At 39.9% G+C, this 72,089-nt stretch overlaps 1 non-coding gene across 1 annotated transcript; it reads right to left on the reverse strand.

The window, feature by feature from the left end:
• Positions 1-22,483: 22,483 nt before the first annotated feature.
• LOC122049851 lies at positions 22,484-22,589 on the reverse strand. The gene has a single exon (XR_006131105.1). It is a non-coding gene; the product is annotated as a small nucleolar RNA R71 (small nucleolar RNA).
• Positions 22,590-72,089: the final 49,500 nt, after the last annotated feature.

Here is a 72,089-nt window from a genome sequence, read left to right on the forward strand (position 1 = left end):
TCTGAATTTTTTGAGTAGTAGTAGCCTCCATTTTTACTATCTCCACATAACATTTATGGGCCACCAGTTGATCACCTTTAACTTCCCCCACTTGATCATCTACAGGAAATTTTATCTTCTGCCAGAAAGTTGAAACGATCGATCAGAATTCATTCAAGTCCGGTTGACCCAAAATGGCATTGTATGCAGAGGGTGCATTCACAACCATGAAAATCAATTAGCGTATCCTCATCAAGGGCTCTTCTCTAATGGATATAGCCAATTTGATTTGGCCAAGTGGTTGAACTTCATTCCCCCTAAATCCATACAAAGGAATTGAAATGAGCTGGAGCTCACTCGGGTCAATCTATAACTGATCAAAAGCCTGTTTGAAAATGATGTTAATAAAGCTACCTGTGTCAATGAAAGTATGAGAAATATTATAATTGGCAATCACCACCTTAATTATCAATGTATCATCATGGGGTACTTCTACCCCGTCTAGATCTCTGGGTCCAAAGCTTATCTCTGGCCCAACCATCTGTTCAGGACTACATCCGACCTCGTGGATGACCAAACATTGAGCATGTGACTTCCTTGATCGATTGGAATCACCATCCGTGGGCCCCCGGCTATCATATGAATATTACCTAGGGGCATTATTATAATTTTCTTATTTTCGAGCTGATGATTGCTCTGGTTGTGCTTGAGTGAGCCCTTGGACATGCTCAACCGAGATTTGTAAAGTTTCTAGTTGTAGCTCGGTCGCCCAGTATTCAATCTTGAGTGGGCATTTTTGTCTTTGAAACAGTCAGTGGTTTGAGGCTGGGGAATGCCAGCGGTATCTGGGATTACCCTCTCATTGATTCCGTAGAGTGTAATACTCTTCCATGTTGTAAGTAGTTAATTGATGATACATGCACCATTTTTTTGGGATTTCTCAAGGAACTCCCACATGTTTTATGGCTTGAGGCCTTAGCTCAGGATGACGATGTTGAGGACCAACTCAAGGCCCTTTAGGAAGAGGAGCAGGTGCTATAGGGCCCTCAGGGGCGAGAACAGGTGTGATAACCTCCTTCCTTCGAGCAGCCTGGGCTTCTTCCATATTAACAAATTTAGTTGCTCTTTCAATTAGTAAATCAAAGTTGGCTGGAGGCTTTCTAACCAAATCATTGGAAAAGTCATTATCATTAAGCCCATGGGAAAAAGTATTTACCAGAATCTCTATGGTGGCCGTAGGAACATCCATGGCCACTTGATTAACCTTTTGATGTAGGCTTGAATGGACTCCTTGGGCCCCTATTTGAGTGAGAAGAGTCTCCAAGGAGTTTTATTATATCATCGATTACTAGAGAAGTGGTGGAGAAATACCTTGTGGAAATCCTTGAATCGACGAATAGAATTGTCTGACAATTGTTTGAACCATCGTTGAGCTCCACCGAAGGTGGTGAGGAACATCCAGCATTTTACTCCGTCTGTTAATTTCTAAAGAAGGGTAGCATGCTCAAACTTGAGGAGATGATCTTCTGGATCAATCATTCCTAAGTATTCTCCAATATTCAAGTTCTGATATCGCTTGGGTAATGTATCATCCAATACCCTTTGAGAGAACAAACTGGCAATCTGCACAAAGGGCTATCACTAGCTATAGTTTTTTCTCTATATCGATCTCGTATCAGCACTTCTCCAGAGGACTCTTGCGAGATTATTCCTTGGCCCATCTGTTCCAAGGGTGTACGAAAAAGCTCTCTAGGATGTTGATTTGGTGAGAGAGGTGTAGGGAGAAAGCGTGTATGCCCCTCCTCTTGCACCCCCTCTCCCTCTGAAGAGCGTTGGTTGATACTTCCAAATTTGGTGGTGGTAGCATGCCACCAATATTATCTTATTATTGTTGTTGAAGTAATTTTTACACTCTGGCATTTATGAGTATCTCCAGATCTTCTTGCGTTACAGTTATGGTATTGAGTTTTATAGCCTCTTCCATCGCAAAGCTTTAGATTAAGGTAAATGTTCTCACAGACGACACCAAATTTAATCCTGTCTGAAGGTGATGAGATGATGTGCTGACTTTGGCGATTGAGGGATGGCAAGCTTCACAAGATTTGAAGGAACTCCTAGGTGACCCTACACACACATAGATGATCCAACAAAGCATTAGTGACCTAGGACTGGGGTGGGAATCCCTAGCTAGGCCCTCCGATTGTTCCTCGCTTGAATGTGGAAGAAGAATAGTATTGGAAAAGATGCAATAAGTCTAGTTTCAGATGCAAGTACTTGTGTTTGCATACCTTGCTAGCGGAAAGGATTCCTATTTTTATACCACCTCACATAACCTTCGCGATCGTGAGGTGGTCTCCGGTTTGTTAGAGTTTTTTAGAAGATGAGAAAAATACAACCTAGACTTCATGTAATAATCCTCTGAGGAATCTTTTTTCTACCCTATATTACCCTCTTTCTTGTTTATGACTTGAATCCTTGATATGATGACATATGCACAAGAGTATATCGTTGTAACTGCTCAAAGAACGAAGAAGCTTCGAGAGAATATTTCCTGATAGATTTGCCAGGCTGTCATAAAGTTGTTGACTGCTTGTCTATTTAGATATATATTGGCCGATTATTAAGCCTAGATATATAACTATCGATCATTAATCTCGTCGTATCTTGAGAATGCCCACTTGTTCTTCTGTTGAATATATCTTGACTGGTGATGCATTAAGAGTACCTTCTATTAAATATATCTCAGTCGATCATGCATTAAGAGTACCTTCTGTTGAATATATATTGACCGGTCATGCATTGAGAATACCTTCTGCTAAATATATCTCGGTCAATCATGCATTAAGAATACCTTCTATTGAATGTATCTCGGCCAGTCATAAAGCTGGTCGTGTATTGAGAGTTTCTTCTATTAAATGTATCTCAACCGATCTTTGCCTACTTGAGCATATATAAAGAACATCGTGTTTAATTGGACCTTATCTTGCCGATCATATTTTAGAGTCCTAACTGGGTTAAGCCTCTTTAAGCATGGCTGACATTTTTCGACCGAGCAGATATACTAGACCTAGTATCTTGTGTTTAGTCAGTCTTTGTCTGACCTTTCGTATGATATAGACTTGATAAGGCTAAATGTCTCTAGGTCCGATCGGACTTATGTCTGCCCGGGCATATACACAGAACCTTGTATTCAATTGGCCTTCATGCGACCATTCATATATTAAAGGCTCGAAAAGGATAAATGCCTTTAGGCCCGACTGGACTTATATCCATCCGAACATATGCATGGAAGCCTTCATTCGGTCGACCTTTGCCTTACTGATCATATTTCATGGACTAAAGAAGGATAAATGCCTTTGAACCAGACCGGACTTATATCCGTCCGGACATATGCATGGAAGCCTTCATTATGTCGGCCTATACTGTCACGTCCCGGAGGAGTCCCTGTCCGAAGAAATTTCGGTAGCATCTCCCCTGTACAGCGAACAATCTGAAACTTCCTACATCTCATATACCTCAACCACATGCGGCTGGAATAATAACAGAAATAAAATATAACACACAGACATTCCACGCAGTTTAATAGATAACAAACTGAAACAGAAATAGAAGGACACAAAAACAACCCTACTCAACTACACTCGTAAAGCTCAAATCCGATAATAAGATCAACTTACCTCTTCTGCCATCCAGGCAGGCATATAGTAAAACATATCCAAACACCAAAACCATCGACACATACATTCATACCAGATCCATAGTATCAAAACCAGAATAAGTCGGACATAGTCTAAACAATAAAACTAAAAGATCATCCAGCATTTTTCGTGGTCTGCAGGGGACTAGCAACTGGAACTCTCTCCTGCAGCATCAACCTGAAAAATATCAACAATGGAGGCGGGGTGAGTCCAACGCTCAGCAGGTACAACTAATATACATAGTAAGGAATTAACATCTAGCACTAATCATTCGTACAGTCTCCTGATATAAGAAGGATAAAATGCTACTGAAGTAAACAGGAGAAAACCGTACTAACCAGGACCTGGGTATATGGACAAACAGTCCGAGAGGTATAGAAATCCTGTATGCATGTAAATCATAGGCATCCAAACAATATGTAGCATATAAATGCAGCAAAAACAAACACAAGCAATAAATGCATCATGCATATGATGCCAATGTCATGGTCACCCCTGACGCCAGTCAGCCAACTCACAACAAAAGTGGGACCGAGTGGGTAGGGCTGTGACAACCGTGCACTCTACATCACTACTCCTGATGAGTGACCGAGTGGACGGGATGCTGTCGTAGTACACACATACTCCTACCCCAAATCATAAATGGGGGAGCGCAATGCTCTTATCTCCCGGTACACGATGACGGGGAGGGGTCTCAACGTGCTACTACGCTGCAATCACACTACCCATGAGCGGACCAACGGAGCACGGAACGAGCAAACTGTCATGCTACCACGCTGCGTCACGCTACCCTAAGCGTCACAACGGAACACCGAACAGTGATGAAACTGGCGATGTGCTCGACAATAATAGAGCAATCCTATCACACAGCATGCAATCATGCGAATGGTGCATGGCACTAAGCATGGTAATATACTGAATCAATCTATATACATATATGATGTGCACCATAGCAAATAAATCATATCAAGGGTACACAGATCAGGTAAGGTATCAGATCTAGGTCCTGAACATGGTGAAACATGGTATATCACTACCCCTATAAGCATGTATAAGCAAGTAAGGAATAGCATGAGATGCAAAACAAGCAATCAACCAAGCATGTAACAGGTATTGGGTAGTGATTAACCGTAACAGATAAGAAACATAATCTTTGCTATTTGTTAAATTCATTACTATGCATATCAAATGACATAAGTCAAAAGTACCCGCCTCCAATCGAAATGGTCCAATCCGACAATCGAGATACTCGTCTTGAATCAAAGTCCTGTAATAAACCGTATAGTTTAGCTAAATTTAATTATAAGCAAAATAGCTAAACCAAATTATTTTTCTCCAAGAACCCTAATTAAATAGTTAATCACAGTTAACTATCCCTAATCCAAAGCTTAGGGTTCCATTCCTAACTTAGCCACAAGTCGACCTAACTACACATGAACCACCAACTATATAATGAATCAAACCTATCCAAACAAACTCAATTAAGTATCTTACCCAATTTAAATCTGCACAACTCTAAAGCTTCTGTCAACAGCACAACTGGAGATCGACTTATCGCCGCTAGCAACAAAATAAATTGCTGGATCAAGGAAACCACAACAAATCCCATTTGAATTATTTCCCACTGTCCAATTAAGATGAGGACATCATAAAATCAGCAACACCTAATTTTCCTTACCCAACTCATAGCCGTGCTTGTTGATCCACACCAGAACTGTGGCTACCAACACAAATGGGTTGCTGCTGGAACAAATCGAACAAACCAAAATAGCAATTAATCCAAATTCTTGAACCTACAGAATTTCCAACCAAACTAAATCTCACCGTGGATTTGATCAAGGCAGAGAGCACTAGGGCAGCGGCGTCGGCAGGCACAGAGGTGGTGGCAACTGACGTTAGGGCAGAAACAATCTCGGTCGATAGCAGCGGATCAAGTTCTAGGGCAGAGGAGCATGGGTCGCAGCCCGCGCAGAGGAGAGAACCGGGATAGGGCTCAGTCGGCGGTGGCTCTGTGCAGAGCTCGGCGTGGTGAAGGCCGGCATCGCGAGAGATGAGGGAAAAAGGAGGGTTTGGTTCTGATGTGAGGTGATCGGAGATAGGGTGCAGAGAAGGGGGAAAACTGGTAGTGGCTTGAGCGTCGCCAGCGCGTTCCTGATCTCAGCGGCGGGGAGGGCTCGCTATCCAAGCTAGGGCAGGGCAATTAACCGGCTGCCGGCGTTCGGGAGCAGAGAGTAAAACGGGAGGCTTAGAAGTGGTGCGGCGCGATGTGGCTAGGGCAGAAGAGGAGTTCGACTCGGGGAAGGAAGAAGAAGAGTAGTGAAGAGAAGGGGAAAGAAATCGCAGCGTCGACGGTTTTGGGGAGAATAAAGTAAAAAAAAAAAGAGAAATAAAAATTTTCCTCTTTAAAATAGGGTAGCCCAAACAGGTTTTTCCGGAACCCCGTTTTATCCCCGTAAACTCGTCCATACGAGCTCCAAAAAATTCCCGAAAAATTTCTAAAAATTCCAGAAATTTCCCTTATTAATATTCGCCTATTTTCGGTATTTTACATTCTCCCCCACTAATAAAAATTTGGTCCCCAAATTATCGTTATCTACCATCAGCAAATACTAACAACAGGTAAAGAGTATAAATGCTGAACGGTAAACTAAATCACATACCTCAAGTGAAAAGAAGAGGATATCGAGCTCGGATCGTATCCTCGAATTCCCAAGTAGCCTCCTTATCTGAATGATGCTGCCATCTGACTTTAACCAGCCGGATAGTCTTGTTCCGCAACTGACGCTCTTTTCGGTCAAGAATCCGTACCGGAATCTCCTCATATGTAATGTCAGGCTGAACTAGAACTGGAATATCTGCTATCACATGCGTCGGGTCGGGCACGTATCTCCTCAGCATAGATACGTGGAATACATCGTGGACGCCTGCCAAGGACGGTGGTAGTGCTAACCGGTAAGCTACCGCTCCGATCCTCTCCAAGATCTCGAAAGAGCCAATATACTGCGGAGCCAGCTTACCTCTGAGGACAAATCTCTTCACCCCTTTCATGGATGAAACTCGCAGAAATACATGGTCGCCAACAGAGAACTCTAGTGGTCTGCGTCTTCGATCAACATAACTCTTCTGGCGGTCCTGCGCCTCTGACATCCTTCGTCTGATAGTATGGACCAACTCTGCATCCTGCTGAACTCTATGAGGTCCCAACATCTGGGCCTCTCCAACCTCATCCCAAAGGATGGGTGTCCGACAAGGCCTACCATACAACGCCTCAAACGGTGCCATCTTGATAGCCGAATGAAAGCTATTGTTGTTGGCAAACTCTACCAACGGCAGATGGTCCTCCCAACTGCCTCCAAAATCCATAACACATGACCTCAGTAGATCCTCTAAAGTCTGAATGGTCTACTCTGACTGTCCATCTGTCTGCGGATGGAAAGCTGTACTAAATCAAAGCTACGTGCCCAAGGCCTGCTGCAGACTCTGCCAGAAACGAGACGTAAACCGTGGATCTCTATCTGAAATGATACTCAACGGAACACCATGTAATCTGATGATCTCCCGGCAATATAGATCTGCCAATCGATCCAGAGAATCTGTCCTCTGGATTGCTAAGAAATGTGCAGATTTGGTTAATCGATCAACGATTACCCAAATCGCGTCATGGCCTCGTCGTGTCCTCGGCAAACCCACCACAAAGTCCATGGTAATGTGATCCCACTTCCACTCAGGAATAGGAATCCGCTGAAGTAACCCGGCAGGTCTTTGATGCTTAGCCTTCACCTGCTGACAGACAAGACATCTAGCTACAAAATCTGTGATGTCTTTATTCATACCGTTTCACCAATAGGAACGCCTCAAGTCTCGATACATACGGGTCCCGCCTGGATGGATCGCAAATAGAGAGCGATGAGCCTCCTGAAGTAACTCGTGTAAGATCGGATGAGACTGAGGTACACACAATCTTCCTCGGAAGTATATAATACCCTCCTCGTCTCGTGCAAACTCGGTCTGCTGCCCGGAAGCTATCTGACTGCTATTGAACTGCAAATGCTGATCACCAGCCTGGGCCTCTGGAATCCTCGTCCTAATCGACGACTGAGCAACCATGGTAACAAGAATTCCCTGCTCTGTCTGTCCCTGCTCCTCAAGGTCTAACTCAGAGAAACCCTGAACCAAGTCTGTAACTGAAACTCGGTGGCAAGCCAAAGTCCCCCTGGACTTCCTGCTGAGTGCATCTGCAACCACATTAGCTTTCTCCGGGTGGTAGCTAATGGTACAATCGTAGTCCTTCAGGAACTCCATCCATCTCCTATGTCGGAGATTAAGCTCCTTCTGAGTGAAAATGTATTTGAGACTCTTATGATCAGTGAGAATCTCAAATGTAATGCCGTACTGATGATGACACCAAATCTTCAGAGCATATATGATGGCGGCTAACTCCAGGTCATGAACTAGGTAGTTCTTCTCATGCTCCTTCAACTGTTGAGAATCATAAGAGACTACTCTACCGTGCTGCATCAGAATAGCGCCCAAACCATGAAGAGACGCGTCGGTGTAGAGTACAAATCCATCCTCTCCAGAAGGTAAAACCAAAACTGGAGCCGACACTAATCTCCGCTTCAGCTCCTGAAAGCTTGTCTTGCAATCCTCGGACCACGTGAACTTCACTCCTTTCCTGGTAAGACGTGTCAGCGGCATAGCAATACGCGAGAAACCATCGACAAAATGTCGGTAATATCCTGCTAGTCCCAGAAAACTGCGGATCTCCTGAACTGATTTCGGCTGCTCCCAACTGGTGACATCCTCGATCTTCTGAGGATCAACTGAAATACCTCTGCTAGAAACCACGTGTCCCAGAAAACCGACTGAAGATAACCAGAATGCACACTTGCTGAACTTCGCGTACAACTGATGTCGTCTAAGAGTCTCCAAGACTATACGAAGATGCTGTGCATGCTCCTCCTCGGAATGCGAGTAGACAAATATGTCATCAATGAAAACGATAACAAACTGGTCCAAATACTCTAGAAAAATGCGGTCCATAAACACTGCTGGAGCATTGGTAAGCCCAAATGACATTACCAAAAACTCATAATGACCGTATCTCGTACGGAAAGCTGTCTTCTGGATATCTGAGTCTCTGACCCTCAACTAATGATATCCGGATCACAGATCAATCTTAGAATACACTGATGTACCTCTGAGCTGATCAAACAAATCCTCAATCCGTGGTAAAGGATATTTATTTCTGACGGTCACTGCATTCAGCTGTTTGTAGTCAATACATAACCTCATAGTGTCGTCCTTTTTCTTGACAAATAATACCGGAGAACCCCATGGAGAAACACTAGGGCGAATAAATCCCCTATCCAAAAGCTCCTGGAGTTGAACCTTCAGCTCGTTCAACTCTTTTGGTGCCATACGATAAGGAGCTTTCGATGCCGGTGCGGTCCCCGGAATTAGCTCAATAGAGAACTCCACTTGCCTTCTGGGAGGCAGACCTGGCAGCTCCTCTGGAAATACATCTGGGTACTCCCGGACTACAGGAACGTCGAAGAGCTACGAACTACTGCTATCCTCAGTACTAATCATAGATAACAGAAAACCCTGACAGCCATGTGACAACATCTTCTGAGCCTGAATCACCGAAATGATCGATATGCCGTCATCTCTGATGCTAGTGAAATCCCACGAGGGTTGGTTCGGAGGCTGGAATGTGACCACCCATGTCTGGCAATCAACTGTGGCATGATATGCTGACAAACAGTCCATGCCAAGAATGATATCAAACTCGACCATCTCCAATACTAAAAGATCTACCGTAAGTATCATGTTGCCAATGTCTAACGGGCAACCTCTGACCTCCTGGGTGACGTCTAAAGTATCACCGGACGGTAGGGAGATGGTCAATCACTGCAGTCTAAAAGTAGGTAATCTACCAATCTCCCGCATAAAGGTATGGGATATAAAAGAGTGCGAGCTACCAGTATCAATCAATATATCAGCGAAAAATGCATAAATGGAAATCATACAGCGAAAAACGGATTCGTCGGCCCGCTATGCATCCTCCCTGGTAATCACATGAACACGTCTAGTCTCTGGCGGAGGAGGAGGTGGTAACGCTGCCAGCGGCTGCTGCGGCTGGGCAGAAGCCTGCCACTGAGGCGCTGCTGGATAATGTGCCAGAGAAGACTGAGAAGGCGGCGACTGATACTGTGCCGATGGCTGGGATTGAGTCTGATACTGGCCTAGAGGCTGAGGCTGCATCTGATACTGCCCCTGCGTTGGATAATAAGGTCCCGGAACAGAACTCTGGGGTGCTATGGAAGCACTGGAGTACTCCTGTCCAAGCATGTCAAATGCTGCTGCAGGTGAAGCTATCCCCTGCTGATGATGTGAGGGCTGGAATCTCCGCCCTCCTCGTCGAGACCCTGACTGACTGTGCTGTCCTCCCTGAGCAATAACTCCGGGAGCAGTATGCTGAGCCTTCAGCTAGCAATCTTGACTCTGGTGCCCAGGTAGTTTGCAATAAAAGCAAACTAATTGTCCCATAGTATAGGCTGTGGTGATGTGATCTCTGGACCCACATCTGAAATAGCGAATGTAGCTGGCGGGTTGTTTCCGGTTCTGCTGTGGAGACCGAAAACGTCCTGAAGAAGACTGCCCTGATTTCTGAGGCCTACTAGATACCCCAGAAGTACTCTGATCTGACCGACTACGCCTGCTCTGCTGTGGTGTAGCCTGTGATTGCTAAATCTGTTCAGATGTCTGACTCAGTTGCTTCCTTTTCCTATCCGAAAAAACTCTCTGCTGAGCTGACTCAATAATGAGGGCTCTGTCCAACATCTCCGCATAAGATGTCATACCAAGACCCGCAAGTCTTAGTTGCAAATGTCCATCCAGCCCCAGAATGAACTACTGCATACGTGAACTATCCTCAGCAACTAGCTCTGGACAAAATCTGGCCAATCTGTCAAACTCTATATTATACTCTGTCATCGACCGATTGTCCTGTCGCAAACTCAGAAAATCCTGCCGGCGAGCCATCTGATAAGATCGTGGAAAGAAACGGCTCTCAAAAGCCTCTCTGAATCTGGCCCAAGTGATGTTCTGCTCGCCGATGATGGAACGCTGAGTAATCCACCAGGTGTCGGCCGCGTCCCGTAAGTGAAAAGTAGCTAGCTCTGCTTTCTCCCTCTCGGAGCAAGCCATATAGAAGAAGGTTCGCTCCATAGTCTCAATCCAAGACAGAGCCACACTCGGATCACGGTCACCTCGGAAGAGTGTAAATCGACTCTTCATCGACTCTGCCAACACTGGAATCCTGGCTCGTGCCGCAACAATGTCAGTGAGGTGTGTCGGAACGGTTGTCGGGACTGGCAGAACCACTGGAGCTGGTGCTACCGGTGGTACCGCTGCATAAACCGGAGGAAGTACTCCCGGTGCTGCTGGGAAAACTGTAGCATATGTCGTCGGTGGCACTGTAGGGTGAACATAGGTGGCCGCAACTGGAGGTACAGTAGGTAATGGTACCGAATGTGGAGCAGCCGGTATCCCTGATGCAGGTGCTGCTGGGTACACTGTATGTACTGGGGGCACAGGTGTTGCTGGTGCCGGATAAACGGTGGGTCCAGGTGGCGGTGGTGCCGGGTACACCGTAGGCTGCGCTGGAGCAGGTGTCGGGTATGCCAATGGTACCCCTGTTGGTACCGTAAATACGGTAGGAGTGGATACCGTCGGTGCAGCCGAAGTAGGTACCTCTAAAGGAGCCATCGGGGTCTGAGAGCCCGACGCGCCCGCAGTACCCTGAATCTGTCTCTGACTGACAGGCTCATCAACCGTAGGAATCTCTGGCATATCCAGAGATCCCACGGTCCTCGTACGTGGTCGTAACAGCACCACGTCTCGCAGTAATACGTGTAGATCTCCTCATATCTGTTAAATTATATCATAGATATTACTACAAGAATCAACAATTACCAAAATAATTTCATACCTAATAGCTGTCTGGAGATGTTCCGTCGCTGTCCAGTCCCCAAATTGACCTCCAAATTCCATACAAGAAAATCACCGGAAATCCATAATAAAATCCGAAACGGAAGTCCAAACATATACGTAATGGAAAAATCCGTGCAACCAAAATAACTACATAGTTTGACTCGCAAACTAGGGCTAGCACAACATATCCAGAATACTAAAAGCATGTATCACACCCTGCTCTGATACCAATAAATTGGTATCAGATAAATCTCGAAAATCCAACACACGGAAATCAAACAAATATCGCCAAACTTTGGCGCTCTGATACCATATCAATTGGTATTAGGTTATACCAACTATCCAAAATACGAAAACAAAGATCGTAAAACTTAAGCTCTGATGCCAAATAAATTGTCACGCCCCGGAGGAGTCCCTGTCCGAAGAAATTTCGGCAGCATCTCCCCTGTACAGCGGACAATCTGAAACTTCCTACATCTCATATAACTCAGCCACATGCGGCTGAAATAATAACAGAAATAAAATATAACACACAGACATTCCACGCAGTTTAATAGATAACAAACTGAAACAGAAATAGGAGGACTCAAAAACAACCCTACTCAACTACACTCGTAAAACTCAAATCCGATAATAAGATCAACTTACCTCTTCTGTCGTCCAGGCAAGCATGTAGTAAAATATATATCCAAACACCAAAACCATCGACACATACATTCATACCAGATCCATAGTATCAAAAATCCATAGTATCAAAACCAGAATAAGTCAGACATAGTTTAAACAAAAAAAACTAAAAGATCATCCAGCATTTTTCGTGGTCTGCAGGGGACTAGCAACTGGAACTCTCTCCTGACAGCATCAACCTGAAAAATATCAACAATGGAGGTGGGGTGAGTCCAACGCTCAGCAGGTACAACTGATATACATAGTAAGGATTTAACATCTAGCACTAATCATGCATACAGTCTCCTGATATAAGAAGGATAAAATGCAACTGAAGTAAACAGGAGAAAACCGTACTAACCAGGACCTAGGTATAAGGACAAACAGTCCGAGAGGTATAGCAATCCTGTATGCATGTCAATCATAGGCATCCAAACAATATGTAGCATATAAATGCAGCAAACACAAACACAAGCAATAAATGCATCCTGCATATGATGCCAATGTCATGGTCACCCCTGACGCCAGTCAGTCAACTCACAACAAAAGTGGGACCGAGTGGGTAGGGCTGTGACAACCGTGCACTCTACATCACTACTCCTGATGAGTGACCGAGTGGACGGGATGCTGTCGGAGTACACACATACTCCTACCCCAAATCATAAATGGGGAAGCGCAATGCTCTCATCTCCCAGTACACGATGACGGGGAGGGGTCTCGACGTGCTACTACGCTGCAATCACACTACCCATGAGCGGACCAACGGAGCACCAAACGAGCAAACTGACGTGCTACCACGCTGTGTCACGCTACCCTAAGCGTCACAACGGAGCACCGAACAGTGATGAAACTGGCGATGTGCTCGACAATAATGGAGCAATCCTATCACACAGCATGCAATAATGCGAATGGTGCATGACACTAAGCATGGTAATATACTGAATCAATCTATATACATATATGATGTGCACCATAGCAAATAAATCATATCAAGAGTACACAGATCAGGTAAGGTATCAGATCTAGGTCCTGAATATGGTGAAACATGATATATCACTACCCCTATAAGCATGTATAAGCAAGTAAGGAATAGCATGAGATGCAAAACAAGCAATCAACCAAACATGTAACAAGTATTGGGTAGTGATTAACCGTAACAGATAAGAAACATAATCTTTGCTATTTGTTAAATTCATTACTATGCATATCAAATGACATAAGTCAAGAGTACCCGCCTCCAATCGAAATGGTCCAATCCGACAATCGAGAAACTCGTCTCGAATCAAAGTCCTGTAATAAATTGTATATTTTAACTAAATTTAATTATAAGCAAAATAGCTAAACCAAATTATTTTTCTCCAGGAACCCTAATTAAATAGTTAATCACAGTTAACTATCCCTAATCCAAAGCTTAGGGTTCCATTCCTAACTTAACCACAAGTCGACCTAACTACACATGAACCACCAACTATATAATGAATCAAACCTATCCAAACAAACTCAATTAAGTATCTTACCCAATTTAAATCTGCACAACTCTAAAGCTTCTGTCAACAGCACAACTGGAGATCGACTTGTCGCCGCTAGCAACAAAATAAATTGCTGGATCAAGGAAACCACAACAAATCCCATTAGAATTCTTTCCCACTGTCCAATTAAGATGAGGACATCATAAAATCAGCAATACCTAATTTTCCTTACCCAACTCATAGCCGTGCTTGTTGATCCACACTAGAACTATGGCTACCAACACAAATGGGTTGCTGCTGGAACAAATCGAACAAACCAAAACAGCAATTAATCCAAATTCTTGAACCTACAGAATTTTCAACCAAACTAAATCTCACCGTGGATTTGATCAAGGCCGAGAGCACTAGGGCAGTGGCGTCGTCGGACCAGAGGTGAAGAGAGGGAATCTCGGTGGCCGACGCTGCTTCGGTCCAGAGAGGGCAGGGGCAAGGGACCCGCAGAGGTGGAAGAACCGGTGGTGCTAGGTCAGCGGTGGCTCTGTGCAGAGCTCGGCGTGGAGAAGGCCGGCGTCGTGAGAGATGAGGGAAAAAGGAGGGTTTGGCTCTGATGTGAGGTGATCGGAGATAGGGTGCAGAGAAGGGGGAAAACCGGCAGTGGCTTGAGCGTCGTCGGCGCGTTCCTGATCTCAGCGGTGAGAGGGCTCGCAATCCAAGCTAGGGCAGGGCAATTAACCGGCTGCCGGCATTCGGGAGCAGAGAGTAAAAGGGGAGGCTTAGAAGTGGTGCGGCGCGATGTGGCTAGGGCAGAAGAGGAGTTCGACTTGGGGAAGGAAGAAGAAGAGTAGCGAAGAGAAGGGGAAAGAAACTGCAGCGTCGACGGTTTTGGGGAGAATAAAATAAAAAGAAAAAAAAAAGAGAAATAAAATTTTTCCTCATTAAAATAGGGTAGCCCAAACAGGTTTTTCCGGAACCCCGTTTTATCCCCGTAAACTCGTCCATACGAGCTCCGAAAAATTCCCGAAAATTTTCCAAAAATTTCAAAAAATTCCCTTATTAATATTCGTCTATTTTCGGTATTTTACATTTCTGTATTTTACATAAACCTTATTGATCATATGTCATAGACTAAATAAGGCTAAATGTCTTTGAGCCCGGTCACACTTATAACCATCTGAGCATATGCATGGAAACCTTCATTAGGTCGCCCTTTGCCTTACTGATCATATGTCATAGACTAAATAAGGTTAAATGTCTTTGAGCCTGGCTAGACTTATATCCGTTTGGGCATATGCATGGAAGCCTTCATTCAGTTGGCCTGATCATATGTCATAGATTGAATAAGGCTAAATGCCTTTAGGTCCGACTAGATTTATATCCATCCGAGCATATGCATGGCAACCTTCACTCGGTCGGCCTTTATCTTACTGATCATATGTCATAGACTAAATAAGATTAAATAACTTTAGGCCCGGTTAGATTTATATCCGTCTAGGCATATGCATGGAAGCCTTCATTCGGTCAGCCGGTACTTTTCACCTGGGCATATACAGAGAAACTTATATTAGATCGGCCATCGCCTGGCCAATCGCATGCAATATCTTAGATAAGGCTAAGTATCTTGGCGCCCGGCTGGTCCTTCCCATTCAGGTATATACATAATCTTATGCTCGACCGGGCCACCTCTTCTTGGCTTTAACTGCCACGTCACCCAAAAGACTTGATCATCATAACTAGTATCAGATATGATCTTTTGACTTTCTAACAAGCCAACATGCTATATTAATGGTGAGACGGGCTCGCGAGCTAGGAGGCCTATTAGGCTGTTAACCTTAAGATGGGCCCTTTGTAGAGAGCCCACTCTTTTATAAGGTATAAATGGGTTGTGGGAATATCTCTATAGGATATGAAGTAAAGTTCCATGAATGACCCTGCAGGCTATTGTGGAGTCTTTTTCAACCAGTCTAATTATCAAGGAGCCGATCGAGAGAGAATGGGGAGTAGAGCCCCATGGGGGTCTGGCAGTGCCAGGAGCGGGGCTCATAGAGTGCCTTTCTTATCGGCAGAATCAATTGGGGGGTGGGCAGTGCCCGATGCGGGTCCTATAGAGTTGGAGTGGGGCTCATAGAGAGCATGTCTGATCGGAGGAATCAATCGAGAGAAGACGGGGAGCCAAGCCTCATGAAAATCTGACAGAGTCGGGAGTAGGACCCGTAGAGGGCTTATCCGATCGGCAGAACCGATCGGGAGAAGGAGGTCCTGCTAGACCAGCTACTCGATTTTTTGAATCATCTTGGACTTTGACCGATACCTGTACTTGCATGTTAACAACTGGGCCACACTAGAGTGCTTCTTCCTATTCACTATATCACCCTCTTTTTATTTTGTCAGTCTCATCTCTTTTCTCTCCTTTTGCATAGGGGCAAACAAAAATTTAGTTAAATCGAATTAACTAACTAAATTTAAAAATCTAATTTGGTTATTTATGAATTTTATTTAAAAAATCAATTGTTTGGGATAATTCAGTTCAATTTTGATTTTAAAACTCTTAATTTAGTTAACCGACTAAATGAAAATTTAACACCTTTGTGGGAGGGGGAAAAGCCTCGTATGGGTCCGGTTGAGCTAGGAGTGGGGCCCATAGAGAGCATATCCTATCAAAGGAACCAATTGGGAGAAGACGGGGAGCACAGCCTCGTGCGAGTCTGATAGAGTTAGGAGTAGGGTCCGTAGAGGGCATGCCCGATCGACGGAACCGATCGGGAGAAGGAGGTCCTGCTAGACCAACTACTCGATATTTTAACACATCTTGGACTTTAACTAATACATGTATTAGCATGTTAACCACTGGGCCACATTGGAGTGCTTCTTCCTATTCACCATATCACCCTTTTTTATTTTGTCAATCTCATCTCTTTTCTCTCTTTTTGCATAGTGGCAAATAAAAATTTAGTTAAATCAAATTAAATAACCTAATTTAAAATCTAATTCAGTTATTTATGATTTTTATTTTAAAAAAATCAATTGTTTGGGTCTTAATTCAATTATCCGAATAAATGAAAATTTAACACCTTTGTGGTGTTGATTTTTAAATATCAATGGAATTGAATTTTGAAAATCAACATAAAAAAATCAACTATGGTACTGATTTTCAGAAAAATTCTAACCTATAATGTCAAACTTGAGAGTTTGTTCACAAAGTAGTTCAAAATCTCTTGAGAGTACCATTCTTTATCAAAGAATGTATAGAATTTGTCCTAATTTGGCTTCACAAAATAAGGGATAATGGTCTAGAGAATCATGGGACATCATGACAGAAGCCTCCCTAAGAAAGCGATCATCCTAGTATGGCTACCACGAAAGTAGTGGTGACGTTTGAATACATACATCAGTATTGTCCAAGAGAAAATATTAGTTACCTCAGGATAGACCACCTTTAAGCATATCGAACACAGAGGTAAAAGAGGAAATTACAATTAGAGTATCAACGATCATCATGATAAAACTGAAATCCTAGAATTGCTTGTAAATCCAATTTTCTCACAACTTCTCACTATGCTTTCTGAATTTGTTTACTTTAATCATAAATTCTCTCGATTTTGATTCATTTAGATAGCCTACATTGTGTTTGGATTGGTACTCGACTTCATGGTCCTAGAGGATGATATTTTATTACTTGACAAAAACCATGTACTTGTGAAAATCACACATCAATGTTAGGCAAGGTTGAAGTCCATGAGAAGTGGATTATAGGTAGTGGAAGTCCAAGCAAATCGAGGCTGACTTGAAACTAGGCAAGTAAAATTCTTGTTAGGCCAATGTTAATTAGATATTGAGCAATGGGTGGAATCCTAGAGATAAGAAGTCTCCAGGCAAGCAAACTTCTAATAGGTTGAGAATACTAGGAAAGATTGAAGTTAAAATAGGTCAGAGTTGACTTGTTTTAGGTAAATACAAGAGTGGATTCATGTATAAGTGTACTTGGGCATTAGCCCGAGGTCCACTCGGAGGCCATTGTAATTCTTTTTTTTTTATATGCAATTGTTCATCACATCAGCCTTAAATTCTCAAATCAAATTCTCTATCAGTCCGAGGGATTTTTTTTTTATTATTTTTTGTTAGAAGTTTTTTAGTCCGGACAAATTATAATTCTTGGATCCACCGCTTGGTATATGAGAAAGTTCTAATGATAAGAAGTATTTTAGCATTGTATAAATCCAACCTTGTGTGTCTACAACCAAAGTATCTAACTTGAAGGAAGATATTGATCTACTAATGAACTTAGAACCATTAAGATATGATTTAGTCAAGTTTATGTTGTAGTAGTAAAATCAAGTTACAATCAATTGATTGAGCAGTCAACTTATAAGTTTAAAGTAGTCGATTGATAAATTCAAAATCATAAAATTATAGTTTAGATGGATGGTTTTGGACAGTTAACTGATATCAATAGTAGTTGATTAATGGTTGAGTCAACACAAGTTGAAATGAAAGTGAATAGAAAGTTTACAATTGACTAATTTAGTCAATTGGTTACTAGTACAATCAACTACTGTTAGAATAATAATTTATTAATTACTGATAAATCTTCAATAATAGTTGAATTTAGGTAAGCTGTAGTAGAGTAGACATATAGAAGGAAGATATTAGTTGATAGATGAGCAAGCAATCGAGTGGAGGGTGTTAAATGATTGAAAAATTCCAGTCAATAACAAAGACTCTATAAAGAGGGTTTCGTAGAGGCTTCATGAACATGTTTTGAAGATCTATTCATGGAGGTTCTAGGATGTGTGTTGCTACATTTCAGGATCTTCATTAGAGCAAATCAAAGAAAACAAATGCATTCAAGCAAGCAAGAGATTGTATTTCTTTCTTTCTTATATTTCCTATAAGAATAAGTTATTGTGAAAGGTTTACATGAAAGATAGTGGTATTACTAGGATTCATCAACAGATGCATTTAGGTCATGGAGCAGAATTAGGGATTCCGAACCATGTGAAGGCTAGTTTGTCTTGTGATTGTAATTTTCTTAGTTTTTTTTTAATTTCTACTGCACAAGACTACCACATTATAGAGACTAAAATTGAAGAAAAGCAATAAGTGCTATCACCTTGATGCATGCGGAAATACAAATATCATCCTTTGGCACTATGTTGTTAAATACTAGCTATGCACAAAGTAGGCTATTTGTATGAAATCGAAGGTGAGGAAATAGATGTAATGAAAAACTAAATTGATTTAAGAAAACTAAGTAGAAGGATGCTTGGGAAATAAAATCTTAAACCAATTCTAGGGTTTAATTTAAATCACGATGTGATGTCAGCTATTCAACTATGATTCCCACTCCTACAATGTCAGATTATTCTTAAAGGTGATTTATCTTTAGGTAATCAATATTTTCTCTCAAAACACAACAATGTATTTATCTTGACACAACTATTATTATGGTAATTGAATCAAACTAAACTCTTTAAGATCTATGATAATCAATGTTATCTTCGAGAGATTCGAACTATTTTCATGATCAAAAACTCAAGCTCAGTTCTATAGATGCAAGATTAAGGTTCACCTTTTAGTTCATCCCTTGATGTCTAGTCATGCAAACATACTCTAATATATTCACAATTAAGAATACTACAACTGAATCAAGATTATCATGATATTAATAAAAAAATCACAACATTACCATGATCCAAAACAAACTACCTCCAAAACTTAAGGATCTAGGTAGCTTTTCAACTCCTTGAACAATTGGTAAGACCAACATAAACAAAGCCTTTTGTGTTCTAGATGCAAGTGAAAGTATCATACCCTATTCAATCTTCAAGAAACTAGGGCTAGGCGATTTAAAGCTAACAACAACTTTGTAGCTTGTAGACCACTCTTTTAGGTACCCATTGGGTATTCTAGAGGATGTTCCAATCAAAGTAGGAAGTTTGAAGTACCTATTGATTTTGTCTCACTTGATATGGATTAGATCCATAGAAGCCATATCATAATAGGAAAGCCTTTCTTAGCTCCACCGGGGGCTATAATCGACATTAATAATCATAAACTCTCCTTGGTGATTGGTGATGCTCGTAGATTATATACACTTTTATGCATGTCTTGACGCACATATACTTATATTTCATGAGCATAATCTATGTTTATTGCACCCTATTTCATTATAATGACATACTTCCATTATATTCTGTTTGGAGATTTGCCCTTTACATATTTTGATTGATAGGACACAAATTGGAGCAAAAATAGAGCAAAAACTCACATAAGAACAACTTTGGAAGAAATTAAGCCAAGGTCGTGTGACCCACACGACCGTGCTCCCCCACCAGAGGAAAATCAAGCTACATCCATGTGAGCCACACAACCATGTCAATATCCTATGGCCATGCAGCACACGACCGTGCCAACTTTTCAATGGCGAAGAAGGCCACGGTCGTGTGAATCCACACGACCATGTGACTTTGGCAAAGAAGAAGAAGGCTATACCCATGTGACCCACACGATTGTGTGACTCAACCCAAGAGGAAGTCCGGTGCGGTTGTGTGGATCTCACACAGCCATGCCATGCTAAAACAGAGTTGTGTTGAATTCTGGGCAGATTGAAGACCAATCGTAAAACGGTCATAACTTTGTGTTTGGTTGGATTTTTGAGTTGTTCTTTATACAAATACCAAGCTAACTTCAAGGCCTACAACTTTGTTTAAGATCCAACAGAGAGATAGCATTGTCTACCTGTGCTAAATGACACGGTTGTGCCTCCCAACCGTGGGTTCATCTGGACCTCCGCTTAAACGGCAGACCAAATTTGAACTACCATAACTTCCAGTTCGGTTAGACCCAGGGCTCAATCCAAATATAATATTGTAGATAATTTCAAGATTTACAACTTTTGTTCAGGGTAAAACACAAGCAAAACCTGCTTTAATGGGTGAAAAACCCAGTTTACCGGACCCCTATAATCCTGGTTTTCCTGGGCAGTTTGGAGGAGGTATAAAAGGACCAAGAACCTCATTCTTTTACTCATCTTGGGGTTGGGACTTCGTCCCTCTCCTTGGGGAAGGGTTCTCCCCTTAGGGGAAATCCTAGAGCTTCATTCACCAACATCCCTTCATGATCTGTCCGTCTCCGTAGCAAGGAGGCATCCCCAATACATCGGAAACATCGACAAGTATCTCTTCTTCCCCTTCTTCTCACATCTAGGGATCTAAGTATGATTTACTTTATGTTTTGGGGTTGTTCTTCCTCTGCAATGGAGTAGATCTCCTTTCTAGGATTAGGGAGTATATGTGATGTGATGGAGATGTAAAACTATGTGGATTTGCCATATTTCTATTCAATGATTTGTTAATGCCTTGTTCATGTTTGATGAAACGTGTGTGTGAATCTTATATATATCTTTTGCATGTTTTATCAAATAATTGTGTAGAATTGTTAATCCCATAGGGGGGATGCCCTAGATCGTATGGCCAAGGGGCGCTAGTAACAGGCTGCCCTGCTTACGGACGTATAGGGTATCACCTTGAATGGAGAAGCAAATAATCACAAGGAAGTAGTGGAATGGACATAATCACTATTTCTATTTCTATGTTATTGTGTGTTAGCATCTTTCTGTGTTGTATGGCCGAGGGACGTTGGTGACAGACTGTCCCACTAACGGACTTCATAGGAATCACTTCCATTTACTAGCATAGGACATGGAGTAGGAGATAATGCCAGCTTATCCACTGTAGGGGAGAGTCGGTAATGCAAGTAACTTCCTACAAGAGTATAAACATAGAAAATAGAAACTAAGAAATCTATGTAACATCGCCTAGCATCACAAGGAAACTGAAATCCTAGAATCTCACCTTAAACTATCTCTCACATCCTCTTAGCTCAACCCCTCTCAAGATCCACCATCTCTTCTCTTTCTCTTACTTTCTTTTCCATCCAATCTTACATTTTACTAGATAATTCACCGTGTGAAGTTAACTAGTGCTTAATCAATAGTCCATGTGGATCGATAATCTTTTTATTACTGACGACGAAACCATGCACTTACAGTTGCATAACAAATTTTTGGCGCCGTTGCTGGGAACTGTTTTCGATTAACATTAGTTGATTAACATATGAGTTATTCCAGACATTTTTATTTTTCCTTTTGCCTTTTCTTTCTTATTTTCATTATGCACTTTCTTTCTTGCAATTTAAATTCTGTGTTTTCTTTCTTGTTTTTCATATAGCATTTTATTTCTTGTCTTTAATTCTACATTTTTGGTTTTTCTTATAATTTTTTTTAGATATCCATGAGCACTAACATGTCAAGTAGGAATTTAAGAGACTTTTTTGCACCCATTTCTGCTAGATATATGTCTCCCATTGTGCAGCCTCATATTGAAGCAGAAAATTTTCAACTAGACCCAGAGTTAATTGCTATGATACAAGGTCACAAATTTGGAGGAGATGTATCAGAAAGCCCTTATATGCACCTTGAAACATTTCTAGAGCTTTGTGATATGGTGAACTGTGATGGAGCATCAGTAGATGCAGTTCAATTGATGACATTTCCTTTCAATATTAAGGATAAAGCAAGGACTTGGATATATTCTCTCCGTCCTCAAAGCATTACAAGTTAGGAACAATTGGAGCAGCAATTTCTGAATCACTTTTTCCCTCTAAGTAGAACAGTGTATATGAGGAATTGTATCACAAATTTTGCTAAGGCAGATGGAGAATCATTATTTGAAGCATGAGATAGATTCAAGAGTCTACAAAGACAGTGCCCTCATCATGGCTTGGAAAAATGGTTGACTCTGCATATATTCTATAGGGGAATTTCTTTCTTAGATAAGTGTTTATTGGATTCATCAGCTGGAAGTTCTTTTATGAACAAGAGTGTGGATGAAGCATATACATTAATTGATTAAGTGACATTCAATCTCCAAGAATGGTCAGATAAAAGTTGGATGGAATCTCCTAAAAAAATTCAAGAAGTGAAAGCCATAAATACAAGAGTGCTTGTCAAACAAATTGTAATTCAACCATCCAAGAGTTTTGAAATTCACAAGTCATAGAATGTGAGGTCTAAACAGTTGGAGGCAAAGATTGATAGCATTGTTTCAAAATGGTTCAAACATGATCCCCCTCCTACACAGATAAGATCTAGTGAAAATGATAATGATATTAAGTTGAGAAGTGGCAAGAACCATGAAGAACTTCTGAAAAAGGACTTGTACAGAATTTAGGAGGAGAACAATAGAAGACCTAAAGAACTCAATTCCATTACTCTGGGAAGTTCCCAAAGGCCACAAGTACCTTTCCCTCAATGATTGATCACACCAACACTAGATTAGCAAGTTGGACCTCCTCAGCAAGCTCAAAGGGAATATGGGGAAAAGGAAGTTCAATCTTTCCTAAGACCTTCACTAAGGGTTCCTTTTCCGCAAAGGCTAGTGAAGGTCAATGAAAATAAAGATTTTAAAAAATTCTGTCGTTCTAATATGGTTGATTGCAGATTTCTGGATGTATATAAAGATGAAGACTCTTCAGATGAGGATTGTGATGATAATGTAGTGGATAACAAGTTTTCAGATCTACCTCCAAGTTTTATAGGATGTTATGATGAAACTGAATTTTCAGATGATGAATGTAATGAGGTATATCAACATAAGAATGCAAATGAAGTCAGTGATCCTCCTATGGTTGATTCTCCCACTGAGGATATTGATGTTCGTTTATTTTTTGATGTTTGTGTTGATGATGATGTTATGAAAGGAAGTGTAGGGAGTTGTGTTGTGGAAGCAGCATCTCAAGAATCGCCTCCTTTGTCCACACAACTGTCTAAGATTATGAGAGTTGCAAGGATTGAACATGTTGTGGACCAATGTGTAGGGACTTATGCAGAACTAGCAGAGTTTCAAGAATCACCACCTTTAGTAGCACCAACACCTAAGCTAGAGCCACAACCATCATTGGATTCAGAGGAGGTCACATCCACTGATTTGGAACTTTCAGGTAACTCTCAGCATTGCAAGGTGAGTATTCTTAGTGATCTTTCAGAAAGTTTCATGGAGGTACCTGTAATTAATTTTGTTAGATGTGATTCTATTATTGATACATACTCAGTTCATTCTAATATGGTTATGGTTCTATCTTATATAACATACTTGTGGGAGATTTTTTTTTCTTTTGAGTGTGCAAATTTTCATGGGGCCTATAATTGGAAGCTCAATCTGAACCGTCTTCGACCACTTGAAAAAATTTCAAAGAAGATGAAGATGGTGAGAGCAATACATTACTTTTTAACTCCTATATTAAAAGCTCCCTCCATAATAAGAGCCCATGGTACAAGAGTGTTGAAATATCTTACCCCTCCAAGAGCAAGATTTCGATAAATCTAATGAGGAAGTCGAGCTAATGACCTTAAACAAGCGCTTCTTGGGAGACAACCCAAGTTCATTTTCCTTGTTTTCATTTATGTCTTTAGTTCTTTCTAGTTTCATTTCTTTCTTTATATAATAAACCTGTATCCTATACTTAATTTTTGTTATCTATTTTATTTTATAGCACTCAAAGATTAGGAGGAGGGCAACTACATGATGGAGAAGTTCATGACATGGGTATTTGGCACGCATCATTTGGTAACTTCTCTTACTTTAAATCTCCTCCACATTGTTTTTAGTTTTCATTGGGACAATGAAAAGTTTAAGTCTGGGGGATGCATTAGGTTTGGCTTAGCTTTTGTTATATTCTTCTTTTTGCATATAAATTTTTTTTTCTAGTTGCATCATTCATCACATTATAACTGCTAGTTCCTTAATGCGAAATACTAGCACGCTTGTTCTAGATTTATGTGGTTTATGGGTTACTTATGGTGCTAGTATGTTTAGTAAACTATCTTTTTCTATCTATGATAGCATGAAGTTGTTGGTTGCTACTCAGAATATCGTACTGGTTCCACTATACAAAAATTTTGTACAAGTGCCGAACCTTTCCTATCAACCTATTGTGTTCTTTAGAAATTAAACTTGAAACCGCAAATAGAACTTAACATTATTGATTCCAACTTCAACTTATCTATTCTTAGAGGTTTAGACTTAGATCGTAAACGATGCATAACATTTGATCCAAATCCACCCATGTTACAAAGTTGATTAAATATTTATTTCAAAGATAGGCTTCCAGATTAATCATGGTGAGGCACTAGGCCTTCTTGGATATGGGATCATCCATCACTTCCTAGACAAAGCCTTTCAACGAAATTCAATATTTAATCTCCTTATAGTAACCCTAGGTTTAACCACTAAGAACAATCGAATCACAAGATCGAAAAACAAAAGAAACACAAAATTGAAACATAAATTCGATTGCATAAAACCGATAGCCTCTTGTGTTTGGTATTTCAAGATCCATACAAAGAAAACTAGTATGATGCGGAATAAGACAACTAGTTATACCTTTCTTTGTAGCTAAAGACCTCTTAATCTTCTATTGTATTCCTCACCTCCTCTTGGATGTCGTGTGGGCGACGATCTACAAAGATGAATTCCACCGGGACCACTTCTTCTTCTCCAAGACTCTTGAGCCATCAAGGGATGCCAAAATAGAAAATTTCCTTCTTCTTCTTCTCCTTCAAGCAACCGACCACCAAGTGCTTCTCCTCTTCTTCTTCTTCCTTTCCAAGCAACCAGCCACAAGGATATAGCTACCCTTGATGCCGCCGGCCCTAAGGAAGCTAAAGAGGTGACAAGATGAAGGTGGTGCCGTCGGCCACAAGAAAGAAGAAAGGAAAGGAGCATGGCCTGCCACCAAGGAAATAGTGAGAGAATAAGAATAGGTTGTCTAAACATGAGGCACCCTCTCCCCCTCTTTTATAATCCTTGGTCTTGGTAAAAAGGAAAGTTTAATTAAAACTTCCTTTTAATTTTCATATGGCCGACCACATCATGGTATACTAAAAAGAAAAATTTTTACAACAAAAACTAAAGCTTCCATTTAAACCATGATGTTTACAAAAGGGAAAGTTTAAAACATAATTAAAACTACCTTATTTGTTGCCTCCCTCTAAAATAGGAAATTTTAATAACAATTAAAATCTCTCTTTTTAAAGTTCCTATTGTACATGACAATAAAGTACAGTTTTAAAAATTAATCTCTCTTTTAAAACATGTAAACAACTACAAAAAAGAAAAGATTAATTAAAACTTCTCTTTTTAAATCATGGTTACATAAAATGAAAGTTTTATCAAAAATTAAAATCTTTCTTTAAAACATTATAGACAACTACAAATAAGGAAAGATTTTAACAAAATTAAAATCTCTCTTTAATCTTTTGTAGATAGCTATAAAAGGAAAGATTTTAAAATCTAAAACTCTCTTTTTAAAACTATGAGGATGACTATAAAAGGAAATTTTAAAAATAAAATTTCTCTTTTAAATCCCTTTCATGAATGGCTATAAAAGGAAAAATTTTAACAAAAATAAAATCTCCTTTAATCCTATGTGATCGGCCCCATGCTTGGACACCAAGCATGATTTGGCTAGCCACTACTTGGGCTCCAACCCTATACTTGGTCGGCCCCCTTACTCCAAGCAAGGTTGTGTCTGACCCATTACTTGGATAAGAAGTGGACTTAGTGGATACAAGGCTTTATAGAGGCTACAACAGGTACCGAGAGGAGAAATTGGTTTTGGTCTCCCGATGAGCTTGAGCATCCTGTGTTCTCCCCGAACACCCAACTCAAGTCCATCAATAATAACTCATACCACTAAAGGGTTATTATTGAACTACCGCACAATCCCAAATGAAATTATGGGCTCCTTCTTATTATGAGTGCATTAATCTCCCTATGTTTAAGATATAGAATGTCCACTAATTAAATGAGTTACTGACAACTCAGTTACTTAATATCTAGCTCCAAGAGTAGTACCACTCAATTTCATTGTCATGCCAGACTAGGTCCACCTGTAGGGTTTACATGACAATCCTTATGAGCTCCTCAAGGGGGCATCATCAACCTAGATTATTAGGACACAGTTTCATTCTATAATCAACAACACACCATATAAATAATATCATTTCCCAACTTATCGGGCCTATTGATTTAACGAGCTAAATTGCACCCTTTGATAAATTAAAGAAATAAATATTAAATATACGTGTTTGTTATTATATCATGATTAAGAGCACGCACTTCCATAATAACAGAGGTTTTGTTCTCTTTTATAGTCAGTATAAAAAGAAACTACCTCAAATGATCCTGCTCAATACACTCATAGTGTACTAGTGTAATTTTATAGTCTAGATAAACTAATACCAAATTACACTACTACCACTCCAATCATTTGTCCATTCCATCTTGGTTGTGAGCTACTATTTATAATTATTAGAATCTGATAACATAATCTTTTGTGTGTCTCCTCACACCATGTTATCTACAATATAAATTAAATGGATAACTACACTTAGCATAAATGTAGACATTTGACTAATGTGATTCTTATTTCTAAATAAATATTTATACAAAAAGCTAGCCTTTTAGTATACATTCCAACAATCTCTCACTTATACTAAAAGACTATTACACCATATACCCTGCCATACATCTGATTCCCAACCCCTCAACATGCCCATCAGAAGCTCTTGCCTTAAGGGCCTTAGTGAAAGGATCTTTCAGGTTATCATCTGATGCAATCTAGGCGACAACAACTTCTCCTCGTTTATACGATATCTCGTATTAGGTGGTACTTGCGCCAATGTGTTTACTTGCCTTATGGACTCATGGTTTCTTCGAGTTTGCTACTGCACCACTATTATCACAATAAATTATAATAATTTTATTTGGGCAAACTAGGAATCATATCTAAGTCCATCATGAAGTTTCTGAGTCATATAGCTTCTATGACTATCTCAGAGGCTGTCATATACTTAGCTTCCATAGTGGATTTCGGAAAAACAACTATGCTTAACACTCCTCCATAGTTATGGCTTTACCTCCTAAAGTAAACATAAAAACCATGAGGTTTACTTACTATTCTCCCTATCAGATTAGAAATCTGAATCTGTGTAACCCACAGGGAGCAAATCATCCGCCTTGTAAGCTAGCATAACATCTCTAGTCTGTCTCATGTACTTTAATATATGCTTTACGGTAGTCCAGTGTCCCGGCCCTGGATTACTTTGATATCTACTAACCATGCCTATGACAAAATAGATATATGTGTTAGTTAGAGCCCTAGAGCCAATCATTTGATGATTGTATGGACTCATGTATATCATATTCATGTATATATATTAAGGCATTTGGTTTTTGGTTATTATGCTTATTTGTATTAGTGCCAGATAAAATAAGTATAGTAACGTCCGAGAGTAGAAAGGTTCTTACCTATATCAATCGATTGGTTGAATTGATAGTGAGATGATATAGGGAACACTACTCTAAATCATTCCTAGTCGAGTATTAACATTCAGGGACAATGTTAATACAATAAGACTAGCATGTAAGTCAGCTCGATGACTTGATCTCACAAGTCATGGATATAGAGATATCAAGCTGACACATGGGTATGCATTAGAGAATGTATACTGAATGACCCACCATGAGAAAGTATCATGGATCGTTATATGAGTGTCATATACTTTCTCATGTGGCTATTAGTATGACTATTAGTCCTTTGACCTGAAGTCACCATGGATCCCTACATAAGGAGTTATGTACTTTGGTTTCGTCAAACGTCACCCGTAACTGGGTGGACTATAAAGGCGATTACTGGGTATATAACGAATTATGTAGAGGGATGTGAGTGATGTAGATGGGATCTATCCCTCCCATATGATGGGAGCGACATCGGTATTCTTGATAGAGTGAGACCACTAAGTGCATGGCCATGCCCAAATGAGTCAACATGAGATGTTGAGCTCATTTGATCGAGTGAGTCTACTTGGAGTTCAAGATTTAGATTGATTAGAGGATGACACGGTCTATGCCTCATATTGATCAATCTAGATGTCTAGGATAGAAGGACAATGTCACATATTTTGTGAGGAGTCACAATTGGTAGTCACAAGGTGATGTCGGATCTCGACATTCTTATAACTTGGGTAGTAATGATGTGTTGCTAGATACCGCTCATTACTTATGCTCCTAAATGGGTTTAGGGCATTGCCAACGTTACAAGAACCTATAGGGTCACACACTAAGGACAATTAGATGGAGATTTGGTTCATATGATGAACCAAGAGGATTAGATTCATTTGATGAATCATATTGGATTAAGAGTAATCCAAATTGGGCTAATTGAGTTGGACTCAAGTTGATTCATGTATTCAATGAGTCTAATTTAGATTATGACTTATTAAATCAACTTAATTTAATGAATTAGATTCATTATATTAAGTTGGCTTGAATCATATGGTTGGATTAGATCAACCATGAGAGAGATTTGATCAAGTTTGACTTGATTTGAGAGGAAGAGAAAAAGTCATGTTTGACTTGACTTTTTGCCACATCACTAGTGAGTTGGCAAGATGTGGACCAATAGGATTGCTCCACATCATCAATGTGTGCCACCTCATGGAGGTTACAAGCCTCCATAGCATTTAATGTGGCCGGCCCACATTAAATGAGGAGGTTACACTTGTTGCCATGTCATTTAGTGAGGTGGCAAGATGTTGACCAATAGTGTTGATCCACATCATCCTAGAGTGCCACCTCATGGGGGTTACAACTCTTAATGGTCTCCACATTAATTGGAATTAATGTGGGGGTTTTACACCTCCTAGAGTGGCCGGCCACTTGATGGCTAAGGGGTTTTTTGATTTTCCTCATATTGATTCATTCACTCTTCTTCTCCCTGGTGCTCTCTCTTCTCCTTCTCCCATTCCTTGGCCGAACACTCCATTGGTGCTAGCACACCTTGTGTTTTGGTCATCTCCTTCTCCTTGTGTCCGTGTGGATACATATAGAGGTTGTCTACTTTGACAACTAGAGATCCGGCGACATCTTGGACAAGCGGGAACGCGAAGGGCTTCGCTACAAGGGTAATGATCTTAACTTTAGTGTAAATCTAAAGTTTTTACAAACTCGTACAAGAAAAGGTTTTTCAAAAATTTTGTTTATGAATCTTTGCACGAGATCCATGGCTTTGGGTGACTCGGGGTTTCCGCGACGCGAAAAAGCGATTTTCGCGGCCCGAAGAACCCACAGTGGTATCAGAGCCACGTGTAAAGACTTGTACGAGTTCGTTTGCATTTCTATGAAAAATATTCCTTCTGTGATTTTCTGTAAAAATTGAGTTTTTAGAGTTTTTATGAGTAATTTTTCTGTAGAAGCGAGCACAAGTGTCTCGGCACTTGTAGGCTTCGGCTACCGGAAAGTTTTCTTTTAAACGGCTTCGTTTTGCTCCAAATCCATTTGGGACAGCGGGGTCGGGTGCCATTAGATTGCAAAGGAGTAACTCACGATGGTTAGATCGTGGGTAGGGGCATTGCCCCTAACCCCGCAAGGGAATTTGCTTCGCGATTGCACCCAAAATCGCTAAAAACGAACACGCCGGGAAGATTTTTCCGAAACGGCAATGTCTCGACCCAAATCATTTTGGGACAGTGGGTTTAGGCGCTGTTGGATCGCAAAGGAACCCTCGCGATGGTTAGATCGCGGGTAGGGGCGCTTCCCCTGGCCCCCGCAAGGGAATCCGTTCCGCGATTGCGCCCGAAACCGCTAAACGGGACCGCCGGGAAATTTTACTCATAAAAATTGTAAAAAATATATTTTTAAAATTACAGAAAAATTATGAAAAATATATAATTTTGAATTATATATTAATTTTTGATAGTCATGGCCCAAAATACCCAATAAGATTGGATTTGTGTTGTAATTCATAATACGGCCTGCGTGGTGTGATATATATTTATTTTTTTTTCCACGGCCTGTGCGTCGTGCCTTTCTCTTATTCTGGTTGTAAATTAGATTTAGACTCGAATGTAACTCGAGTTTCAAATTGTAATGTACAAATTGGAGCGGTGGAGGGTCCACACGAGACGGAGTTCCGAGGCGGGCACGAGCAACACAAGGTGGTCAAAGGGAGGAGCTAGGAGAAGCTGTTGACCCTAGGTTGACCATTCGATCTTCCCATTGGCTTGAGAAGATCGTAGTAGGGCCATGACTAAATCACAAATAGATTAATTAATTAATTGTTATGTATCTGATGCATGTTTAATAATTAATTAATTAATTAGTGCCTTAACGATTAGATTAGATCTAAGTCGTGCACATGATGCACCCTTGCGATTAGATTAGATCTAAGTCGTGCACAAGATGCATCCTTCTCGATTAGATTAGATCTAGATCGAACCAACTCTAAATGCCTAACCGTGCCGTGATACCTATCACTACCTCGATCACATGTATTGTTGAATCTGCCAAAGCAGAGCAATACATATTATCTTGGTAGGGTACGGAGGGACAATCTTGGTCCCGCCTATCAACGCATGGGTGAATACAAACTCAATTAGATTGAGTATTCCTAGTTACTCGGTTGGATCGAGTCAACTATAGGCATTCTTCCAATAGTTGGAAAGGTAGGACAAAATCACGTTTATATTAACTCTCGGGCGTATTAGCCAAAGCTAACTCGAGTTTTAATATAAATGCGGATATTGATTCTATAAACAAGAGTTGCATAGAGATGTAATTGGTAATCGTTACCTACAGATCATACTAAGCCTTGGGCGTATTAGCCAAAGCTAACTCAAGGGTTAGTATGATGTGGATCTTGTCCCACAAGAATTATAGAATTCAGTGGGAGCATCATTTAATTAAAGGCATAATTAAATGATTTTAAAAGAATATGATATTTATTTCTGCAAAAAAAAAATTTCTGTTGTAGATAACCATGACGTCAAATACGAACACTTTCTCCCTGCGATCTGTCCTTGAGAAGGACAAGCTCAACGGAGCGAATTTCCTGGACTGGTACAGGAACTTGAGAATAGGAGCGTAAGCTGTACATTCTGGAGCAGCCCATTCCGGAGGCTCCTCCTGCCAATGCCCCGCGAGCCGACAAAGATGCTTATAAGAAGCATCAAGACGACGCATTAGATGTGTCCTGTCTAATGCTCGCGACCATGAACTCAGAGCTTCAAAAGCAACATGAGTTGATGGGTGCTTACGATATGGTTGAACATCTGCGTCAACTATATCAGGGACAAGCGAGGCATGAGAGATTTGAGATCTCAAAGGCACTGTTTCAGTGCAAGATGTCAGACGGGGCTCCCGTAGGTCCTTATGTACTCAAGATGATTGGGTACATAGAGAACCTACAAAGACTGGGGTTCCCACTTGGCCAAGAGCTGGCCACTGACTTGATCTTGCAGTCCTTGCCAAATAGCTATAGTCAATTCGTTCTGAACTATAACATGAACGAGATTGACAAGCCACTGCCCGAGCTACTTAGTATGTTACGAACTGCTGAGATTAACCTTAAGAAGGCTAAGCCCATTCTGATGGTCCAGAAGCACAAGGGCAAGGGCAAGCCCAAAGGTAAACGAAAGTCCCAAACCAAGGGCAAAGGCAAGGCACTGAAGCCTGAAGGAGGGGTCACCAAGGATGCTACCTGCTTCCACTGCGGTCAGACCGGGCACTGGAAGAGGAACTGCAAGGTATACTTGGAGGATCTTAAGAAGAAGCGAAGTGAGACTTCCACTTCAGGTATATATGTTATAGAAGTCAATCTATCTATTTCTACATCTTGGGTATTAGATACTCGATGTGCTTCTCACATTTGTATTGATGTGCAGGCCCTGAGAAATAGCAGGGCATTGACAAAGGGCGAGGTGGACCTACGAGTAGGCAATGGAGCACGGGTTGCTGCTGTTGCTGTAGGGATTTACTTTCTATCTCTGCCCTCTGGACTTGTACTAGATTTAGATGATTGTTGTTATGTGTCTGCTCTTACTAAGAACATAGTTTCAGTTTCTTGTTTAGACAAGAAAGGATACTCTTTTATAATAAAAAGACAAATGTTGTTCTGTTTATTTAAAAGATATGTTCTATTGTAGTGCACCACTAATAAATGGACTCTATATTCTAGACCTTGAGAGTCCTATCTATAACATTAGAACCAAGAGGTTCTAGTCAAATGACATGAACCAAACCTACCTCTAGTACTGTCGCTTAGGTCATATAAATGACAAGCGCTTATCCCAGCTCCATAAGGATGGTTTGCTGGACTCATTTGATTTAGAATCATATGAGATATGCGAGTCATGCCTACGAGGCAAGATGACCAAGACTCCCTTTAGTGGGCACAGCGAGAGAGCGACTGATCTGTTAGGACTCATACATAGTGATGTATGTGGCCCTTTCAATGTCGCTGCTAGAGGCGGTTATAGGTACTTCATCACGTTTACTGATGACTTCAGTAGATACGGTTATGTGTACTTGATGACACATAAGTCCGAATCCTTTGAAAAGTTCAAAGAATTCAAGAATGAAGTACAGAACCAGCTTGGCAAGAGTATTAAAATACTTCGATCAGATTGAGGTGGTGAATACTTAAGCCATGAGTTTCGTGACTACCTAGCTGAGTGTGGGATTCTATCCCAACTCACTCCTCCTGGAACACCACAGTGGAATGGTGTATCCGAAAGAAGGAATCGTACCCTATTAGATATGGTACGATCTATGATGAGTCACACAGATCTTCCGACATATCTATGGGGATATGCTCTAGACACGGCAGCTTTCATTCTCAACCGAGTTCCATCCATGGCCGTGATAAAGACACCATATAGGATATGGACTGGGAGAGAAGCCCAGGTGTCTTTCATGAGGATTTGGGGCTGAGAGGCTTACATACGACTTCAAGTCTCAGACAAATTAGGACCCAAATCCGACAAGTGCTATTTCATTAGATATCCCAAGGAAACTAAGGGATATTACTTCTACATTCCCAGTCAGCACAAGGTAGTTGTGGCAAAGACTGGGGTCTTTCTAGAAAGGGACTCTGTTTCTAGAAAGACTAGTGGGAGCGCGTTCGATCTTGAAGAAGTTCAAGATGCGAACAATAGCACTAATGCCTCGATGGAAATTGAACTGGAACCACAAAGTGTTGTGGATGATGTTGTTCCACAAAGAGTTGAGGAACAACAACCAGTTCAAGTAGACATACCTCTTCGCAGGTCTGATAGGGTACGTCGTCAGCCTGAGAGATACTCATTTCTCTTGTCTGACCATGATGACATTGTGTTCATAGAGGATGAGCCCACCACCTATCAGGAAGCTGTGATGAGACCAGATTCCGAGAAATGGCTAGAGGCCATTCTCGGAGCTGGAATCTTCGATTCGATGATGCGATCAAACAGTTTGGTTTCATCAAGAACGAAGATGAGCCTTGTGTCTACAAGAAGGTTGTAGAAAACATAGTTGTCTTCCTCATATTGTATGTGGATGACATACTACTCATTGGGAAGGACATCCCTATGCTTCAGTCTGTCAAGACCTGGCTAGGGAGTTGCTTCTCAATGAAGGACTTAGGTGAGGCATCCCGCATTCTTGGGATACAGATCTATAGAGATAGATCTAAGAGATTGCTTGGCCTAAGTCAGAGTACATACATTGATGAGGTACTCCTACGGTTTGCCATGCAGAACTCCAAGAAGGGATTTCTGCCGATGTCACATGGCGTGAGTCTTTCGAAGACTCAAGGTCCCTCTTCTAGAGAGGAGAGAGACCGCATGGATCAAATCCCTTATGCCTCAGCCATAGGATCGATCATGTATGCCATGCTATGTACTCGACCAGATGTCTCGTATGCTTTGAGCATGATGAGCAGATACCAGTCAGATCTAGGTGAAAGTCACTGGATAGTGGTCAAGAATATTCTTAAGTACTTAAGAAGGACTAAAGAATATTTCTTGATATATGGAGGCAATGATAAGCTAGCTGTAAAGGGTTACAGTGATGATAGCTTCCAGACCGATCAGGATGATTAAAGATCACAGTCGAGGTTCATGTTTTGCTTGAATGGTAGTGCTATGAGCTGGCAGAGTTCACAGCAATTCTACAACGTTTCCATCTCATTCGAGAGATTATCGATAGAGGAGATGTGAAGATTTGCAGAGTATCTACAGAGGCTAACATCGCAGATCCCTTGACCAAGGATTTGGCACAGAGGAAGCATGATGGTCACACTAGGTCATTAGGCCTTAGAGCCTATACTGATTGCACTAGTGCTAGTGGGAGATTGTTAGTTAGAGCCCTAGAGCCAATCATTTGATGATTGTATGGACTCATGTATATCATATTCATGTATATATATTAAGGCATTTGGTTTTTGGTTATTATGCTTATTTGTATTAGTGCCAGATAAAATAAGTATAGTAACGTCCTAGAGTAGAAAAGGTTCTTACCTATATCAATCGATTGGTTGAATCGATAGTGAGATGATATAGGGAACACTACTCTAAATCATTCTAGTCGAGTATTAACATTTAGGGACAATGTTAATACAATAAGACTAGCATGTAAGTCAACTCGATGACTTGATCTCACAAGTCATGGATATAGAGATATCAAGCTGACACATGGGTATGCATTAGAGAATATATACTGAATGACCCGCCATGAGAAAGTATCATGGATCGTTATATGAGTGTCATATACTTTCTCATGTGGCTATTAGTATGACTATTAGTCCTTTGACCTGAAGTCACCATGGATCCCTACATAAGGAGTTATGTACTTTGGTTTCGTCAAACATCACCCGTAACTGGGTGGACTATAAAGGCGATTACTGGGTATATAACGAATTATGTAGAGGGATGTGAGTGATGTAGATGGGATCTATCCCTCCCATATGACGGGAGCGACATCGGTATTCTTGATAGAGTGAGACAACTAAGTGCATGGCCATGTCCAAATGAGTCAACATGAGATGTTGAGCTCATTTGATCGAGTGAGTCTACTTGGAGTTCAAGATTTAGATTGATTAGAGGATGACACGATCTATGCCTCATATTGATCAATCTAGATGTCTAGGATAGAAGGACAATGTCACATATTTTGTGAGGAGTCACAATTGGTAGTCACAAGGTGATGTCGGATCTCGACATTCTTATAACTTGGGTAGTAATGATGTGTTGCTAGATACCGCTCATTACTTATGCTCCTAAATGGGTTTAGGGCATTGCCAACGTTACAAGAACCTATAGGGTCACACACTAAGGACAATTAGATGGAGATTTGGTTCATATGATGAACCAAGAGGATTAGATTCATTTGATGAATCATATTGGATTAAGAGTAATCCAAATTGGGCTAATTGAGTTGGACTCAAGTTGATTCATGTATTCAATGAGTTTAATTTAGATTATGACTCATTAAATCAACTTAATTTAATGAATTAGATTCATTATATTAATTTGGCTTGAATCATATGGTTGGATTAGATCAACCATGAGAGAGATTTGATCAAGTTTGACTTGATTTGAGAGGAAGAGAAAAAGTCATGTTTGACTTGACTTTTTGCCACATCACTAGTGAGTTGGCAAGATGTGGACCAATAGGATTGCTCCACATCATCAATGTGTGCCACCTCATGGAGGTTACAAGCCTCCATAGCATTTAATGTGGTCGGCCCACATTAAATGAAGAGGTTACACTTGTTGCCATGTCATTTAGTGAGGTGGCAAGATGTGGACCAATAGTGTTGATCCACATCATCCTAGAGTGCCACCTCATGGGGGTTACAACTCTTAATGGTCTCCACATTAATTGGAATTAATGTGGGGGGTTTTACACCTCCTAGAGTGGCCGACCACTTGATGGCTAAGGGGTTTTTTTATTTTCCTCATATTGATTCATTCACTCTTCTTCTCCCTTGGGTGCTCTCTCTTCTCCTTCTCCCATTCCTTGGCCGAACACTCCATTGGTGCTAGCACACCTTGTGTTTTGGTCATCTCCTTCTACTTGTGTCCGTGTGGATACATATAGAGGTTGTCTACTTTGACAACTAGAGATCCGACGACATCTTGGACAAGCGGGAATGCGAAGGGCTTCGCTGCAAGGGTAATGATCTTAAATTTAGTGTAGATCTAAAGTTTTTACAAACTCGTACAAGAAAAGGTTTTTCGAAAATTTTGTTTACGAATCTTTGCACGAGATCCATGGCTTTGGGTGACTCGGGGTTTCCGCGACGCGAAAAAGCGGTTTTCGCGGCCCGAAGAACCCAACAATATGGTCTTGTGCATAACATAGCATACATTAGGCTTCCTACAGCTAAAGCATAAGGAACTGCCTTCATTTTCTCTATTTCTTTTGATGTCTTAGGAGACATCTCTTTAGATAAAGATACTCCATGCCGAAAAGGTAGAAAACCTTTCTTGGAGTCTTGCATGCTAAAACAATCTAGGATAATTGTAAGGAAATAGGTTGCTAAACACGCAAACGCACAGCGGAAAAACCTATTTCCTCCAGAAGATCCATGCCAAGGGAAACATAATTTTATACTAAGTTTATATCTAAGAACATGATAGAGTATACCTTTGTAGCGTGCACACGATTTCCCGACAGCTCGGATCTCAACACGATCAAGCGTTCGTGCCCCTTTCGGTATCCACACGAACTAGTGTTCCTCCGTTTGTCTCACAAACTCACAAAATGGAGAAGAAAAACACTTATGGTTGTGCTAGCAACCAAGAGTGATTTCGGCCAAGAGAGGAAGAAGAAGAGGAAGGATAATGAAAAAGTAAGAAAAAATGAGAGTAAAATGACTTAAGTATTTTTTTCATCCAATGAAAACACTTAATGACATTAATTCCATTAATGAGCCTTAATGAGTATTCACTCTCCATTAAGGGTTATTTTGAAACTCCTCATTTTTAATTCAATTTCGAAAATTGAATATAATGATTCATTGAATTTCGAAAATTCAATGAATTCCTTCTCATTTATCCTCACTTAAGTCTAACTTAAGTATAACTCACTTGAGTCTAACTCAAGTCTAACTCACTTGAGTCTAACTCAAGTCTAATTCAATCGAGTCTTACTCAATTAATTCTCATGCAATTCAAATTCAATGAATCACTATTTCATTAATTTGAATTGACTTCCTCAAGTCTAGTTTGAATTGGACTTGATCCAATAACTAGATCCAATTGAGTCTAACTAAATAAATCCAATTCGGATTAGACTTAATCCAATGATTCATCATATTAACCCATCTCCAAATCTACTTGTTCTTTATGTGTGACCCAATAGGTTCTCGTAACGTTGGCAATGTACCCAAAATAACATTTAGATACATAAGCATTGAGTGACATCTAGCAAGGCATCATTGCTACCCAAGTGACAAGAAAGTTGAGATCCGACCTAACCTGTCAGTGGCTATTATCTTGTATAACTTGGTCCCTCTATCCTTGATATCTAGATTAATCAATGAGGCATAGACCGTGTCATCCTCTTATCAACCTTTGTGTTTCTTGATCTCTAAGTAGACACACTCAATCAAAAAAGCTCAATATCTTATATTGACTCACTTGAGCATGGTCATGCTTTCTTTGTGTCCTACTAATCAAGGGGCCCATAGATATCGCTTCCGTCATATGGAAGGGATAGATCTCATCTACATCACTCACATCCCTCCGCATAATTCATTGCATACCAGTGATCAACTTTATTGTCCACCTTATTACAAGTGACCTTTGCCGATACCAAAGTACACAACTCCTTATGTAGGGAACCGTAGTGACATCAGGTCTAAGAACTATTCATACTAATAGTCACATGAGAATGTTTATGACAATCATATAACGATCCATGAAACATTCTCATGGTGGGTCATTCAGTATATATTCTCTAATATATACCCATGTGTCAACCTGATATCTCATATCCATGACTTGTGAGATCAAGTCATCCATTAACCTACATGCTAGTCTCAACGCATTAATATTGTCCTTGTATATTAATGCTCGACTAGGAATAGTTAAGAGTAGTGTCTCTACAATATCTCACTATCAATTCAACCAATTAATATACTATAGATAAGAACCTACTACCCAAGGACATTATTATACTTATTCAATTGGCACTAAACTGAAATAAATATAATAACCAACTTTGCCTTTTATTAATAATGATATATGATACAAAATGAGCCCTTTACAGTCATCTCATAATTGATACTAGGGCTAATACTAACAATAATATCGATATATGAAGCTTGGGATAAGCATAATATTCTTTTCTTGTGATCCCTTATTACTTTGATCTCAAGAATATGTCCACATTCTCCTAAGTCCTTCATATCGAATTGCTTAGTCAATCATACCCTTACTTCTGACAACACTTTGATATTGTTGCCAACTATCAAAATGCCATCTACGTATAGTACAAGAAATACCACCACGTTTTCGTCACACTTCTTGTATACACAAGACTCATCCGGACACTGAATAAATCCATAAGCCTGGATTACCAGATATTCCAAGATCTTGAAGCTTACTTCAATCCATAAATAGACCGATTGAACTTACATACAAGATGCTCTTTGCCCTTTGCAATGAACCCCTTTGGTTGCTTCATATGGATGCTTTCTTCAAGACATCCATTAAGGAAAGATGTCTTATCATCCATTTGCCAAACCTCATAATCCATATGAACAACAATAGATAAAAGTATCCGGATAGACTTAAGCATAGCTATCAGCAAAAAGGTTTCCTTATAATCGATTCCCTCTTTCTGAGTATACCCCTTCGCAATAAGCCTTTCTTTGAATGTTTTCCACCTTCCCGTCTGTCCCTCTTTTTCTGTTGTAGACCTATTTTCACCCAATGGATTTTACACCATTTGGTGGTTCTACAAGCTCCCAGACCTTATTAGAATACATAGATTCTATTTTAGAGTTCATTGCACTTTACCAAGATGTTGCATCTTTATCTTGAAGTGTTTCATCATATGTGCAGGAATCAGGTTCATGTTCACCAGGGATCAAGTCCAAAACTCTCCCAAAAACATGAATCTACCAGGTTGCTAAACAACCCTCCCACTACGACGTGGCACTGTTTATAATTATGCATCATTTGTGACACGTGTTGCAGTTTCTTGTGGTATCTCATCTTGTACAGTTGGTACTAGCTTAGACGTGTCTTCTCTAATTTTCTTAAGAATAATTTTTCTCATGGGCTTGTGGTTCATTACATAGTCCTATTCTAAAAATCGGGCATTGGTGCTAACAATGACCTTCTGATTTTTAGGACTATAAACCTCCTTTCGTTTCTCTAGGATAACCCATAAACAAGTGAACTCCTATCCAACTTATCAGTGTCTCCTTCAGCACATTTGCTGGACTACCCCAAATTCGAATATGCTTCAGACTAGGCTTACGCCCATTCTACAATTCTATGGGAGTAGAGGGTTCTGACTTTAGAAGGCACTATGTTCATTGTCATTTCCAGAGTATATCCCCAAAATGAATTTTGTAATTCTGAATAACTCATCATCGATCTAACCATTTCCATATGAATCCTATAACTTCATTCTGCCACACCATTCTGTTGGGGTGTACCAGGTGCAGACAGTTGGGATTGAATCCCGACTTCTGATAAGTTACTCCTAAACTCTCCTAAGAGGTACTCACCACTACAATCACAACGTAGTGTTTTGATACTTTTACCATGATGTTTCTCCACATCAGTCTTGTACTCTTTGAACTCATCAAAGCACTCAGACTTACGGTGCATCAAGTAAATGTACCCATATCTCGAATAGTCGTCTATAAAAAAGATGAAATATTTGAAACCACCTCTTGCCTGAATAGTCATAGGTCCACACAAATTAGAATGAACTAATTCCAACACATCATTGGCTCAATGCCCCTTAGACTTAAAAGGCCTCTCGGTCATTTTTCCTTCCAAGCAAGACTCGCAGGTTGGAAAGTTTTCCACCACCAATGAACCCAAAAGTCCATCGGCTATTAACCTTTGAATCCTACTCAAGTTAATATGACCTAGCCTTAGATGCCAAAGATATGTTTGGTACATTTCCGAAGGTTGATTTCTCTTATTAAAATTATAAGATGTGTTATTAATTTCCATTTGTTGCATCGTGGGAGTATTGCGTACCAGAACAGATAGCTTCCCTATTTTACTTGATAACAACTTTGTCATCAAAAGAGACAGAATATCCATCCTTAAATAGTTTTAGAAATTGAAATCAAGTTCTTTCTAAAACTTGGTACGTAAAGACAATCAATGTTTTATTCCTATCAAAGGATAAACATCTCCCACTGCAACAGTTACTACTTTTGCAGCAGTGCTCATGTAGACGGTGTTTTCCCCTTTATATAGTTGTCAGATTTCTTGGAACCCCTGCAATGAATTGCAGACATGATCAGTGGCTCTCATATCTACTGTCACGCCCCAGAGGAGTCTCTGTCGGAAGAAATTTCGGCAGCATCTCCCCTGTACGGGTGACAATCTGAAACATTACTACATACAAAATATACCTCAGCCACACTCGGCTGGAATATATATATACAAAATATAAACAACATGACATGCAGTTTAATATATTCAGCCTACCCGGCTGGACAAAAATGAAATAAACACAACCACGCAGTTTATATCATCAGCCCACTCGGCTGGAACAAAATAAATACCACCACGCAGTTTAATAAGCCTACACGGCTGAACCTAAACACACAGCAGCGGAAGACATAAAGCGATACGAACGTAAAACACAAACCAACTCATACAATACCAAAATCACTGTATACTAAAAATACAAGTAAAGCAGAAATAAAATCGATATAACGCAGGACCCAGGACTGGCAGCCGGCATCTCTCCAAGCATCCATGACTCATCTATCTATTACCTGGCGAAAGAAAATCATTTTGTGGGGTAGTGAGTATTGGAACTCAGCGGGTAAGGAAAGAGATAGTGCATGAACATAATAAACCAATAGAGAATGCCAAAAGGAATACAGTCTCATAAGAGGAATAGCAGATACTACAATAGAACCAAAATAAATGTTCATACCTGAAACCATATCCTAGGCTAGGTATAGTAGGTCAGAACTGGTACTAATCTGCTATAGTGTTGCTCATACTACAGAGGTAATAAGCAAGGTATATACAAATATCCAATGACTAAACATTTACAATGAGAATATATCTCCACACAAGTAAGCATATCAGCATATGTGAACGACAGCAGTAAATAAGCAGTAACAACATATATAAACAGCAGCAACCATAATAAATATAATAACAACAACGTATGCACGGATGGTCACTCCCGCCCACCTCTCTGCACCATGACCCCTGTATGGTCGAGAAGCCGGGTCAGTGACAGACTATACACCGCTCCAGCTACCACTCACACGAGTGTCCGAGGGGATAGTTGCATAGTAGCTAACTAGCTACATCTGCGACGGGGTCCCTGCTGCTCGTAACTCCAGCTACCACTCACATAAGTGGCCGAGTGCGGCACAATAGGAAAAACGACATCAACTCCAGCTACCACTCTCTCGAGTGGCCGAGGATGCGGCATGCATGCAATGACATGATGCAAACAATACAACAGTCATCATATATATATAAGCAAAAACAGGTATGCTACATGAAGCCAGCATGCTCAACATAATATATAAATAAACAACAGTCAAAGCATACAAACATGGTATCTAGTATCTGCTACTGATCATGGACAACAACAAGAGACTGTATGGATATAAAAACGAGTAACTCAAAGGTTTTAAGTGGAAGTATCAAGCATAGGAAAAATTTCGAGTGGAGTCAAGGTAAAGCAGTTCTTATCCAAAATAGCTCATGCACTAAGTTCGAAGAACTTAGTCGGGATTCAATCCCAACTTAGATGCCAAAGATATGTTTAGTTCATTTTCGAAGGTTGATTTCACTTATTAAAATTATAAGATGTGTTATTAATTTCCATTTGTTGCATCGTGGGAGTATTGCGTACCAGAATAGATAGCTTCCCTATTTTACTTGATAACAACTTTGTCATCAAAAGAGACAGAATATCCATCCTTAAATAGTTTTAGAAATTGAAATCAAGTTCTTTCTAAAACTTGGTATGTAAAGACAATCAATGTTTTATTCCTATCAAAGGATAAACATCTCCCACTGCAATAGTTACTACTTTTGCAGCAGTGCCCATGTAGACGGTGTTTTCCCCTTTATATAGTTGTCAGATTTCTTGGAACCCCTGCAATGAATTGCAGACATGATCAGTGGCTCTCATATCTACACACCAGGTACCGGCAGATAACACTACTAAACATGTTTCAACAACTAATGAATAAAATACACCTTTATTGTTCTCATTTCTAAGAGGACAGTCCACCTTAGTGTCCAAGTTTTGTTTCCAATCATTATAATTGGGACTAGTAAGTGTATTCTCTAACATCTAGGGGATTGAAAAACATTTGAAATCCTAAGAATCATAAAAATATTTGGTCATGACCAACACCTCAAAATCCCCGTGAATTTTGTATGTCACGTTAGTGTGGACGTATGCAAATTCAAACATTCGTAAGAGGAGATTTTATCCATTAATTTTATTGTCTTGTCAACCTATCTTTATGACAAATAAAATTAATAGTTGGTCTATCTTCAATCAAATATTTGGTCAAAACTTTAGAATTTAAAATAATATTGATTCCTCAAAACAATATTATTTAAATTCACCAACACCTCAAACTCCGTGAATTTTGTATGTCATGTTAGTATAGATGTATACAAATTCAAACATTTGTAAGAGGAGGGTCTTATCCATTAATTATCTTGTCAACCTTAAATTACCTCAAACACCATAAATTTTGTATGTCACGATAGTGTGGACATATACAAACTCAATCATTTGTAAGAGGAGGTTTTACCTAGCTTTATGACAAATTAATAGTTTGTTTTTCTTCGGTCACACAAATAATAGCAGTGACTCCGATGGGGAAGATTCTATTAAATGTGCCTAAGTGGATACCATTACTTGATACTAAGTCCACTATATAGGATTGTGCCCCTTCAATTGGAGAAGATCATACACATCCTAAATAATTTCCTATAATCATCCATTAAGGAAGTTTGATCTTGTGATCCACAAACAAACTCATCTGATGTGGAGGAAGGCACTCAGAGCCAACGTGCAAGTTTGTTTGCATCACTTACAAACCAGTAATGAAGACCGTGGAATTTATTTATAAATCCCTCTCCCACTTAGTTATTTAAGATGAGGATTTTAACATGCACACACACATCACAACAAATAAAAGCAATAAATATGGAAAAATAATTTTCCAACTATTATGACCTCTTCCAACGTTGTCCTCCATATGCTGCCAACCCTAGCTGCTGCCATCTTTAGCCACTACAATCGGGTCTAGTTGTCGCATCTATCTTTCTTCTTTTTTCGCTGCGCCTCTGGTCCTCAAATAGCACCACGCCTCGCAAGGATACGATCCGCGACAAAAATACAATTTTACATATATCAATCCTATATTCCACAAAGGAATGTATATAAAGTCTAGATCGAACAAAATGTAAAATCATAAATCTAATACAGCTCCTGCTGTATTTAATAAGTACAATCATGCACACACATAAAATGCCCTCGACATGTCCGAGGGTCCAATCACACACAATTACAATAAGCTATAATAGTTGGAGCCTGCAACCACAGAGTTAATCTATTTGCATATCCTACTATTATCCTGCCTAAAATATGTATGACATGTGCATAATTAAACTAAAAACCAAACACACAGAGGCAAAGACCTAGCTCTAATACCAATTGTTGGTTGCTACTCGTAATATCGTACTAGTTCCACTATACAAAAATTTTGTACATGTGTCGAACCTTTCCTAACAACCTATTGAGTTCTTTAGAAATTAAACTTGGAACCGCAAACAAAACTTAACATTAATGATTCCAAGTTCAACTATATGTTCTTAGAGGTTTAGACTTAGATCACAAACGATGCTTAACATTATTGATCCAAATCCACCCGTGTTACAAAGTTGATTAAATATTTATTTCAAAGATCAGCTTCCAGGTTAAACATGGCGAGGCACTAGGCCTTCTTGAGTTTGGGATCATCCACCACTTCCTAGACAAAGCCTTTCAACGAAATTTAATATTTAATCTCCATATAGTAACCCTAAGTTTAACCACTAAGAATAATCGAATAATAAGATCAAAAAATAAAAGAAACACAAAATCAAAACATAAATTCGATTGCCTAAAACCGATAGCCTCTTGTGTTTGGTATTTCAAGATCCATGCAAAGAAAACTAGTATGATGCGGAATAAGACAACTAGTTATACCTTTCTTTGTAGCTAAAGACCTCTTGATCTTCTATTGTATTCCTCACCTCCTCTTGGACGTTGTGTGAGTGATGATCTACCAAGATGAATCCCACCGGGACCACTTCTTCTTCTCCAAGACTCTTGAGCCATCAAGGGAAGCCAAAATAGGAAATTTCCTTCTTCTTCTTCTCCTTCAAGCAACCGGCCACCAAGTGCTTCTCCTCTTCTTCTTCTTCCTCTCCAAGCAACCGGCCACAAGGATATAGCTACCCTTGATGCCGCCGGTCCTAAGGAAGAAAAAGAGGTGACAAGATGAAGGTGGTGCCGCCGGCCACAAGAAAGAAGAAAGGAAAGGAGCATGGCCGGCCACCAAGGAAATAGAGAGGGAATATGAATAGGTTGTCTAACCATGAGGCACCCTTTCCCCCTCCTTTATAATCCTTGGTCTTGGTAAAAAGGAAAGTTTAATTAAAACTTCCGTTTAATTTTCTTATGGCCAGCCACATCATGGTATACTAAAAAGGAAAATTTTTACAACAAAAACTAAAGCTTCCATTTAAACCATGATGTTTACAAAAGGGAAAGTTTTAAACATAATTAAAACTTCCTTATTTGTTGCCACCCTCTAAAAGAGGAAATTTTAATAACAATTAAAATCTCTCTTTTTAAATTTCCTATTGTACATGGCAATAAAGAAAAATTTTAAAAATTAATCTCTCTCTTTTAAAACATGTAGACAACTACAAAAAAAGAAAGATTAATTAAAACTTCTCTTTTTAAATAATGGTTTCATAAAAGGAAAGTTTTATCAAAAATTAAAATTTTTCTTTTAAACATTATAGACAACTACAAATAAGGAAAGATTTTAACAAAATTAAAATCTCTCTTTAATCTTTTGTAGATAGCTATAAAAGGAAAGATTTTAAAATCTAAAACTCTCTTTTTAAAACCATGAGGATGACTATAAAAGAAAATTTCTCTTTTAAATCTCCTTCATGAATGACTATAAATGGAAAAATTTTAACAAAAATTAAAATCTCCTTTAATCCTATATGGTTGGCCCCATGCTTGGACACCAAGCATGATTTTACCGGCCACTACTTGGGCTCTAAGCCTATACTTGGCCGGCCCCCTTGCTCCAAGCAAGGTTGTGTTCGGCCCATTACTTGGATAAGAAGCGGACTTAGTGGATACAAGATTTTATAGAGGCTATAACAGGGACCGAGAGGAGAAATTGGTTTTGGTCTCCCGATGAGCTTGAGCATCCTGTGTTCATCTCGAACATCTAACTCAAGTTCATCAATAATAACTCATACCACTAAAGAGTTACGTTATTATTGAACTACCGCACCAGTCCCAAATTACATTATGGGCTCCTTCTTATTATGAGTGCATTAATCTCCCTGTGTTTAAGATATAGAATGCCCACTAATTAAATGAGTTATTGACAACTCACTTTATTAATATCTAGCTCCAAGAGTAGTACCACTCAACTTCATTGTCATGCCGGACTAGGTCCACTTGTAGGCTTACATGACAATCCTTATTAGCTCCTCAAGGGGACATTATCAACCTAGATTACTAGGACACAGTTTCATTCTATAATCAACAACACACCATATAAATAATATCATTTCCCAACTTATCGGGCCTATTGATTTAATGAGCTAAATCGCACCATTTGATAAATTAAAGAAATAAATATTAAATATATGTACTTCTTATTATATCATGATTAAGAGCACACACTTCCATAATAACAGAGGTTTTTTTCTCTTATATAGTCAATATAAAAAGAAATTACCTCAAATGATTCTGCTCAATACTCTCATAGTGTACTAGCGTAATTTTATAGTCTAGATAAACTAATACCAAATTACACTACAACCACTCCAATGGTTTGTCCATTCCATCTTGGTTGTGAGCTACTATTTATAATTTATAAGGATCTGATAACATGATCTTCTGTGTGTCTCCTCACAACATGTTATCTATAATATAAATTAAATGGACAACTACACTTAGCATAAATGTAGACATTTGACCAATGTGATTCTTATTTCTAAATAAATATTTATACTAAAACCTAGGCGTTTAGTATACATTCCAATAGAAGTGAGCAATGTTTTTACTATAAGAGTTTAAGTATTGACCTTTTTTTAGGATATCTGACACCTTACCTAGTTTTGATGGTAGATAACTCTGAAAATAGTCATGATTCATAGAACTTGATTAGTATAGTGTTTCTATGGTAACTTCTCAAATTATATTTTGGTTATTGGATGAATCTCGAGCCATGTCAACTCATTTGGAAAAATCAAAATATCCCAACATTTGCACTTAAATACATTTGTGTTCAAGTATTGCATCTTGCAATCACTTAGAAAAAAATGATGATGAATAAAAATGAATAAGGGATATAAAAAATAGTTGTCATGAGTTGAAACAAGTAAGTTACTCCTTTGAGATCGAGTTAGGTTACTAGGGAAATAACTTCTATGTTTCTCTTGATATCGAGCACACCTTTGAGACCATGGGTAGATTGTGGAGGATGAACCAAGTATGTGGCAGGTAAGTGCCTATCGCCAGAAGCATAAGAAATATAGTTTTTTGACGACTTGACTAGGCTTAGGAATTGATACTTGATAAACATAGGCCACTATCGCACTGAGCACAAAGGACTACTACTTAGGTCATACTCAAACTACTTTTGTATCTTGCTCACCAATGGAATCATTTTATAGGATTAGATTTACTTGCTAGAGATTATGATGCACTATTTAATCACATGAGTTTAGATGCAGCTTTTGCTTGAGGACAAGCAAAGGTTTAAGTCTGGGGGTGTGATGTCCGTAGATTATATACACTTTTATTCATGTCTTGACACACATCTACTTATATTTCATGAGCATAATACACCCTATTTAATTATAATATCATACTTCCATTATATTTTGTTCGAAGATCTGCTCTTTACATATTTTGATTGACAGGATGCATATTGGAGCAAAAATAGAGCAAAACCGCACACGAGAATAACTTTGGAAGAAATCAAACCAAGGTTGTGTGATCCACACGGCCGTGCTCACCTACCAGAGGTAAATCAAGCCACGACTATGTGAGCCACACGACCGTGTCAATATCCTGTGGCCAGGCAGCACACGGTCGTGCCAAATGGCATGGCCGTGCCAACTTTCCAGAGGCGAAGAAGGCCACGACCGTGTGAATCCACACGGCCATGTGACCCACACGACCATGTGACTCAACCGGATAGGAAGTTCAGTGAGGCCATGTGGATCTCACACAGTCATGCCATGGGGCCGTGCTAAGCTAAAATAAGGTTGTGTTGAATTCTGGGAAGATTGCCAACCTATCGTAAAACGGTCATAACTTTGCGTTTGGTTGGAGTTTTGAGCTGTTCTTTATACTAAATCCTAGCTAACTTCAAGGTCTACAACTTAGTTTAAGATCCAACAGAGAGATAGCATTGTCTACCTGTGCTAAATGGCACGGCCATGCCTCCCAACCGTGGGTTCATCTGGACCTCCACTCAAACGGTAGACCAAATTTTGAACTACCATAACTTTCAGTTCAGTTAAACCCAGGGCTCAATCCAAATATCAGATTGTAGATAATTTCAAGAGCTACAACTTTTGTTCAGGGTAAAACACAAGCAAAACCTCTTTTAATGGGTGAAAAACCCGGTTTACCAGACCCCTATAATCCTGGTTTTCCTGGGCAGTTTGGAGGAGGTGTAAAAGGGTCAAGAACCTCATTCTTTGACTCATCTTGGGTTTGGGACTTTGTCCCTCTCCTTGGGGAAGGATTCTCCCCTTAGGGGGAAACCCTAGAGCTTCATTCACCTCCATCCCTTCATGATTCATCCATCTCCAGAGCAAGGAGGCATCCCCAATACATCGGAAACATCGGCAAGTATCTCTTCTTCCCCTTCTTCTCACATCTAGGGACCTAAGTATGCTTTACTTTATGTTTTGGGGCTGTTCTTCCTTTACAATGGAGTAGACCTCCTTTCTAGGATTAGGGAGTATATGTGATGTGATGAAGATGTAAAACTATGTGGATTTGTCATGTTTCTATTCAATGACTTGTTAATGCCTTGTTCATGTTTGATGAAATGTGTGTGTGAAGCTTATATATATCTTTTACATGTTTTATCAAATAGTTGTGTAGAATTTTTAATCCCATAGGGGGAATACCCTAGATTGTATGACCGAGGGGCGCTAGTGACAGGCTGCCCCGCTAATGGATGTCTAGGGTATCACCTTGAAAGGAGAAGCAAATCTCCACAAGGAAGTAGGGATCGAGCATAATCACTATTTCTATTTCTATGTTATTGTGTGTTAGTGTGTTTCTGTGTTGTATGACTGAGGGACGTTGGTGATAGGCTGTCCCACTAACGGACTTCATAGGAATCACTTCCATTTAATAGCATAGGACATGGAGTAGGAGATCATGCTGGATTATCCACTGCAGGGGAGAGTCTGTAATGCATCTAACTTCCTACAAGAGTATAAACATAGAAGATAGAAACTAAGCAATCTATGTAATATCACCTAACATCATAAAGAAACCGAAATCCTAGAATCTCACCTTAGACCATCTCTCACATCCTCTTAGTTCAACCCCTCTCAAGATCCACCATCTCTTCTCTCTTCTCTTTCTCTTACTTTCTTTTCCATCCAATTTTACATTTGTCTAGATAATTCACCGTGCGAAGTTAACTAGTGCTTAATCAATAGTCCTTGTGGGATCGATAATTTTTTTATTACTGATGACGAAACTGTGCACTTGTGGTTGCGTAACAATTGACGATGATAACATTGAATTTGATTTATCTAAGACCACTCAGCAATTGCATGTTAAGAGTGTGTGTTTTAAGGTTTATGGCTTGTAGAAGGAAAAGAAAGGAGAACCTCGCGTACATCCTCGGATGAACCATTGGAACCAAGCAACCATTAAGGGGAATTGAAGGAAAAAAGTTAGAAAATACAACATTCAAGCATGACCATGGTGTTGGTACTGGGAGCACAACATTGAATCTAAAGGTTTGATGTATGACTAAGGTTAAAGTTAGGTTTGTTGAGATCTAACAAGTTGGTATAAAGTGTGCAGGGGCAGGTTACTTGGCAGTGCTAAAGTCCTAATTAGGAACTAGGTGGTGACTAAGCCCTAGTGAATCTAGGCAATTGAAGTCTTGATTGAGAATCCGACAAGAGCTAAGTCTTGGTTGGGAACCATGAAAGAAAGCCCAAGTTAGGAACTAGGTGAATTGAGTCTAAGTGAAGTTAGCTGGTAGCAAAAGGCTTCGTAGAATAGTCCAAGTGGAGTTAGTTGGGAGTTAAAGGCTTACAAATAAGTCGAAGTAGAGTCAGTTAGGAGCTAAAGGCTTGGTAAACAAGTTTTAAATATAATCAGCTAGGAGTTGTAGCTTGGCAACTCAATTTAGATGGGTTAGTTGGGAGCTGAACATGTAGACCCAAAGTAAGTGTGAGTAACATAAAATATCATATCTTACTCATTACGTGTAACCATTTGTAGGAAAGCAAAGTTCAATGGTTCTAGGTGATTGAAGGGAGTATGGGTGGCTAGCTGGTAATAACTCTCGATGAGAAAAGTCAGAGTCTAGGCGATCTGAACATATGGGCGACTAGCACTGCTTCTAAGTGATCGATAGAAGATGTTATCCAATAATTCAATGAGTCGAGACAAGATTAGGGTTGACCCTTCTCCTAGCGACAGGAGGGCCTCAAGTCAATCAGAAAATGCAAACAATGTTATCTATTGGATAGACGTTGCAACCATGTTAGCAGCCTCCAGGAGACCAAGGAGCCTCTTGTCAATTGGAGGCTACAATGTCAATAATAGAAGAGGGCTATATAAAGGGCCTCAAGGTAGAACTTTTAGTTTATCCCTTTCCATTCTTGTGCTACTATGCTCATGCTCTAGTGCCCTCATAGTTTCTATTCTGTGACACGCTATAATCTTGCACTTCAATTATGATGGGTAACACATTGCATAATCATTCAATTTTCTTGTGTTGTCATAGTTGATTTATTTGTGTTTAATTTTTATATTTTTTTTATAAGGTTTCTTTACCTTTCCAAAGGCTTTCTAGATATGAGAAATTAAGAAAACAAAATTATATTTTATTATTGATACACATGTCTATCTCTTCTTTAATTAATAAATTGTTGAATAGGTTTTTCATGTTTACATTGTTTTGCTGCTTTTGTTTCAATTATTTCCATTGTGTTATTCTATTATTAGTTATTTTTGAAAATATTAGCTCATAAAATTTCTAACGCCATTCAACCCCCCCCCCCTCTAGAGCTCTATAGTCAAGTTCAATCCTATAAAATGAACCATGAGCTTCTTCATAAGGTTATCCATGGAGTAGGAGAACACAGACCCCTCAAGATAAAAGCTTCAAGCTTAAGGCTGACTGGGGTAGAGCTTATGACTTAAAACAAGCACTTCTTGAGAGACAACTTAAGTTTCTTTCTCATGTTTTGTTTAAGTTATTCTTTTGTTTCATTGTTTTAACCTTTTTATTTATTTAGTTTAGGGCAAAAGAGTTACATGGCCAGCCCATAACAATCGTGATTTTCACAGGTTGACCATGTAATGTTATATTTGAGAGGTATCCTAAGGCAATCACCTTAGATATTATATTATTTATTGGATAAATAGATTTACTATTTGAGTATACATTCTCTATGGATATATTATTGATCTTAAACTCAATTAATGAAGTCTACAATATAATGCATAATATGAGAGAAATTGTGATTAAATTACAATTAGTGGATATCTCTCCATATGTAATTATGTATGTAATAAAATATTTCCTAGTTGATGATTTGATGAGATTGAACATTATTAATTTTGTAATACTAATTTAGATTTGGTTAACTACTTTAAACTTAGGTCCATCCCACCCTTTTCTTGATTTTCAATCAGGGAACCTTAATAGTTTTGTGAGATGGTTAATTTAATCTTCAATTTAAATTCCAATCTAAGGATTGATCAACATTTGAATTAGACTAAGGTTTAAGAGTTAGTCAATTAAATATTTATTTCAATAATTGGCTTCTAGGCTGTGGCGAGACACTAAACCTTCTTGGGTATTAGATCATTAACCACTTCTAGACAAAGACTTTTAAAAAAATTAAACATTTAATTTTCTTTCTAAAAAATCCTAGGTCTAATTAGTCAAGCGTAGATCAAGCTTAAGTCCTTATCTACCCTAGTATAAGCATGATTAATAAAAAGCAATAAATCAAACATCAAATAATTCTATTTTATGATAAAAATGGTGTTGGTGCGGGGGGCATCCGACGATCGAACTCGTGTTTTGATAATGGCAAAGAATTCAAAGTTAAGATATTTGTAGTCTAACAAGTCTACTTAAAAATTTCAGGAAAGTCCTAGCTGCAGTTAGGCAAAAGGTAAAACCCTAGGGAGTGGTAACCCTAGGTCATAGGGGGTGGTAACCCTATGCGGAAAGTCTTGGTAGGTCGATGTCTTCAGGCAAAAGTCCTAGGGGGCGGTAACCCTAGGTGGAAAGTCCTGGTGTCGCGAACCAGGTGAAAGACTGGACTAGCCGGGGAAGCGGATGTCCAGCAGAAAGTCCGGAAGCATCGAGTGCTGAGCAAAAGTCCAGTCGATCTGGAGGATCGACTGGCAACAGGTAAATCTCCTGAGTGGAGTAGGTGAGGACGCGTTCCCCGTAGAGGAAACAGTAGGCGTCGGGTCGACCTAGGGTTTCCGGTCGGAAACCCGAAGTTAGACTCGGACAGTCCGGAGACTGTCTATACTTCATTTATCATGTTTATTGTGCTAACTTTGTGTTGCAGGATATTGTTTCGGACTAACGTATCTTGCAGGTGCAAAGGAGCAACCTAAAGCCTCGGATGAACAGTGTCCGAGGCACCTCCATGGAGCTTGGAGGCGCCTCGGGTGCAAAAGCTGAGCTGGCTGCGAAAGTTCATCGAAGGCGCCTTGAAGGGAGTATAAGGCGCCTTGAGCAGGGTATAAGGCGCCTCCAAGGGATGAAGTTCGACCAGTTCAGATCTGATCCACGCGGAAGACTAAGCAGCATGGAGGCGCCTTGAACAGCCTTCAAGGCGCCTTGAACACCCTTTATAAGGGGGTTTCGACCAGCATCTCAGGTAAACATTCTCATACCGTAACAATCAGGACCAAGGGCTAACAAAACAAATCTATCAACTTGGACAATAGAGCTACTCACCTGGGCAGCAGAGCTACTCATTTGGACAACAGACTTTTCAACAACAACCTTCACAATTGTCCAGAATTGAAAAGATGCTTAAAGAAGCTCTCTCAGAACAAAAAGAGATGAAGAATAAGATCAAGCTGTTAACTCAAAGAATGGAAAATTATGAGAAACATCAAAAGATGCAAGACAGCCAAATAGCCCAGATAGCACAGTCCATCGCAAGAGCATTGGGAACATTTCCAGGGAAGCCAGATATAAACCCAGTGGAACATTGCAACCGCATCAAACTGAGGAGTGGACGAACTGTGGGAGACCCCCAAATCATTACTCAGAAGGGACCTGACTCAGAGGAAGATCCCTCTCCCCTAATGCCCAATTAGACCCAGAACAGGGATGGAGAGGAGGTTACTAAGAAAGTTGAAGGAACTCTTCAAATTCCCCCACAAAGTCAGACGATTCCTTTCCCTCAGAAACTGATAACCTCCCAGAAGGATGAAGAGTTCAACCGATTCCTGAAAAAGATTAAGAAAATTTACGTAGAAGTACCACTGATAGATGCACTACACCAAATGTCGAAGTTCGCAAAGTTCTTAAAGGGTATTTTATCTAACAGGAGGCAGAAGGGCAACTTTGAGACCTTAACATTAACAGAGAATTACAGCGCTCTACTTATGGTAAATATTCCACCAAAACTTTAGGATCTAGGAAGTTTTTTCATACCGTGTAAAATTGGTTCTAAACTCATACCGAGAGCTTTCTGTGACTTGGGGGTTAGCGTTAGCCTACTTCCATACTCTTTATGTAAGAAGCTGGGACTCTAGAACATTAAACTGACTACTATGGCACTGCAATTAGCTGACAATTCATGTAGATACCCAATGAGAATAGTGGAAGATGTGCCAGTAGAAGTGGGTGGATGTATCGTTCCCATAGATTTCATTATCTTGGATATGGAGGAGGATCCCAAGATACCGATCATCCTTGGAAGATCATTCCTTGCCACAGTTGGAGCCATCATTGATGTGAAAAGTCACAAGTTATCCTTGGAGATCGACAAAGAAAAGATTGAATTTGATTTATCTGATTCCTCTATCTACGACCCCTCATCTCAGGGAAACTCTAGCAAGATCAACTTACACAAAGTCAAGGAGTGCAGTTTCCATGAGAGTACCCCTCTAGCGAGCAATACGAAATACATTTGTCCTACACGAGCGAAACTAAAGGCGCAGACTGGAGTGTTAACCCTAGGAGGAGAGCCGTGCTTCCACGGGTTTAGTCCACATTAACTGAAACGGGGTCGAGGTAAAGACCTAAAACAAGTGCTTCTTGGGAGACAACCCAAGGGTTTTTCATTCTAGTTCGTTGTTCCAGTTTTAGTAAATTTAGTTGAGCACTTTTATTATTTCTTTATTTTTGGGTATTCGTTTTCAGGATGTGCAGAGCCTCCACGAGCTGGCCGTGAGCATTTCATGGGCATGGAGGCATCAGGGGAACCAAAATGGCGAAAGGCGAGTCTTCGTGCGAAGCCGACAAAGGAATGAAGGCCACGGGCCGTGCAATTTTGCACGACCATGTGGCCTATGCAGAAAAAAGAAGAACATGAGCCGTGCCAATCGGCACGGCCGTGCGAGACTGCCAGAGAGGGAGAAGACTCAGGCCGTGCCAATTGGCACGGGCGTGCGACATGTGCAGAGAAGAATGAAGAATGGGGCGTGCCAATTGGCACGACCGTGTGACCTTGGCCGAGGGGAGAAAAGAGGAGGTCGTGCCAATCGGCACGGTCGTGCAGAATCCCACCTAACCCGGTCGTGTCTATAAGACACGGTCGTGCCCCTACCCGTGTGCGCCACTTACTCCTCCAAAAGCCCTAATTTCCATCTTCTTCTCTCCCAAAAAGTCTTCTCCTCCCCACTACACCTCATCAAACCCTAATTCCCACCTCTAGAGCTCATTTTTACTTAGATCTACATCTAGATCTAACACTTCTTCAACCCCAAAAAGAGAGAAGAAACATCCCTATTTTTCCTTCCTTCTCTTCCTCTTCCATCCTCAAGACCCATCTCCACAAGAAATTCCTCAAAACCTTGCACGCCATGTCGCAGATCTTGAAGAGACTTCATCGAGGAAGTGGTGGATCTAGCGAAGGAGATGCACCGGGAGGCGACAAAGGCAAAGGGAAGGCGTCTTCTTCAAAAGGCAAAGGAAAAAGGGTGGCACGCGACGAAGGTAATGAAAACGAGTTCAATATTATTGTTAGAAATCATGAACAAAAAGCTAAATATGATATCCTTGTCGCTAGAAAAATTACATGCACTAAATATATGGATCCCATTACTATGGATATGCTAGGAATTAGGGATGATGTAGATGGGATGATTAGTTCTTTAGATTGGAATGATATTATGTACACTCATGCGCCGACTTACCCCCGCCTAGTCCTTGAATTTTTGAGCTCGATTGATGTTAAATTTTCTTCTGAGGATGGCTACGTAGGGGTCATAACTTTTAGGATGATGAATAAAGAAGTTTGGTGGACTTTTAGTGATTTCAATAATTGTTTTGGTTTATGCATTAATGGTGCCCGTGGATTTGATGATGAAATAAGATTGAATGAATTTTGGACGTCAATAACCGGATCAAAAGACCCTTATGAACCCTCTAGAGCCAAGGCATCTCGCATGCAAAACCCGACCTTTAGATACCTTCACTGAGTTATGAGCAAAATGATCTTTGGCCGAGGAAAGAGTGATGGGGTGGTTAGAAAGATAGAACTCTATTCTCTTTGGGCGATGTTGAATAAAGTCAATTTTGATTCCGGATTTCATTTCTTGCAAACTTTGTTAAGGGCAGCAAAGGTATCTTCGGGGATGATAGTGTTTGGTGGATTGATCACCCAAATAGCATTCAATCTGGGGTGTGAGCTTGATGGATTAGAGGTGATTCATGGTAATGACAAGATCGATATCGATTCTTGTCTTGCTATGAAGATGATTTGTCGGGATGAGAATGGGTTTGCCTTCCCTAGGAACAATGGTTTTCCATTATCACTTCCTTGCCCCGAGCGCACTTCAGTTCGCGACCCCGCGAACTGGGTGATTACTAATTTACACCCCGAGACTGTACCCTCCATTATAGAAGAAACCAAGTACCACCAAGAGCCCTCGTCATCAGGATTCTTGCAGCCTTTCAGACATTCGGAACCTCCTAGGCACGCTTTTGCATATGACACGAGATCCTCTAGGTTTGATTTTCCTGACTTCCATGCCTCTTTAGACTCCCTTCATGAGAAGCAAAATACCCAACAGCGATTGTTGGAGGGTCACTTCAAGTTATCTGATGACCAATTTAGGGAGGTACAAGATCATTTTTAGTTTACTAGGGACTTCCATAGTCAGGTGACAGGGTTCGTTCAGGATTATGAGGTTGACCAGGAAAGAATGAGAAATTTTATGGATGATATATCACTAGACAACAAGTAGATGCCCTTTATCAATATCATCAACACATTGGTCATCTTCTTGGTATGACTAGATTTCCCCCTCGCACACATCGGGGACCCCCTTATCCCCCACCCCCGCCACCGTATTGATTTCATCGTGACGATGAAAATTCTAAGTCTAGGAGGTGTTGTGTCTGTCTGCACTGTTGGATCCCGTGGTAGTTTTGATGTGATCAACCAAGTTGGTTAGGTCCTGCTATGTTTGATCCCTGTGTCTGAGTGTGCAGGAGCTTAGGAACACAGGAAGTCGAGTGGAAGACGCAGCTAGCGAGAAGGACGGCACGGGAAGAGAGCCGACGGGCTCTGTGCGTCCGAAGGATGAGAGAGCTGCGGAAGAGTACTTCGGTGTGCGTGAAGAGCGTTAAGCCGGGACGGAAGGCTGCTCGAGGAGAAGGCCGGGAATTGGGTTCGGGTGAGCCCTATTCCGGTTGGCCGCAATCACCCAAAAGATTGGAGCGTTGGAAGTCAAAGCAAGCTGGAAATGAAGCCAAGAAGCTGAGCTGCCAGCTTGAAGGCGCCTTCAGGCAGGCTGAAGGCGCCTCCAGCTTGAAGGCGCCTTCAGCCAGGTTGAAGGCGCCTCCAGCTTGAAGGCGCCTTCAACCCTGTTGAAGGCGCCTTCAGCAGGTCAAAATGACCGTTTATGCGCGGATAGAGTTCTATTCGCTTGACTTGGTTGGAGGCGCCTTGAACCTTGTTGGAGGCGCCTTGGACCCTCGGGATAGGATTTTCGGGACCTATATAAAGGCCCCTGGAGCTAGGAAATAGGACAACAACTCTAGCATTGAATCTGTAGTGTTTCCTAGCAATAGTTCTGAGCTTTTGAAAGTGTAAAAGGCTTCTCCACCTTCAGCAAAGGAGAGTTTCTTTTAGTGCGCTTCTACTGCCCTGGATTAATAACCTCCTTGGTTGTAACCAGGTTAATTCTTCTGTGTCTTTCTTTTACTGTTTTATTATTTTGTTAACTATTGCACTAACTGAGTTGAAAGTACGAGGAGGGTATAGTTACTTTTTGTTTTTTGCAATTCACCCCCCTCTTGCCGGCCTCCGCTGTACCAACATGCATAACCTGAGTCGAGTCGAGTTTTCTTTTCTTTTTGCATTTTATTTTGTTTTGCATATTTTATTTGTCCATTTTGTTTATTCATATTTTACTAGTTTTATATTTTTATTTGTAATTTGCTTTGTTTATCCGCATTTTATGAGATTCATATTTCTAGTTTTGAGGCATATTTGAGAATATCAAACCTACTTTTTCTGCTACTTGTCAAATGTCAAAATGACTAGCATTTTCTTAGTTTATGTGTTGTCAAGATAGTGTTAGTATGCTTGATGTATCTCCTTTCTCTATCTCTAGTAGCATGAAATAAGCTAAGTATTGTACGGAGTTTGGTATAAGTTTTGGCCTAACCTTAAGGATCTTATTTACACTACACATAAGTACTTAAGCTTGAATAGTAGAAATATTTTGGAATAGTTCTGATTCATCCAAATTGTTTAGTACTTTTGGTCCTATGGTGATTTCTTATTTACATTTTGGTTACTGGATGACCTCGGATCATGGAAGCTCATTTGGAAAAATCTAAATCCCAACATTTGCATCCCGCATGTGTGATTAGTGCTACACAACACCAAAAAAAGAAAAAAAATAAGGGATAAAAAATAGTTGTCGTGAGTGGAAACTAACAATTCACCCCTTTGAGACCGAGTTAGGTTATTGGGGAAATGAATGTTATATTTCTCTTGATTAGGAGAAGTATCCTTTGAGACCTTGTGTAATTTAAGTAAAATGAACCAAGTATGTGGCAGGTAAATGCCTATCACCTGGAACATTAGGAACTCAATTGTATGACGACTTAAACTAGAACAAAGAATTGAAACTTGAAGAGTTTGAGCTACTTATTGCATCGAGCACAAAGAACTAATGCTTAGGTCATACTTAGGTAACTCCACAATCATGCTTATCAATGAAACTAGTTGATAGAGTTAGGTGAATGCACTAGGGATTATGAAACACTGCCAGGTGCTCATGAACATAGTTTGTAGCGTTTTCCTTGAGGACAAGCAAAGGTTCAAGTCTGGGGGTGTGATGTGCGTAAATATTATGATCGTTTATGCATGTTTTAACGCACATTCACTTACTTTATATGTATATATTCCTTGCATGATCACCTCTTTTATCATGTATTCATCATATATACTCTTTTGTTCGGATATCTTCACTTTGTTTGATTTTATGTTGATAGGGACAACTTTTGGAACGAAAATGGTAATTGTCGATGCACCGGAACAAAGTAGAGAGCATGGTCGTGCAACCTTGCACGACCGTTTGGCCAATCCAGAGAGGGATCAGAGCACGGTCGTGCAACCCTGCACGGTCGTGACTCACAGCCAGCAACCAAGCAAGGAACGATCATGCAACCCTGCACGGCCATGCCCTCCCATGACCGCAACCATGTAGCACATGGTTGTGCAACCCTGCATGGTCGTGTCCCAGGAGCCAAGCCTGGAGTTCACACGATCGTGCCAATTGGCATGGCCATGCAGCGCAGCCAGAGACAAAGAAGGGCACGGTCGTGCCATCCTTACATGGTCGTGCCACCGCAGCCACGCCCTAGCCTATGAAAGGGTTTTACCCCTTTTCCTCAAGAGGGGAAGAGCCGGGAAGCGAGCCGTCAACAGGAGAATCACTTTGGTGTTGTTCCACGCTGTCCAGGACATCGGTCTTGTGATCTTTCATCACACATCAACTCCAGAAGCAAAGGATTGGATTTGAAGATCACTTGTCATCATTGGATAAGCATACATCTTCTTTCTCTCTTCGTTTTTAAGGATTGTATGTTTAAATTAACTATGTCTTCAGGGTTTTCTCCGGCGTCTATGGAGTAGAGTCCTTGTTCTAGGATGAGGGAGTAATTGTGGATTGGTTTTGATGTAAGACTCGTATTATGCTTATATTCATTGGATGATTTCTCTTGCTTTGTTTCGACTACTCGATCTCTATATCGTGTTGATTGATTGTGTAAGAATTACCAACCTCATAGAGGGAATATCTTACATTGTACACCCGAGGGGCCCTAGTGACAAGGATAACCCGTTCACGGACATCTAGGATAGTTCCTTGAAAGGAGAGATGACTGCTCCACAAGGAAGTAAGAGACCAAACTAAGCTCCACAATTCTATCGTTGATAACATCAATTAGAGTTGTGTCCTTGTGATCTACAGGGGCGTCCTAGTGATAGGGGTTAATCATAACAGGATTTCATAGGGATTGTCTTTGTTTGGTGCTTAAGGATAGTTACTTTAGCTTCCGGTGAATGCATGCTGATGGGAAATGAGTATAGGATAGTATGTGATACATCAATATCACCACAATGAAACTGAACTCCTAGAACTTTTCATAAATCAGGTTGATTACTTCTCGTTGCTGGTTCCTGTTTCTGCTTTCCAATCTCTTTTCTTAGATTACTTATAACCATCGATAGTGTAGCTAATCCTAAGTGTGTCATCACTAGTGCTTATAACCAGTCCTCGTGGGATTGATAATCTTTATTACTGACGACGAATCCGTGCACTTGCGGAATCGTAGCATTTCTATTTGATCGATTTACAAGAGACAAATAAGATCTAAATTTATTTTTAGCCTTATATCCAAGTCTAGATCGGTTGTATATGGCCCTTTGTTTTCCAAGAATTAGGTCAAGGTTCTTGGAACCCAAAGTTAACCATTCCAATGAGTCCTTGAGTTCTTTGATTTGAGTTTTTAAATTGGAATTCCCTTCCTGAACTTGCTCAGTTAAAGAGCTTGAGTTAGTCGCTTCCTTAAGGGTTGTTACCTCCTTTTTGAGTGACTTGACTCGGACATTGAATTTTGCCAGCTTTCTTAATAAATATGCAACTAAATTTTGTAAATCATCTATCTGAGTACCAGAAATTAGGGAACTTACAATGTTGTTTGGCCATACGGAAATGGATATGGATTCGTGGCTTCCCTCAGACTTGGTTTCTGATTCGCTATCAGTTTTGGACTCGGACTCGATTTTGGCAACAAACGCTTGTACTGGTAGAGCGAGGAAACTTGTTTGCTTGTATTCTTCTTTGTCCTACTCTTCCGATGACTCGGACCATGTTACCTTTAACACCTTGCTTTTTCATTGCTTCTGGTTTGAATAGTTAGGCTTGTAGTGTCCCTTCTTGTTGTAGCCATAGCAGGTAACTCCAGACTTGACCTTATGTTCGATTGAGTCAACTTCTTCTTCTTAAGTGTTTTTCAGACTAGTTTGACTAGTTCGACGATGATATCATCTTCGTCTAAGTCCAATTCATCTCCGGACTCAGGTTTGATCTGGTACTTCTTCCTGGTTTCCTTTGTCTTGCTTGTACCTACAATGAACGCAATACTTTTCTCGGCCGAGCATGCATTAATCTATTTATGTAACTCAAAGTCGAAAAATAATTCATCTAATCTAATAATTGAATGATCCTTGGATACTTTGTAAGCATCTATCATCGATGCTCACAAGGTATTCCTCGAAAAAGCATTTAGTGCGTACCTGGTGACATCGCGATTCTCCAATTTTTGTCCGATAGCATGAGGTCGTTCAGCAGATCTTCGATCCGTGCGTGTAGTTGACTTGCTGATTCTCCATTCTGTATTTTGATGTTATGTAATTTGTTTAACAACAAATCTTTCTTACATACCTTAGCATCAGAGGTTCCTTCATGAATTTTGATCAACTTTTTCTTACATACCTTAGCATCAGAATTTCCTTCATGAATTTTGATCAACTTTTGCCAGGGATCCTTTGTACTGTTGAATGGTCTAACTCGATTCAGCTCATCTTTGGTTAGTCTGTATTGTAGGGCTTGAGTTGCCTTTGCATCATCCTCTATCTTTTTCATTAGGTGTGTGTCCCAATTTTCGCATGACACAGGTGCTCTAGTGCTATCGACTGGTAGGGAGAAGCCCATTTGAATAATGATCCACATCTCTACCTCTGTCTTTAGATAGTACTCCATTCGGCCTTTCCAGTAGCCGAAGTCTTCACTGAAGAAAAGAGTTGGACGAGCTGTACTGTAGCCTTTTGGCGGGCCATTAAAAAGGAGAAATCTTGCACACAATAAGAAAAATAACGAATGTTCTATGACGGGCCATTAATGGCAGGCCATTAGAATAGTAATGTGGGGAAAATAAAATATTTCACTAATTTTGAAAAAAATAATAAAATAAAAAATATTAAAAAAATATTATTGTGAAATTTGGTAAATGCGATATTTTGTTAATATTAACCAATGGTGAAAAGATGAAAATAAATTTTTTAAAAATAATTTTGAAAGGAAAAAATGAAAGGCGTAAGAATCATTTTTAAGCAAAAATGGTATATAATTTTGTTTTCAAAGAAAAACTCCCTGCTCGATTAGTGGTTTCACCAAATCAAAGTGGCCTAGCTATGATACCAATTGTAAGATCGATGACATGATAAAGGGGGGTGAATATCACTCGTGGCTAATTCATTCTTTTATCGGAAAACACAAATTAAGAACACAGCGGAATAAAGAAAGACACAAAAGCAATCGCTAACACGATTTCTTTTATTTTGTTCGGAGCCTGTGATGACTCCTACTCCAAAGCTCACGATCGTTAATTGCTTTAAGTAGGCAATCAATAATAGATTAGAAATTCTTTACAAGTAAGAAATTACAAGTACAAAACTAAACAAAGTATACCTACAATATAAGGATGAGTAAAAGAGTCATCGATTGTCAGAACAATAGTTGAGCATTATTGAAGCATTTCAGAGCAGCACATAGGAGCGCAAGTAATCTGATTTTCGATGTATATGAAGTGCTGGCCGAGACCCCTTTTTATAGCCTCTTCAAACCTTATCCAGACCCTTTGATCTCAAGATTAAGTTTTTTATAGGACCTTTGCGTTTGGCTTGCGCGCGCGCCCCGGGGGAGGGGGGGGATAAGGGTGTGAATAGCTTTTCTTTGATATTCACCTACAACTTGTTAGTGGAAGAAAATAGAGTAGAATAGAAATAATGAAATACTAAGAAAACAATGCTAACTCCTTGATTTACTTGGTCTCCACCTCCTTAAGGTGACTAATCCAAGGCACACACCCACACGATCAAGCTTCACTAAGACTTTCTCCTTTTCGAAACAAGAGTGAAGGTGGAGAAACCTTTACACGATTATCTCTTCCTTTTACAAGATCAGAGCTAAGCTTTGAAGGAGAAGACTAAAATTCTGGCAGCTTAGGAGTCACTTTTTGAGCACTTTTATTAGCATAGTAGTTCTACTTTTCTTCAAGCTCCAAGAATTGCTTTTATAGTTCTTCTCAACATCAGTCGACTGATGTGCTTCAACGACACTTAAGATTTTGTAAGATTTTCTATCGTCACTCTGTAATGGTCACTTACCAGTCGACTGGTACGGGTACCAATCGACTGGTACGGGTACCAGTCAACTAGTACTCGGTTGCTGTCCTACTATCTTCCTTCTGTATATTTTGTTTACCTAGTACCAGTCGACTAGTGTGGGTACCAGTCGACTGGTACCTTATAGCTTTGAGAATTACAACAATTTTATAGTTTGAGGTTTACATCACTTTTACACAATTAAATTATTTCCTTAGCTTAGACTTTATGCCTCCAAGCATCTTCCAATAGCCTTGCGCCCTTAGGATGCTTTCGTCTCCATGACTCCTCATCCTTGTGCTTGCCTTCAAGTGCTACCTTCGACTTTGTCATGCTAGGTCTCCTTCTTCCAAGACGTCGCACCTCCAGGACTTTTCTTGCCAAGTCTTCATACTTGGTCTTTTCTTCATATCTACATACTCAATAATTATGTTAGATCACAAATAATGCCTAACTTAAACTTACTTAACCAAACATCAATAATGAGCAATGTCTAGAGCATAATTACTCCAGCAATCTCCCCCTTTTTGATATTTGACAAATTTATTTAAGTTAGGTCTTAAAATATGCAACAACTATAAATCATAGTAATATGATAATATCCATGAAGCATAGACATAACATGAAGCGTAGGCATAATGATATATCTAACTTAAACCATCCACATAATGCTCCCCCTTTGACACACAACAAAAAGATAGAGAATGTATATGCCAATAAGAATCTAAACTCCCCCCTTAAACCAAAATATCCTCCAAGAGCAAAAGGTATAGAAAGCAAACAATTTCAAAACAAACAAATAAGGCATATCCTGAAATAGAGGAACCGAACAAAAACAATCAAGAAGGAAAGACAAATATAACCATAGACAAATGAAAAGCACCATAGCAGTGCATAGCAGCCACACAATGTCATACGAAGCATACAATAATCATACAACTAGAATAGTAGCAATAGTGTTCAAGATAACCAGGAGAGAGCTAAAGCTAAAACAAATCTCGACACTAACTAGAACTAAGGCAGTGTGCCTAAAGATCATCACTAGAAGGAGGAGGTGGAGGAGCCTGGTAAGCCAGATCCCAACGTTGCATCATCTCGTACATCTTTGTCTGACGCTGTTGAGAGGCGGCCCAATCCTACCGGAAATAATGAAACTCGTGAAAGCCCTGACATACTATCTCCTCCAATCGCATCAACTGATCCTCAATAGTCATAGGAGTAGGAGATGGTGCCAGAGCTAGAGTAGGAACGTCCGCCTCCTCCTCATCATCAGAGTCCTCTACAGCCTGACCGCGCCAGACCATCACTCCCTGGTGTCTTTCGATCCCTGCTAGAGATAGTTTTTGGGACCCAATCTGATCATAATCCTTAGACAACTGATGTTGCTGGCCTCTAGTGACATCTATACCTCTAGATGCAAAGAATGAAGTCAAGATGTGACAGAATGGCATATATAACTTGCTCTGGATAGGGCTAGAGAAATGTAAGATGGACTCAAAGATCTGGAGAGCAATGTCAATATCGACCTGGTGCTCTAAAGCATACATCATGACCAGATGAGGTAGTCGAATCTTAGCTTGCCCTCTAGTGACAATAGGGAGGATACATGCAATAACAATTTTGTATAGGATGTTACTGTGGGCAGACATACGTGTGGCATCAAAGATACACCTCAGAGGAGCCCTAGGAGCATTAAAGTAATACTAATGGATCATCTCAACCGACAGATGAGAAAATGAATCAGTAAAAGGTTCAACGACAGTAGGAAAGCATGTAAATGTGCTATTGGAACCCCTACACCCTAAGAACGACTGAAGGATGCTAGGAGTGAACTCAATGTCCACCCCACCAACGCGAGACAGCCATACATGACATGTGCTGGCACTGGGATGCAGGTTATTATAGAATTCCCTGCACATATCCAAATTTATGGTATGCACGCAATAAACCAACCTATCTAAACCAAAGTATAGAATGGTCTCCATGATATTAGGAACGATTTCATTAAAATAGGTTTGGTAAAGATACCAACAATTCATCATAGAAAAGTTAGTATTGGTGAATCGTTCTCGTTCGAATTCGGAATGAAACCGATCCACCGAAAGGAAGTGGGGCAGACTGTCGGGAAGTTCCCTCGCCAGCTCTGCATTTTTGCCTATCCCTAATCATGGAAATGCAATGCATATGTGGGATATAGGTAGCCAAGCAGGGACGTGCAACAAAAGAGACACACAACAAAGAAATATTAGGGGTAAATCACAACTAAGCTTGAGAAATATGTGGGAGAAGAGTTACCTTCGTTCCATAGCTACCAAAATCAAAGGAGGAACGAAGAAAGCACAGTCGCAGTTGAGTGATTGCCAATGGCGTCGAGAGGCAACCAAGGAAGCCAAAGTCGGCAACGAGGGAAGGAGAGAGTAGATAGAGGAAGGAGATGGGTTTTAGGAGGCTGGAGGTGACTGGAGGCAGTGAGGAATGCCTCTAGAACGCGGGCGACAACAGGCAGTTGGTGGAACTAGGGTTTCCCTCGGGCCGCCTGTCGCGCAGAAAGTTATAAAAACGCGATTACCAATCGACTGATGTATATATCAGTCGACTGGTGCCGAAACAAAAACTCATAGAAGCTCTCTGTTCGTAAAACTTACTGTTACCAGTCGACTAGTATCTGAACCAATCGATTGGTATGCCTATCAACCTTATTCTGGAATCAATTTTAGAAACTCACCAAGAAATCTACAGACCTCTAAAAATCATGAAAATTTGTGGAGAGGTGTATCTTAGAAGTGCCTTCTAGGGAAGTATATATATAAAAATATATATGTCCTAGATCCCAAGATTGACACAAGGTTTAAGACTTAGCTAAGTGAGGTAGTATATCCATGAGCTAATGTTCTAATCTTTACCTCCTTATGAAAGCTCTATGTACACTGGAGTATAATGCAGTCCTTGCATTTGTTGGTATGATATTTGTACATCTCGTCCTAATTCTCATGCATGAAACTTGTGTCATTGAGGTAAATTTTCAATCATGTTCAAGGAGCTATATACACATTAATTTTGCACAAGCCTTCCCAATGATTGGTCCAATGAAGGATTAATGTTTCTAGATGTCATTGTGCCTTAAAGTAATGCATCATAACTAATATGATGAACCAAATGCATCTTCCTAGTATCTCACATGATATTTAAGTACAAGCAAGGTAACCTAGGTCCTTTGTGAGATACATTGAAGTATGAACTTATTTGTTAATTTACGGGATCATGCAAAGCTAAATCCATTATTCTACAAGGCACATACCAAGTTCTCTCCTAAGGGAGGTGAACTCCGCTTCGGGTAAAGCCTTGGTAAAGATATCGGCAAGGTTAGATTTAGAGTCAACATAAATTAGTTCAATGTCACCTCTTGCCATATGCTCTCTAATGAAGTGATGTTTTAGCTCAATGTGCTTTGTGCGAGAGTGATGCATCGGATTTTTGGTCAAATTGATGGTGCTCACATTGTCACACAATACCTTGACTTTGGAATAATGTAGCTCATAATCCTCTAAGGTATGTATCATCCAAAGCAATTGAGCTACACAACCACCCATGGCCACATACTCAGCTTCGGTTGTGGACAAGGCCACACAAGGTTGTTTTCTACTACTCCAACTTACAAGGAAAGTTCTAAGAAATTGACATCCGCCACTAGTATTTTTTCTATCTAATTTGCAACCCACATAATTGGAGTCAGTGTAGCCAATTAAGTCAAAATTCTGAGTCCTAGGATACCAAAGACCTACATTAAGAGTGCTCTTGATATATCTCAAGATTGGTATCTTACACACATACCTACCACAAATAGTATATCTGGTCTACTGACAGTTAGGTATAACAAACTACCAATCATGCTCCTATATTGCTTCGGGTCTACTAATTTTCCTTCTTGATCACTATCTATGTTGGTATTAGTCCCCATAGGAGTAGATGCTCCTTTAGCATTTTCCTACCCAAATTTTTTGATAAGTTCTTTAGCAAATTTGGCTTGGTAGACATGGGTTCCTTCACTAGTTTGTTTGACTTGTAATCCCAGAAAGAAACTTAATTCTCCAACTAGACTCATTTCAAACTCACTTTCCATGTGTTTAATAAAATAATGAAGAAGTTCATTATTTGTGGAGCCAAAAATGATGTCATCAACATAGACTTCGGCAACAAAAATGTCTCCATCCTTAGACTTTAGAAATAATGTTGGGTCAATTGTTCGTCTTCTAAAGCCCTTAGAGGTTAGGAAGGATGAGAGTCTCTCATACCAAGCCCGGGGAGCTTGTTTTAACTCATATAATGCTTTCTTAAGTTTATAAACATGATTCGGATAATCAATATTTTCAAATCCAGGTGGTTGCTCTACATAAACTTCTTCCTTGATAAATCCATTTAGAAAAGCCAATTTTACGTCCATTTGGTGAAGTTTAAAACCCATGTAAGCAGTATATCCTAGTAAGATTTGGATGGACTCTAATCGAGCTACCGGAGCATAGGTTTCATCATAATCAAGTCCCTCTACTTGATTGAATCCCCTAGCTACCAACCTAGCCTTATTTCTAGTGACTTTCCCTTGATCATCCAATTTATTTCTAAAAACCCATTTTGTTGTAACAATTATACTACCATTAGGTCTTGAAACTAACTCTCATACATTACTTCGTTCAAATTGGTTCAACTCTTCTTGCATTGGTAGAATCCAATCCCTATCAACCAAGGCTTCATCAATTATTTTTTGGTTCAAATTGTGATATTAGGGCAATTTGACTAGTATGATCTCTAAAATAGTATCTAGTCCTTACCCCTTGTGTAACATCTCTAACTACTTGATCAATAGGGTGATCTTGATGATGCCTTAAGGTCCTAGAAATAATGGGATCATTATCTTCATGGTGTTTGTTGTTTTCATTGCTTTTTTCACCATCCGAAATCTTGCTTCCTCCCCCTTGATCAATACCCCCTAAATATAGGTCTTGTATTCCTTGAGTAATAGTTTGATGTTGTTCAATTATATCCTTATCAATAGATGATTTCCTAGGATAAGTGCTAGTAGACTCATCAAATTTAACATTAGATGATTCCTCAACCGTTTGAGTTCTTTTATTGTATACTCTATACCCTCTACTAGTAGATGAGTATCCAACTAGAATTCCCTCATTTGACTTGGCCTCAAATTTTCTCAAGTCATTTTGGTGTTAAGAATATAGACCTTGCAACCAAAGACTTCGAAATAATGAATTGAAGGAATCGTTCCATTCCATAGTTCAAAGGGTATTTTTCTTAAAATTTATGAATCAAGACACGATTTTGGATATAACAAGCGACATTAACCGCTTCAGCCCACAAGTAGCTAGGTAATGAGTCTACATTAACCATGGTCCTAGCTGCCTCTTGTAGAACCCTATTTTTCCTTTCTACTACACCATTTTGTTGAGATGTTCTTGGACAAGAAAATTCATTCTTATAGCCATTTTCTAAAGAAAACTTAGAAAAGTTCACATTCTCAAACTCTCCACCATGATCACTCCGGATTCTATCAATTTTTAGGTTCTTTTCATTTTCTACCCTCTTGGTAAATCCTATGATTGTTTCTAAAGTCCCCCCCCCCCCCCCTTATATTTCAAGAAATAAACCCAAGTATATCTAGAGTAATCATCAACTATCACCAAACAATATTTGTTACCTATCAAAGAAGGTGTTCTATGACAATCAAAAAGATCCGAGTGCAATAATTCTAATGATAATGGAGTACTAGTTAAAGTTTTACCTTTATGTGATGACCTTGATTGCTTACCCTCTTGGCATGCATCACAAAATTTGTCCTTGATGTATTTGATTTTTGGTAGTCCCTTTACAAGCTCCAACTTGGCTACCTTGGCTATGTTCTTCATGTTGATATGTCCAAGTCTTCTATGCCATAGCCATCCTTCCTCTTCTTTTGATATCAAACACTTAATAGAAGGGTTAGAAGCATATGAAAGATCAATATAATAGAGATTTGTTTTTCTATATCTTTTTAACACAACATCTTCAAGACCCTTGTGCTTAACTAAACACTTATCGGGATGAAACTCTACATTGTATCCGGCATCACATAATTGACTAACACTAAGTAAATTAAACTCCATATCTTTAACCAAAAGGACTTTATGAATGATAATTGTAGATGATACCTCAATTGTATCTTTACCTATAATCTTGAGCTTTCCACTATTTTCAAATGATACTGTTCCTTTCTTTATATAATTTATTGTGGAGAACTTACTTACATCACTGATCATGTGTCTTGAGCAACCGCTATCCACAATCCACATACTTGCATCCTTCTTCTCCTCTTCCTAGGCAACATAAAACACACAACTCTTTGGTACCCATGCACTTGATTCGGAAATGTCATTCAAATATTTCTTAGGTACCCAAGCTTGTTTTACCTTGCCTTTAAGATTCTTCTTGACTTTGTTTCTAAGTGCATCATTTCTAGTACCATTGATTAGAGACATGTATGCAACCTCCTTTTCCTTAGGTCTATATCCTATTCCAGCTTGGTTGTAAACGGCTCTTTGGTCTCTAATAATCATATCTAGATATTTGGATCCATTTGTGAATTTCTCTAGACAAGCTCTTAGTTTAACCATGTCATTTTTCAATCTTTCATTTTCTTCCTTTAGCATATTTGACTCACTAGATGTACATGTATCATTTCTAATAGACTTAAGTTTTCCCTTCAAGGTCTTCACCTTAGATTGTGATTTAACAAAGGCATTCTTGAGATGAGCAATAGTTTTATAAAGAAATTCTACTTTGGGAGATTCTTTTACCTCATCGTCACTTGATGATTCATCACTTGACTCCTCTTCACTTGACGAATCCTCTTCACTTGACAAATCCTCTTCACTTGATCCTTCTTTGTCATCTTCAAATGCCATAAATTCCTTATGTCGGGTAACGTGGCATAACTCATCTTCATCCGATGAGTAAATGCTTGGTGTATCCCATGTAGCTTGGGCCACCATGACTTCCTTTTTCTTTTTCTCCTTCTTCTTCTTTTCCTTTTCTTCTTTCTTCTTCAATTCTAGGCAATTTGTCTTGATGTGTCCTTTCTTGTTACATCCATAACAAATGACATTAGTTTTAAAACTTGAACTTTGACTACTTTGACCTTTTGAGGGTTGAAACATCTTCTTCACATCATTCCTTGTGAATCTTCTTGTTCTTCCCATCATCTTCTTAACATAATGAGCCACTTCACTTGCCAACATTTCATCATCACTATCCGATGACTCTTGCTCGGATTTGGATGATGAGGATTCCACTTTCTTTTCTTTCTTCTTTTTCTTCTCCTTCCTTTCAACAATGAGAGCTATATCCTTCTCTTTTGAAGACATATTAGTTTGTTCATGAAGTTCAAATTCGCAAAATAATTCATCAATATTAACTAAAAAAGATCTCTAGAAACCTTATATGCATCAACCATTGATGCCCATAAGGTGGCTCTAGGAAAGAATTGAAGAACATACCTTACTAGATCCCGATTATCAATTTTCTCACCTATTACATGAAGTCCATTGACTATCTCCTTGAATCTACCATGCATTTAACTTACGGTCTCATTGGTCTTCATGGTGAAGCTTTGAAGGTGCCCCAACAAAAGATCTCTCTTAGCCCTCCTTGATTCACTTGATCCTTCATTTAACTCAATGAGCTTTTCCCAAAGCTCTTTGGCGGAATTGAATGGTCCTACATTGCTTAATTGTTCCTATGAAAGTCCACATTGTAGGGTTGTTGTGGCCTTTGCATTTGCTTCAGCCTTCTTTGCCATTTCTTTTGTCCAATCCTTAGTTAGAAGAGGTGCTCCCGACTCATCTTTTGGCTTCTCAAATCCATCTACAATACTAAATCAATTTTCAATATCATTCATTAAGTAATGTTCCATCCTACCTTTCCAATATATGAAATTGTTTCCATCAAAGAAGGGTGATCTAGCGGTACTATATCCCTCTTGAAATGCCATCTTGATGCTTCCGTTGATGGTGAGATCTTCTAATGTGATTCTAGCTCTGATACCAATTGATAGGACCTTTGCGTTTGGCTAGAGGGAGGTGAATAGCTTTTCTTTGATTTTCACCTACAACTTGTTAGTGGAAGTAAATAAAGTAGAATAGAAATAATGAAATACTAAGAAAACAATGTTAACTCCTTGATTTACTTGGTCTCCACCTTCTTGAGGTGACTAATCCAAGGTACACACCCACATGATCAAGCTTCACTAAGACTTTCTCCTTTTCGAAACAAGTGTGAAGGTGGAGAAACCTTTACACGATTTTCTCTACCTTTTACAAGATGAGAGCTAAGCTTTGAAGGAGGAGACTGAAATTCTGGCAACTTAGGAGTCACTTTTTGAGTACTTTTGTTAGCACAGTAGTTCTACTTTTCTTCAAGCTCCAAGAATTACTTTTATAGTTTTTCCCGACAACAGTCGACTGATGTACACATCAATCGACTGATGCGCTTCAACGACACTTAAGATTTTGTAAGATTTTCTACCATCACACAGCAAAGGTCACTTACCAGTCGACTGGTACAGGTACTAGTCGACTGGTATGGGTACCAGTCGATTGGTACTCGGTTGCAGTTCTGTTGTCTTTCTTCTGTATGTTTTGTTTACCTGGTACCAGTCGACTGGTGTGGGTACTAGTCGATTAGTACCTTATAGCTTTGAGAATTATAGCATTTTTATAGTTTGAGTTTTACATCACTTTTACACACTTAAAT

The sequence above is a fragment of the Zingiber officinale genome, chromosome 2B, assembly GCF_018446385.1.
Source record: "Zingiber officinale cultivar Zhangliang chromosome 2B, Zo_v1.1, whole genome shotgun sequence".
NCBI classification, from domain to species: Eukaryota; Viridiplantae; Streptophyta; class Magnoliopsida; order Zingiberales; family Zingiberaceae; genus Zingiber; species Zingiber officinale.